The following is a 72,089-nucleotide window of genomic DNA, read 5'->3' as shown; positions in this document are numbered from 1 at the left end:
AATTGAAATTTGTTAATTTTCCCTAATAGTAGGTTGCATAACATAGAGGAATCTCAAAAGATTTTATTTTTTGAATTTTCTATCATTTTCTTTCTTCTATTTTACAGTGTAAAAAAGGCGATCCACATGGGGGGAGGTGCGTGGGGAGCAGAAAAACCTTTTGCACCGGTTCGTAACACGAACCGGTGCAAAAGAGTTCGCGGCTGATACGTCTCTGACGTATCGATAATTTCTTATATTCCATGCCACATTATTGATGATATCTACATGTTTTATGCACACTTTATGTCATATTCGTGCATTTTCTGGAACTAACCTATTAACAAGATGCCGAAGTGCCGATTCTTTTTCTGCTGTTTTTGATTTCAGAAATCCTAGTAAGGAAATATTCTCGGAATTGGACGAAATCAACGCCCAGGGTCCTATTTTGCCACGAAGCTTCCAGAAGACCGAAGAGGAGACGAAGTGGGGCCACGAGGTGGCCACACCCTAGGGCGGCACGGCCCAAGCCTTGGCCGCGCCGACATGTAGTGTGGGCCCCTCGTGTGGCCCCCTGACCTGCCCTTCCGCCTACAAATAGCCTTCGTCGCGAAACCCCCAGTACCGAGAGCCACGATACGGAAAACCTTCCAGAGACGACGCCGCCGCCAATCCCATCTCGGGGGATTCAGGAGATCGCCTCCGGCACCCTGCCGGAGAGGGGAATCATCTCCCGGAGGACTCTACGCCGCCATGGTCGCCTCCGGAGTGATGTGTGAGTAGTCTACCCCTGGACTATGGGTCCATAGCAGTAGCTAGATGGTTGTCTTCTCCCCATTGTGCTTAATTGTCGGGTCTTGTGAGCTGCCGAACATGATCAAGATCATCTATCTGTAATTCTATATGTTGCGTTTGTTGGGATCCGATGAATAGAGAATACTTGTTATGTTGATTATCAATTCATGTCTATGTGTTGTTTATGATCTTGCATGCTCTCAGTTATTAGTAGATGCTCTGGCCAAGTTGATGCTAGTAACTCCAAGAGGGAGTATTTATGCTCGATAGTGGGTTCATGTCTCCGTGAATCTGGAGGAGTGACAAGAACCACTAAGGTTATGGATGTGTTGTTGCCACTAGGGATAAAACATTGGTGCTATGTTCGAGGATGTAGTTACTGATTACATTACGCGCAATACTTAATGCAATTGTCTGTTGTTAGCAACTTAATACTGGAGGGGGTTCGGATGATAACCTGAAGGTGGACTTTTTAGGCATAGATGCATGCTGGATAGCGGTCTATGTACTTTGTCGTAATGCCCAATTAAATCTCACTATACTCATCATAATATGTATGTGCATGGTCATGCCCTCTTTATTTGTCAATTGCCCAACTGTAATTTGTTCACCCAACATGCTGTTTATCTTATGGGAGAGACACCTCTAGTGAACTGTGGACCCCGGTCCAATTCTCTATACTGAAATACAATCTACTGCAATACTGTTCTACTATTTTCTGCAAACAATCATCATCCACACTATACATCTAATCCTTTGTTACAGCAAGCCGGTGAGATTGACAACCTCGCTGTTTCGTTGGGGCAAAGTACTTGGTTTGTGTTGTGCAGGTTCCACGTTGGCACCGGAATCCCTGGTGTTGCGCCGCACTACATCTCGCCGCCATCAACCTTCAACGTGCTTCTTGACTCCTACTGGTTCGATAAACCTCTGTTTCTAACTGAGGAAAACTTACTGCTGTACGCATCACACCTTCTACTTGGGGTTCCCAACGGTCGCGTGTTGTACGCGTGTCAAACTAAATTTCTGGCGCCGTTGCCGGGGAGATCAAGACACGCTGCAAGGGGAGTCTCCACATCCCAATCTCTTTACTTTGTTTTTGTCTTGCTTAGTTTATTTACTACTTTGTTTGCTGCACTAAATCAAAATACAAAAAAATTAGTTGCTAGTTTTACTTTATTTGCTATCTTGTTTGCTATATCAAAAACACAGAAAAATTAGTTACTCGCATTTACTTTATTATCATGTCTAGTTCCGTAGTTGTTACTCTATCACCTGAGGAATCAATCTTCACTTTTAAACAAGGAGGTGAAGAGAATTTTAAAGAAGCATGGTCTAGAATTTTTGATTCTTATAGTAAAACTGAACCTAAAATGACCTTGAGTTTGCTCCTTAGTAATTTCTATTTTGGGCTTATTCTTCGCTATAGATATGCCTTAGATGCTGTAGTGGGAGGAGATTTCCTTCATTGTGATGGGGATCAAGCTTTTAATGCTATAAGGAAATTGATTACATCATTTAGCTCCGATAATAATTTTGATCCATCTCATGCTAGCATGCATAATAGATTAAACACTATTGAAACAAATATATCCTGTTTAAAAGAAGTGTATAACCAAATTCGCGAATACTATGATTATGTTCCATTAAGCTTCGAACCTTCAATGTGGGTGCCTACCGTTAAAGCTACTATTGGTGGTGAAACTTTTCCTGCTCGTTGTGATATTATGTCTGAGTTTTGCCTTATGCCTGAAAATATTTATAAATCTTTGACACTTTGGGGACTTACTGAAGGGGGAGAGGAAATAACTCTTACGGATAACTCTGTTGTAATTCCTAAGGGTATAGTTGAAGGTGTTTTCACAACCTTTCTTGGAAGGACGGTATCCATTGATTATCTCGTTATTGAATGTGTAGGGACAGGACAAATCACGCTTGGAAGATCCTTGCTGAAACTCATGGGAGCAGTCATAGATGTTGGGAAAGGCACTCTAAATTTTACCTCTACACCCGGATGCGGTCATGTATTCCCTAGACCAAAGAGTAGGAATAAGAGTAAGAAAGGTAAGAGTAACACCCCTGGTAAGAATGCCAACGCACCATCCTTTGATAATACTTGATACACACTTTCTGCGCCTAGCTGAAAGGCGTTAAAGAAAAGCGCTTATGGGAGACAACCCATGTTTTTACTACAGTACTTTGTTTTTATTTTGTGTTTTGGAAGTTGTTTACTACTGTAGTAACCTCTCCTTATCTTAGTTTAGTGTTTTGTTGTGCCAAGTAAAGTCGTTGATAGTAAAGTTCATACTAGATTTGGATTACTGCGCAGAAACAGATTTCTTTGCTATCACGAATCTGGGCTGTTTTCTCTGTAGGTAAGTCAGAAAATTATGCCAATTTACATGAATGATCCGCAGATATGTACGCAACTTTCATTCAATTTGAGAATTTTCATTTGAGCAAGTCTGGTGGATAAAATTCGTCAATATCAACTGTTCTGTTTTGACAGATTCTGCCTTTTATTTCGCATTGCCTGTTTTGTTATGTTCGATGGATATTTCGATTCCATTGACTTTCAGTAGCTTTGTGCAATGTCCAGAAGTGTTAAGAATGATTATGTCACCTCTGAACATGTATATTTTGATTGTGCACTAACCCTCTAATGAGTTGTTCTAAGTTTGATGTGGAGGAAGTTTTCAAGGATCAAGAGAGGGAGATGATACAACATGATCAAGGAGAGTGAAAGCTCTAAGCTTGGGGATGCCCTGGTGGTTCACCCCTGCATATATCAAGAAGACTCAAGCGTCTAAGCTTGGGGATGCCCAAGGCATCCCCTTCTTCATCGACAACATTATCAGGTTCCTCCCCTGAAACTATATTTTTATTCCATCACATCTTATGTGTTTTTCTTGGAGCGTCGGTTTGTTTTTGTTTTTTGTTTTGTTTGAATAAAATGGATCCTAGCATTCACTTTGTGGGAGAGAGACACGCTCCGCTGTAGCATATGGACAAGTATGTCCTTAGGCTCTACTCATAGTATTCATGGCGAAGTTTCTTCTTCGTTAAATTGTTATATGGTTGGAATTGGAAAATGATACATGTAGTAATTGCTAAAATGTCTTGGATAATGTGATACTTGGCAATTGTTGTGCTCATATTTAAGCTCTTGCATCATATGCTTTGCACCCATTAATGAAGAAATACATAGAGCATGCTAAAATTTGGTTTGCATATTTGGTCTCTTTAAAGTCTAGATAATTTCTAGTATTGAGTCTGAACAACAAGGAAGACGGTGTAGAGTCTTATAATGTTTACAATATGTCTTTTATGTGAGTTTTGCTGCACCGCTTCATCCTTGTGTTTGTTTCAAATAGCCTTGCTAGCCTAAACCTTGTATCGAGAGGGAATACCTCTCATGCATCCAAAATACTTGAGCCAACCACTATGCCATTTGTGTCCACCATACCTACCTACTACATGGTATTTCTCTGCCATTCCAAAGTAAATTGCTTGAGTGCTACCTTTAAATTTCCATTCTCCACCTTTACAATATATAGCTCATGGGACAAATAGCTTAAAAACTATTGTGGTATTGAATATGTACTTATGCACTTTATCTCTTATTAAGTTGCTCGTTGTGCGATAACCATGTTCACTGGGGACGCCATCAACTATTCTTTGTTGAATATCATGTGAGTTGCTATGCATGTTCGTCTTGTCTGAAGTAAGAACGATCTACCACCTTATGGTTAGAGCATGCATATTGTTAGAGAAGAACATTGGGCCGCTAACTAAAGCCATGATCCATGGTGGAAGTTTCAGTTTTGGACAATATCCTCAATCTCATATGAGAAAATTAATTGTTGTTACATGCTTATGCATAAAAGAGGAGTCCATTATCTGTTGTCTATGTTGTCCCGATATGGATGTCTAAGTTGAGAATAATCAATAGCGAGAAATCCAATGCGAGCTTTCTCCTTAGACCTTTGTACCGACGGCATAGAGGTACCCCTTTGTGACACTTGGTTAAAACATGTGCATTGCGATGATCCCGGTAGTCCAAGCTAATTAGGACAAGGTGCGGGCACTATTAGTATACTATGCATGAGGCTTGCAACTTGTAAGATATAATTTACATGATACATATGCTTTATTACTACCGTTGACAAAATTGTTTCTTGTTTTCAAAATCAAAGCTCTAGCACAAATATAGCAATCGATGCTTTCCTCTTTGAAGGACCATTCTTTTACTTTTATTGTTGAGTCAGTTTACCTATTTCTCTCCACCTCAAGAAGCAAACACTTGTGTGAACTGTGCATTGATTCCTACATACTTGCATATTGCACTTGTTATATTATTCTATGTTGACAATATCCATGAGATATACATGTTACAAGTTGAAAGCAACCGCTGAAACTTAATCTTCCTTTGTGTTGCTTCAATGCCTTTACTTTGAATTATTGCTTTATGAGTTAACTCTTATGCAAGACTTATTGATGCTTGTCTTGAAGTACTATTCATGAAAAGTCTTTGCTATATGATTCACTTGTTTACTCATGTCATATACATTGTTTTGATCGCTGCATTCACTACATATGCTTTACAAATAGTATGATCAAGGTTATGATGGCATGTCACTCCAGAAATTATCTTTGTTTATCGTTTACCTGCTCGGGACGAGCAGGAACTAAGCTTGGGGATGCTGATACGTCTCTGACGTATCGATAATTTCTTATGTTCCATGCCACATTATTGATGATATCTACATGTTTTATGCACACTTTATGTCATATTCGTGCATTTTCTGGAACTAACCTATTAACAAGATGCCGAAGTGCCGATTCTTTGTTTTCTGCTGTTTTTGGTTTCAGAAATCCTAGTAAGGAAATATTCTCGGAATTGGACGAAATCAACGCCCAGGGTCCTATTTTGCCACGAAGCTTCCAGAAGACCGAAGAGGAGACGAAGTGGGGCCACGAGGTGGCCACACCCTAGGGCGGCGCGGCCCAAGCCTTGGCCGCGCCGACCTGTAGTGTGGGCCCCTCGTGTGGCCCCCTGACCTGCCCTTCCGCCTACAAATAGCCTTCGTCGCGAAACCCCCAGTACCGAGAGCCACGATACGGACAACCTTCCCGAGACGCCGCCGCCGCCAATCCCATCTCGGGATTCAGAGATCGCCTCCGGCACCCTGCCGGAGAGGGGAATCATCTCCCGGAGGACTCTACGCCACCATGGTCGCCTCCGGAGTGATGTGTGAGTAGTCTACCCCTGGACTATGGGTCCATAGCAGTAGCTAGATGGTTGTCTTCTCCCCATTGTGCTTAATTGTCGGGTCTTGTGAGCTGCCGAACATGATCAAGATCATCTATCTGTAATTCTATATGTTGCGTTTGTTGGGATCCGATGAATAGCGAATACTTGTTATGTTGATTATCAATTCATGTCTATGTGTTGTTTATGATCTTGCATGCTCTCCGTTATTAGTAGATGCTCTGGCCAAGTTGATGCTAGTAACTCCAAGAGGGAGTATTTATGCTCGATAGTGGGTTCATGTCTCCGTGAATCTGGAGGAGTGACAAGAACCTCTAAGGTTATGGATGTGCTGTTGCCACTAGGGATAAAACATTGGTGCTATGTTCGAGGATGTAGTTACTAATTACATTACGCGCAATACTTAATGCAATGGTCTGTTGTTAGCAACTTAATACTGGAGGGGGTTCGGATGATAACCTGAAGGTGGACTTTTTAGGCATAGATGCATGCTGGATAGCGGTCTATGTACTTTGTCGTAATGCCCAATTAAATCTCACTATACTCATCATAATATGTATGTGCATGGTCATGCCCTCTTTATTTGTCAATTGCCCAACTGTAATTTGTTCACCCAACATGCTGTTTATCTTATGGGAGAGACACCTCTAGTGAACTGTGGACCCCGGTCCAATTCTCTATACTGAAATACAATCTACTGCAATACTGTTCTACTGTTTTCTGCAAACAATCATCATCCACACTATACATCTAATCCTTTGTTACAGCAAGCCGGTGAGATTGACAACCTCGCTGTTTCGTTGGGGCAAAGTACTTGGTTTGTGTTGTGCAGGTTCCACGTTGGCGCCGGAATCCCTGGTGTTGCGCCGCACTACATCTCGCCGCCATCAACCTTCAACGTGCTTCTTGACTCCTACTGGTTCGATAAACCTTGGTTTCTAACTGAGGGAAACTTACTGTTGTACGCATCACACCTTCCACTTGGGGTTCCCAACGGTCGCGTGTTGTACGCGTGTCAGCGGCTGACGCCAACCCTTTTGCACTGGTTCGTGTTACGAACCGGTGCAAAAGGTCCCGCACGAACCGGTGCTAATGCCGCGGCTGGTCCCCTGGATGTTCAGACCGCACGAACCGGTGCTAATGACCCCTTTAGCACCAGTTCGTGCCAAATCCGGTGCAAAAGCTCTTTGGAGCAAAAAAAAACCCAAAGCCCTTGTTTCTACTAGTGCACCCACACTTTTCTTGACCTTTTATTTTTTATATCTTTCAAATTGCATAATATTTTGATTTGATTTTTTCGCAAGTCATTCAGAAATTACAAATAGAATGGGGTAAAATAGTCGATATTTTTCTTTTGCAATTTCAAATTTCAAATTATTTAAAAGTCATAATAAATTCTTGAAATATATCTATACATAATGATATAAAACTTCTGAAATCTTTTTTCCATATTCTAGTTGTTATGTTTAAGTGATCTGCAAAATTTGAAGTTCAAAGATTTTATGGTATGAGAGATATAAAAATGAGAAGTTGTTTGAGAGAGGAAAAAGAGTTACCACGGATCTTGATGCAGTATAGACAGTCGAGATACGGTACACACTGAGCACCTGCTCACAAAGTCCTCTCACAATATGTAACATTTTCATACTTAGGTCCCACTCTAACTCTATATTGCCAAGGGTAAGATTATATATATATATACTATAGTTTCCTTTAATAATTAAGTTTTGAACGTTTGCTTACACTATTTCTCCTTCGTCCCTTTGTATTATATATATGTTGAAAGCAATTAACTGCAGTTCTGGAACTTTTTAATAAAACTTCACATTCTGAAAATTTCGATTGACGAGTAGAGAATCCAACTAGAGTCTTGTGCTATTTGTTGTCAACTTGTCATGGTATATTTACTGTAAAGTAGTATCAGAAAATGTACAAACGAAGTGGCGGTGTCATTGAAAATGGGCCTAATCAGGGGCGAAGCTCCTCTTAGGGAAAGGCAGGGCAGCCGCCCTACCTTGATTTTTGGTGAATATATTTAGATGTACATGTTTTTCTGAATATTTTGAGTGGTTGTGCATCGAAACAGACTTCGTACGGAAATTTATGCTTGTTTTAGTGAACTTTTTCAGTTCTCATTTTTTGGGCTCGATTAGAGATGCTCTAACATAGAGCAAAACGTGTATAGCCTAGACTGTGGAAAGTTAGATATATTACCCTCAGGGTGATTTGGCACTGCACCATCTCTACTGGGTATAGCCAGAGATGATAGCTGGTTCTTCGCCTGAACCCAGTACAGTGTACGACCAATAGAATGCCAAGCTCAGCAAGAAGAGATGAGGCTCCTACCCACGTCGTCGTCACCCACCTGTACACCGACCACGTGTCCACGTCTTCAATTTTGTCACACATTCCATCAGGGACAAGGAACCATTTACGTCGCAAGGAACTAATCTGCCACTGGCTCGTCCGAATGGTGGAGGGCCAGCAAAAAGACGGTACCAGGAGTCTCCATGTATAGTCACGACTCCAAAAGTTGTCTGGTAATTGCTAGCGAGATGAGATGGGGTCCCAAGCCCGATCATCACATTGTCAAGAACCAGTACCCTGACCCTATTTAAAGGTGTTCTTTCCGATGTCTCCTATTCTTATAGTAATTTTCATTTGGTCCATATTTGCATCTTTTGTTGCGTTGTTTTTGGCAACATTGATTGTATGTACTGGCCGGAGATAGGACTTCAAATTCGTAAAGCCTTGAACAAACTACATAAATAGATAGACATGGTTGTATGGTGTAGTTATTGCAACATCTACCTCATATATGGGCCGTGAGCTCCAGTCCTTCAACCTGCACGCGACTCGATTTGGCACTCATTATAAATCTTGCCACCAAGCATCGTTGTTCCCATGACTATTCTAACTCTCGTTTCCTTATGTCTTTTCACTATTCTATCATCCTTGATCCATTTCGAGATTCTATCTATTGACTATCACAGGATATGTAATTGAATGTGAATAGTTAGGGTTTTGCATCAAACAATATGAACTATGACTGAGTTTCAAGAAAATATCAAATTCAACTGAGAAATCATCAATTTGGTTTTCTTTTGGTTGAAAGACAGCGATGGTGTTTTTCATTTTATTTAGGGCATGTACAATGAGGTGATGTCAGCCTTCCCTTACGCTTGCCACGTCGGATTTTGCTTAGTTGGCGAAGAGAGAATGAAGGACGAGAAGGTTGTCTTCCCTTAGCTAAGGGATGATCTCTTATAAAATAAGAGAAGGCTATTTTTTCCATTGTATGACTTGTCTTCCCTTAGACACATAATTTCCTACTAAAAATAATTAATTACTATCATTTATTGCAAGGGATGACAATAAAAGACAATGCATTGTACCCATTATATTTATCATCCTCTCTAGATGATATGGATTACTAAGAGAAGGTATGCCTTCCCTACCATTGTACATGCCCTAAGAGACGTAAAAAGAACAGAGGCAGGGGTAACTGCATCTAGATTTCAGCAGAACTCCCTCCGTATCAGTTTAACAGGTACGCACGTTGTTTAAGAAATTGTTTTGACTATTATTTAATCAATAAAATATAAATATATGTCACAAAAATTATATCATTGAAAAGCTTGTTTGCATACGTAATGATATAGATTTTGTAGGCATACAATTTATATTTTATGGACCAAATTAATGGTTAAAGTTTATCTTAAATTTATGTCTGTTGAATCGAGATGGAGGAAGTACTACACCAGAGCAACCTAGTTAGAATTGTCCAAGTGAAATATCACGTAATTGGACGATGCAACCTGGCCGTGGTCTCATCTCTTATATATATAGCCAAGATGGCTTGGGTTACAAGTACATGGATCAATCTAGATCCTACAAATCAGCAACTACCAAATATACAAAGATCTGATTCTACCGTATAGTTACAAGACTTGATCGCTACGTCTAATATTCCCCCTCAAGATCAACCACTATAGAGGTTGAGATTGTGCCTTAGACGATCAAGCATCTGAACTGTGACAGGTTTCGTAAAACCATCTGCCACCTGGTCTGCAGAAGATATAAACCGCACATCGAGTGCACCCATGGCAACCTTTTCTCTGACAAAATGGAAATCCACCTCTATGTGTTTCGTCCGTGCATGAAAAACAGGATTAGCTGTTAAGTATGTGGCTCCAAGGTTATCGCACCACAATACTGGTGCTCTAGGTTGCATAACATGTAGTTCTTTCAACAAAGATTGTATCCAAGATACCTCTGCAGTTCCATTTGCCAACGCTTTGTATTCCGCCTCCGTGCTCGACCTAGAAACGGTTGGCTGCTTCCGAGAGCTCCATGAAATAAGGTTAGAGCCGAAGAACACTGCAAAACCCCCTGTCGATCTCCGATCATCCGTGCAGCCTGCCCAATCTGCATATATGAAAACACTCAACAAGCTGGAGCTGGAACGCCGAATTTTGAGACCTGTAGACACAGTCCCTTTAATGTACCGCAAGATACGTTTTACCGCCTCCCAGTGAACATCTGTTGGTGCAGACAAAAAATGGCACACCTTGTTTACCGAATACGAGATGTCCGGACGTGTCAAGGTGAGATATTGGAGTCCTCCGACCATACTTCTGTACTTAAACGCATCCTCGGAGCTGAGCGGTGTACCACTGTCGCGGCCAAGCTTATCGGTAACAGACATGGGGGTTGAGACACTCTTACAATTCTCCATGAGACCACGCTGCAACAAATCCATAGCATATTTGTGCTGAGACATGACTATTCCCCCTGAATTGTGAGTGACCTCAATACCCAAGAAATAGTTGAGGCGGCCTAAATCCTTGAGAGGAAAGGCGGCTGAAAGCTGGCGCAGAAGTGCATCAACAACAGAAGAGGAGGACCCAGCAATGATGATATCATCCACATACACAAGCACATGAATCTGAGCAGCACCTTGATGAAGAATAAACAAGGAAGTATCTGCGTGAGACGGAAGAAAACCAAGTTGCTGAAGCTTGTCACTGAGCCGAGAGTACCAGGCTCTGGGAGATTGTTTCAAACCATACAGGGCCTTCTGTAATTTGCAAACATAAGACGGATGTTGAGGATCTTCAAAACCTGGAGGCTGCTGCATATAAACTTCCTCATCAAGCAATCCATGCAAGAACGCATTATTGACGTCAATCTGACGGAGATGCCAGCCACGAGACACAGCTAGAGAGAGCACCAACCGGACAGTAGCAGGCTTAACAATTGGAGAGAAAGTGTCTTCATAGTCCACACCAAAATGCTAAGTGAAGCCGCGAGCCACTAGCCGGGCTTTGTGTTTGTCGACAGAGCCATCAGGACGATATTTGAGCTTAAACACCCATTTACTGCCAACCACATTGGCACGAGCGGGACGAGGTACAAGCCGCCAGGTTTGGTTCTGCTGAAGTGCATGGAACTCGCCCTCCATGGCCGCACGCCACTCGGGTTCAGCCAAGGCATGATGATGAGTGGAGGGAGCCGCGAAAAACGCCTGACGATAGGGATTATACGGACGGTGCCATCAGTGTAGGTCTTGGGGCGCGCATGACCTGTTTGAGCGCGTGTGCGGACAATCCGAGTAGGAGGCGCTGTAGATGACGATGGTGCCGAAGGCGGCATGTCCGGAGCAGGCGGGGATGGCGGTGGTGCTGGCGACTCAGGGGGAGACGGCTCTGGAGATGCAGGCGGAGCCGAGTGGGCCGGCCCACCAGCAGTCGAAGACGACGGTGGTGCTGAGTGAGGTGAGCGGGACGGCCCAGTACTGCATGGCGATGCAGGGTCCCTGCATGGCGTGGGGACGTCGATCGGCGAAGGAGAAGAATCTGCATCAAAGACACTTTGCATGGGAAAAAGCAAGGTTAAATCATATCTACTCGCATGATCATTCACAATCGCGGGCTCAGACTGCGGAAAGAGGACATATTCAGTCAAAGGAGAAGGAGGTGTGGATGAAGACGTGGACGCAAAAGGGAAGAACGACTCGTCGAACACCACGTCACGAGATATATAGAGACGACCTGTGGACCGATCGAGGCACTTATAGCCTTTGTGCATAGAGCTGTAGCCGAGAAACACGCAAAGTTTAGAGCGGTAGTCAAGTTTATGTGAGTTATATTTACGGAGGCTGGGCCAACAGGCACAGCCAAAGGTTCGAAGGAAGGAGTAATCAGGTGAAAGTTTGAGAAGGCGAGTGATAGGTGGGAGGTTTTGGGTCGTGTGACTTGGCATGCGGTTAATGAGGTAGCAGGCTGTGAGGAATGCTTCATCCCAATAGCGAACAGGAAGGGATGAATGGGCAAGAAGGGCAAGTCCTGTTTCGACGATGTGTCTATGTTTTCGTTCGGCAATGCCATTTTGTTGGGAGGTGTGTGGGCAGGAGACTCTATGAGAGATGCCGGTTCGTTGGAAATAATTATGAAGACGGTGATACTCACCGCCCCAATCCGACTGGATGGCACGAATTTTTGTATCTAGGAGGCGCTCGACATGATGCTGAAAGTCATAGAAAATTTGTTCAACATCAGATTTGTGCTTAATTAGGTAAATCCAAGTATACCGGCTGAAATCATCCACAAAACTCACATAATATTTAAAACCACTAGAGGATGCAATAGCAGGGCCCCAAACATCCGAGTGAACAAGTTCGAGAGGAAATGAGGAAACACGAGTAGAACGATTATAGGGAAGCTGATGACTCTTTGCGCGCTGACAGGCATCGCACACTAATGACTCGGACTGAACTGAAGATTCTAATTTATTTGACTTTATTATGGAGCGAGCAACTGTAGGCGAGGGGTGGCCGAGACGCTGATGCCACCGAGACGAAGAAACCTTGGCACTGGAGAGGGCATGTCGAGCTGGTGATGAAGAAGGGCGATGGAGTGGAATGGGGTAGAGGCCGTGCTCGCTTCTACCGTGTAGCAGAACTCTCCGCGTGGCTCGATCCTTTACAAAGAAGAAATTTGGGTGAAGTTCGACAAAGACATTATTATCACACATGAGTCTATGAGCGGAAAGAAGATGTTTGCTAATGTTAGGTACATGGAGGATGTTACGGAGAGATAGATTTCTATCTAAGCCCGAAATTTGAGAATGACCAATGTGAGAGATAGGCAAACCTGCTCCATTCGCCACATGGACGTGCTCGTTGCCGTGGTATCGCTCCTGGAAGGTCAGGCGATTGAGATCGCCTGTGATGTGGTCGGTTGCGCCACTATCCATGATCCAGGGCTCGCCGTGGTGCCCGTTGTAACCACCGCCATAGCCACCTTGCCCTCCATGGCCGCCACCATAGCCACCGTACCAGGCAGCATTGCCACCGTGATAGGGTCCGCTGCCATAGCCACCGTACATGGCAGCATGGCCACCGTGATAGTTGCCGCCGCCTTGATGGTTGCCGCCCTGACCGCCGTTGTACTCCTCCGGCTGAAACGCATGGTTGAAGCGATTCCGGCAGCGGAGGGCGGTGTGCCCGTACTTGCCGCACACCTGGCACCGGGGGCCGTTGTTGTTGAAGTTGCCGCGCCCCCGGCCACGACCGCGACCGTCGCCTCCGCGGCCGCCACCGCGGTTCTGATTGTTGTTGTCGTTGCGACGTGGCGAAGGGTCGTTGGAGCGAGTGACAGCGTTGGCGGATGACTGATACTCCGCCGAGCCTGACGCAACCGTCATGGCCAGGCGAGCCTCGTGGGCGCGCAGGTAGCCGTAGAATTCGCTGAGAGAGACGGCCTGCGTGTTGCTGAGGATGGTGATGGCGGAGAAGAGGTCGTTGTAGGCCGGTCCGATGCCGGCAAGGATGTAGCTGATGACTTCGGAGTCCTTGAGAGGCTCGCCGATGTTGGCCATGGTGTCCGCCATGGACACCATCTTGTGATAGTAATCTGAGGCAGGCATATCGTGGCGACGGCAGTTAGCAAGCTGGGTGCGGATGCCGATGGCATTACCTTCGTTCTGCGCGGAGAACATGGCGTGCAGCGAAGTCCAGACGGCGGCGGAGGTCTCCTCCCTGGTGATCTGCGCGAGGACGTCCTCGTGCATGGAGGAGCGGAGGCCACCGAGGATCGATTGATCCTGAAGATACCAGCGGGCGTACGCTGGATTAGGGACCTCTTGTGCCGCATCGCCTTCGCCTTCGACGATCGTCTTGGGCGGCGCCGCCAGAGTGCCGTCGAGATAGCCATAGAGGCTGGCGCCCCGCAGAGTGGGGACGACCTGGGACTTCCACAGCAGGAAGTTTGTCCGAGAGAGCCGCACGGAGATCGCGCTGGCGAACGTGGCAGGAGTGAGCGGGGACATGATCGACGCCGTCGAAGAGGAGATGATGGCGCCGGTGGTTTGGGGAACAGAGTTGGCGCTGAGAGACATGGCGGCTAGGGTTTAGAGATGGAAAAGATATGTGGGATCAGGCTCTGATACCACGTAATTGGCCGATGCAACCTGGCCGTGGTCTCATCTGTTATATATATAGCCAAGATGGCTTGGGTTACAAGTACATGGATCAATCTAGATCCTACAAATTAGCAACTACCAAATATACAAAGATCTGATTCTACCGTATAGTTACAAGACTTGATCGCTACGTCTAATAGTCCACTGGAAGAAGAACGGCAATTGGCTGAAAGATTCCAGGAAACCTCAAACACAACACCTGCCTCTGTTCCTCAGTACTATAGTTCGTAACTTGGTCGCGAAGCCTCTGGACCGGAACTCGGTCGTATAAAACTGCTGGAGCTGCCTAGCATGCTGGCATTGGCCAACATGGACCCTCGCCTTCCACCTCGAGATCGCCGTGGTGGTCGCTGTGGCGTTGATCATCGTCGCCGTCACCTCCCGCAGCGCCTGCGAAGGAGCTGAAGACGTCGCGGCCGGCACTACGGTGCGCACCGCGGTGCACGCCACGGACGTCGAGAGCGCCCTCGGCGACGTCACGCTCATGACGTACGAGCAGGTGACCACCGGGAAGGCGAAGGAGGAGGAGCGCTGCGCCATGTGCCTGTCGGAGTACGGCGAGGACGGCGAGCTGGTGCGGGTGGTGCCGGCCTGCGGGCACTTCTTCCACGCGAGGTGCGACGTCGACAGGTGGCTCCGGAAGAGCCGGACGTGCCCGCTCTGCCGCGGCGGGCTCTGGCCGCAGCCGCTGCCGGGGTTGCCACAGCCGGAATGCCCGCCGATGCCACCGCGGCAGGCCATCCCACTGGTGTAGTCCGCGTCTCTGTTTCAATTTCCAATTGGTAGGATTTGGCGATTTGCAGAGTAGTACATACAGACACCGCTCAGAGTTGCACTTGTCAGTCAGCTCAATTTACAGGTGAAAATCCACGAGAAAGTTGCAACCGGAGATGGTGCAAAAAAATCGGGTTGTTTGTTGCTTCCAAGAAAATATTGTACTTTCACGTTGGTTTTCACGCAAATTCTGTTGCATTACGATTGCATTATGAAATTCCAGCAGACGACAGGTTATTTCTTATTGCCAGAGTCTACTGATGTGATTGACACAGCGGAGCGTGGACTTGTAGATGTCGAGAGGCAGCCTAGGCCAAGTTTTCCTTGTGTTTGTGTAAACAAAGACCACAAAAACAGGTATCAGTCAACTTCTAACACGAAACAGTGTGGACGTAGTCCTTGCGACTTTACCGCAGACTTTGAAACGTTCTAGCTACAGTTTTGTTAACTTCAAAAAACATGGAACACTGAAACACATGTTATGGCTCATAGGCCTAAATGCACTATTATGAAAATTTTATTTTTAATGTAATATGTCAACAAAATTCTGAAATAAATACATGTATTTGACGTTACAACTTTGTAATCCTGGCTCAGCCACTGTTTGCATGCTTGCTGGCTGCTCCCATTTTTGGCAATTAGAATTTGTGCGAGCTTAGTACACATGAAGCATACCTCAGGTGACGCCCTCATTTAGCATTCACGACTGTAAATACACATGAAGCGATTCATCAAGCAGCGAACCTGCGCCGGCTGGTAAATCCCCACATCATCCAATGGGTTCTGTTTGCTCGAGGGACGGGGCAGCTCTGATAAAAAAAAAATAGTTGCGTCTGAAACTTTTGCAATTCTGCCCGTTGAATCAAATTGAATGGTCTAGATTGCGGTGGAATCAAGTAGCCCTCATGACACGCGTAGGAAAAGATATCTTCTCTCTCCTTCTACTCCCTGCTCCAGAGGCCATCCGGATGTTGCTAGTGAGATGAGATGGGTATTAAGCAAGACCATAAATTTTTTAAGAACATGTCGTGTGACTCTAACTAGAGGTGTTCTTTCTGATGTCTCCTATTCTTATAGTGTTCTTCCTCTAGTGCATACCGTTTCTTTTCTTGTATTATTTTTAGCAACAACCATTATAGGTACTGGCAGGAGATAGGCCTTCAGATTTGTAAAGCCCTGAAAGTACTGTATAAATAGACAACAATGGTTGCATGGTGTAGTTATTGCACCATCTACCTCACATATGGTCTGTGAGATATTTATAAATGGGGAAAAGTGGAAGAGAACATGTGCATAGAGCGTACCCACACTTTTTTGACCTTTTCTTTTTTATATCTTTCAAATTACGTAATATTTTGATTTGAGTTTTTAGCAAGTCACTCAGAAATTACAAATATAATGGGGGAAAATAGTCCAGAATTTTTTTTGCAATTTCAAATTACTTAAAATTCAAAATAAATTATTGAAATATATATATACATAATGTCATAAAAATCCAAAATATTTTTTCCATATTCTAGCTATTATGTTTAAGTGATCTGAAAAATTTGAAGTTCAAAGATTGTACGGTATGAGATACAAAAAAAAACTGTTTCAGAGGGAAAAAGAGCTAGCACGGATCTTGGTGCAGTATAGGCAGCCGATATATAGGTGGGCTGAGCACCTGCTCAGAGAGTCCTCTCTCAACCTAATCCTAAATATAAATGGAACATTTTCATATACTTAGGTCCCACTCTAACTCTATATTGCCAAGAGTAAGATTATATATATATTATAGTTTCCTCTCAACAAATTAAATTCAATTAATTTTTCTTCAGTCAATCTTCTTCTTAATTTGAGAGGCATAATCCCAGGATTCAACACTTTGGCCACCGTCACTTGTGAATCTAAAGAAAGGTACAGCAGAGTTTGGGAAAAGTTACAGCTAGAAATGTTTCTCCGGTCCAGACATCTTCCCAAAATCTAGTCTTAAGACCATTTCCTGTTAAATGTAGATGGGCTGCAGCCCAATAAGGCAGCCCATGTGGTCTACAATTTCTGAAATCTCAAGGCCCATCACGTTGGCAGCTTGGGACAGCCTCGGGGGACAAAGTTTAGTCCCACATTGCTAGTTGGGAGAGAGTTGGAGTGGTATATAAGGGCTGTTGTTCTACTCCTTCCAAGTGAGTAAGAATAGAAGGAGCCCTCGCGCACTCCTCCTCCTCCACCCGCCCCGCCACGGCACGTCACGTCACGTCACGCACGTCGCGTTTCGTGACTCGAGTTCGAGTTCAAGACACACTCAAGGAAGCCTAATTTTTTGCTTGGTGCACCAACTGTGTTGGGTACGTGTCGACTTGCATGTGCATGCTCGCCGCGTGTCCCTGACTTCCTACGCGTGTCAACGCGGTCGGGTCGGCTTCCTCCCAGGCTATACAAGGAGACCGATCAGATCTGGAAAATAGTACTCTTAGATCTCTCTCGTGAAGTTCCTTTTGCTGTGCTACTCTCTAGTCTTCTCCATCCCGGCGACTGCGTGCACAGCCGTCCGGGAGAGCAGGCCTCCGAAACTCCGTCCGTTGAGATCCTGCACCGGGAGACGGGCGATAAGGTTTTTGGGGAGCGTCTTGGCATGACTGCTCGCTGTTGTTCGTCTTCATCATCGACGGTTCGGCTGCTTCATTGACAGATCCGACGACACCATGGGCGACATCAACAATACCCATGGTGGTGGTGGTGTTGGTGCTGGTGCGATCTTTCCGGTCGCGATGTACGTGTTTTTCCTCTCTTACCTTGCACTACTACTTGTTCCATGTTCAGATCTGTTGCATGTGCTTAGTCTGATGTGTATGGTTAAGTATGCTTGTGCATCTGTAATGTTGTTTTCGGTAATTAAACTCACACGGAAATTGCCTAAAAATCCAACAATCCAAAAGCCTTATTTGCTTAGGCAATTTTCACCGTCTGGTTTTGCTGCTGCGCTCAAACCAAGCCCGTTTACGGGTTCTCATTTCAAGAGATGGCAGAATAAAACCCTCTTGTGGCTCACTTCTATGGGAGTGCACCGAGTTGCGGAAGGTACTCCCAGAGGTCCGCTTACTCCTGACGAGGATAAAGCGTTCGGGGATGCCACCATAATCTTTGTGGGTGCCGTCCTAAGTGTGTTTGGAGACAAGTTGGTTGGTGCTTATCTGCACATCCGAAATGGGAAGGAACTGTGGGATGCACTGGACGCTAAGTTTGGTGCTGCCGATGCCGGAGGTGAACTGTATGCTATGGAGCAGTTCAATGACTACGAAATGGTTGAGAACCGATCTGTGGTAGAACAGGCTCATGAGATACAGATCATGGCAAAGGAACTTTAGCTCCTCAAGTGTGTGCTACCGGACAAGTTAGTCGCGGGATGCATTGTCGCTAAGCTTCCCCCTTCATGGAGGAACTTTGCCACTTCCCTGAAACATCAGAGGCATGAGTTTTCTGTTGAGAATATCATGGGCTCTTTGGATGTTGAGGAGAAGGCGAGGGCAAAAGATAAACACACTGGAGGAACTGATGGACGTTCTGCTGCCAATATGGTGCAGAAAAATGCCCACAAGTCCAAGGGAAAGAACAAGGGAGTCTCCCAGACTACCAACTTCAAGAAGAAGGGGAAAACGGAGAAGAAAGATCCTTGCTGGGTGTGTGGCGAGACGGGCCATTGGGCTAATCGTTGTCCACAACGCAAAGGAAAGAAATGTCAGGCTGGACAGAACTCAAATTCTGTCAGCATGGACATTGGAAACACAGAGGAAGGAACTACAGGGTATGGTAATATGTTACCTACCGTTCTTTCGGTGTTTCAGCCCAGGGAATGGTGGGTTGATACATGTGCCAATGTTCATGTGTGTGCTGACATCTCCATGTTTACCTCTTATCAGGCCCGAGGTTCCTCAGTAATGATGGGGAATGGGTTACATGCTACTGTTCGTGGTGTTGGCATGGTAGATCTGAAGTTTACTTCGGGAAAGATCGTGCAACTAAGGAACGTGCTGCATGTCCCTTCTATCAAGAAGAATCTCGTTAGTGGCTCCAGTCTTATGAAAGATGGGTTTAAGTTGTTGTTTGAGTCCAATAAAGTTGTAATGTCTAAGTATGGAACTTTTGTTGGAAAGGGATATGAATGTGAGGGAATGTTTCGCTTCTCTCAAGAAGACTTCTGTGATAATGTTGTGAACCATGTAAGAACTAGTGTTAATGAAACTAATGTTTAGCATTCACGACTTTGTCATGTTAATTTCGGTTGTATGACGCGGCTTGTTGATATGAGTTTAATTCCGAAATTCACCTTTGTCAAAGGCTCTAAGTGTCATGCTTGTGTGCAAGCAAAGCAGCCTCGCAAGCCTCACAAGCCTGCGAAGGAAAGAAACTTGGCACCACTAGAGCTCGTGCATTCAGATCTATGTGAGATGAATGGTGAGTTGACAAAAGGTGGAAACAAATATTTCATGACTTTGATTGATGATTCCACTAGGTACTGTTATGTGTATCTACTGAAAACTAAAGATGAGGCTCTTGATTTCTTTAAAATCTATAAGGCTGAAGTTGATAATCAACTTGAAAGAAAGATAAAAAGGGTTCGGTCCGATCGTGGTGGAGAGTACTTTTCTAATGAGTTCAATTTATTCTGTGCGGGACATGGTATAATTCATGAGAGGACGCCTCCCAATTCCCCACAATCCAATGGGATTGCGGAAAGGAAAAAACGTACTCCAATAGATTTGGTTAACACCATGTTAGATGTTTATCAACGTACTCTACAAGTTGACGAACATTCATAGCAACTCACATGATATTCAACAAAGAAATAGTTGAACTTGTAGGTATTGTCATAAAACAAGCATGGAACATCAGAAATTATGGATACGTTGGAGACGTATCAGCATCCCCAAGCTTAGTTCCTACTCGCCCTCGATTAGGTAAACGATAAAAAGAATAATTTCTGTAGTGACATGCTACTTACATAATCTTGATCATACTATTGTAAAGCATATGAGATGAATGCAGTGACTCAAGGCAACGATCTATAGTTTGCTAATCAAATAGAATACATATAGCAAAACTTTTCATGAATAGTACTTTCAAGACAAGCATCAAAAGTCTTGCATAAGAGTTAACTCATAAAGCAATAAATTCAAAGTAAAGGCATCGAAGCAACACAAAGGAAGATATAAGTTTCAGCAGTTGCTTTCAACTTTCAACATGCATATCTCATGGATAATTGTCAACACAAAGTAATATGATGAGTGCAAATAAGCAAGTATGTAAGAATCAATGCACAGTTGACACAAGTGTTTGCTTCTAAGATGGAAGAAAGTAGGTAAACTGACTCAACATAAAGTAAAAGAAAGGCCCTTCGCAGAGGGAAGCAGGGATAAAATCATGTGCTTGAGCTTTTCAAGTTTTGAAATCATATAGAGAGCATAAAAGTAAAGTTTTGAGAGGTGTTTGTTGTTGTCAACGAATGGTAGTGGGAACTCTAACCCCCTTGCCAAACAAACTTTCAAAGAGCGGCTCCCATGAAGGACGTTATCTCTACCAGCAAGGTAGATCATCCCTCTTCTCTTTTGTTTACACATGTACTTTAGTGTAGTTTATTTTTATTTTTGGGTGACACTCCTTCCAACCTTTGCTTTCACAAGCCATGGCTAACCGAATCCTCGGGTGCCTTCCAACAATCACATACCATGAAGGAGTGTCTATTTATTTTAGTTTTATTTAGGTGACACTCCTCCCAACATTTGCTTTCTCAAGCCATGGCTAACCGAATCCTCGGGTGCCTTCCAACCTTTCACATACCATGGAGGAGTGTATATTTGCAAAATTAAGTTGCTTACTGATGAATCAGACCAAAACATGTGAAGATAATTATTAATGAAGGTTAATTAATTGGGGCTGGGAACCCCGCGCCAGCTCTTTTTGCAAAATTATTGGATAAGCGGATGAAGCCACTAGTCCATTGGTGAAAGCTGCCCAACAAAATTGAAAGATAAAACACCACATACTTCCTCATGAGCTATAAAACATTGACACAAATAAGAGAGGATAAATTTTGAATTGTTTAAAGGTAGCACATGAAGTATTTACTTGGAATGGTAGAAAATACCATGTAGTAGGTAGGTATGGTGGACACAAATGGCATAGTTTTTGGCTCAAGGTTTTGGATGCACGAGAAGCATTCCCTCTCAGTACAAGGCTTTGGCTAGCAAGGTTATTTGAAGCAAACACAAGTATGAACCGGTACAGCAAAACTTACATACAAACATATTGCAAGCATTATAAGACTCTACACTGTCTTCATTGTTGCTCAAACACTTTTACTAGAAAATATCTAGACCTTAGAGAGACCAATCATGCAAACCAATTTCAACAAGCTCTACGGTAGTTCTCCACTAATAGGTTTAAACTACATGATGCATGAGCTTAAACATGATCTACTTGAGAGCTCAAAACAATTGCCAAGTATCAAATTATCCAATACAATATGAAGCATTTTCTGTTTCCAACCAAATAACAACAAGTGCAATAGCTTCCAACTTTTGTCATTGAACATTAAAAGTAAAACGAAGAACACAAGTGTTCATATGAAAAAGCGGAGCGTGTCTCTCTCCCACACAAGGATTGCTAGGATCCGAATTTATTCAAACACAAACAAATAAAAACACACAGACGCTCCAAGTAAAGCATATAAGATGTGACCGAATAAAAATATAGTTTCAATAGAAGAAACCTGATAAATTGTTGAGGAAGAAGGGGATGCCTTGGGCATCCCCAAGCTTAGACGCTTGAGTCTTCTTGAAATATGCAGGGATGAACCACGGGGGCATCCCCAAGCTTAGACTTTTCACTCTTCTTAATCATATATCATCCTCCTCTCTTGACCCTTGAAAACTTCCTTCACACCAAACTTCTCATAAACTTCATTAGAGGGGTTAGTACTCAAAAAACCTTAATTCACCTTAGTCCTGTAGTGACACATTGCAAGAACTCAATAAAACATTAGCTACAGCTCTCCACGTCTAGAAAGCCTCACTTAAAGTCCACAAGAGACAATGCAAAAAACAGAGACAGAATCTGTCAAAACAGAACAGCCAGTAAAGATGAATTTTTAAGAGGTACTTCCGTTGCTCAAATCAGAAAACTCAAAACTAATAAAAGTTGCGTCTATATCTGAGGATCATTCAAGTAAACTGGAAGATTTTTCTGAGTTACCTACAGGGGGACCTACTCAAATTCGTGACAGATAGAAATCTGTTTCTGCGCAGAAATCCAAATCTAGTATCAACCTTCTATTAGAGACTTCACTTGGCACAACATTGCAATAAAATAAAGATAAGGAGAGGTTGCTACAGTAGTAACAACTTCCAAGACACAACAAAACAGTAGCAAAATAAAGACATGGGTTATCTCCCAAGAAGTGCTTTCTTTATAGCCATTAAGATGAGCTCAGAAATTTTAATGATGCACTCGCAAGAAATAAGAGTTGAAGCAAAGGAGAGCATCAAAAAGCAAGTTCAAATCACATTTAAGTTTAACTCGCTTCCTATGCATAGGAATCTTGTACACAAATAAATTCATGAAGAACAAAGTGACAAGCATAAGAAGATAAAACAAGAGTAACTTCAAGATTTTCAGCATATAGAGAGGTGTTCTAGTACTATGAAAATTTCTACAACCATATTTTCCTCTCTCATAATAATTTTCAGTAGCTTCATGAACAAACTCAACAACATAACTATCACATACAGCATGCTTTTCATGATCCACAAACATATATTTTTTATCAAGCTCAAAAATAGTGGGATTAAAACTTTCAAAGCAACTTTTATCAATAATATAACAAGATGATTGATCATTCTCAAGAGATATGGGACTCATAGATAAATTCAAGAACTCTCCAATCCCATTTTCATTAGTAGTATAATATTATCAAGTAACATAGGACCATCATCTAGAGATTTATCATAAACATTTGCTACGCAAAACTCTTTAGTACCATGCATTTCGACATCAGGCACAAACAAAGCATTATCATAAGATTTATCAAAGTAGCATGGATTATCTTAGATAACAGTAGCATAATTATTCTCACAAGTTTTACTCATAGGTAATATTTCAAGAGAATCCACAGGAACATAACATTCAACCTCCTTTGGTAAGCATGGAGGACAATCAAATAGTGTAAGAGATAAAGAGTTACTCTCATTAGAAGGTTGGCATGGGTAGCTAATCCATTCTTCCTCCTTTTGTTCATCACTCTCCTCTTCTTTTTCATCCAATGAGCTTTCAGGTTCATCAATTTCTTCTTCCACTGGTTCCTGCAAATTGTGAGTGCATTCTTGTGCATTAATGAGTCTCTCTTTATAATCAATGATATAAGGATTATTGCTGTAACTTTCTATGCAAAAATTAAGGATAGAAGAGACATAATCTTTAAGGTCCTTACAAACAACACAAGTTTCATAATTTTTAGCCATGAAGGATTCTATCTCAGAGGCTCCCATAAATAAGACAAATTGTTCTACCTCTTCGAACCCAAGATGAATATAGCTATTCCAATTATAGTTCTTAATTAAAACTTCCTCACTAAAGCCACATTGAAATTTAAGATGTTTAGTATCCTGTTGAGAGCAACAGTTTATATCATGGCATTTAAGCAAGATTTTAGCAATTGTATTCAATTTTTCTATCACAGCACTCATAACTTTATCCGTTCTTGATTCTCTATAATTATTATATATTTCAATAAGCTCCAAATAGGTTGTGGGTTCTCCCATAACAACAGTTTTTAATTTTTCGGTTTTTCAAATTTTTATGGATTTTTGGGTATATAATAAAACAAGACAAAAAGAAACTAGACAAAAGTAATCTAAGCAAAATAATACTAGACAGAAATAAACTAAGCAAAAATAAACTAAACAAAAGAAAACTAAGAAAAACAAAATAAAATAAAACAAAAACAGAGAGAGAGGTAGAGTGTACTCCCCAGGTGAACTTATGAGTAGAGCTATGCCTCCCCGGCAACGGCGCCAGAAAATAGTCTTGATAACCCACAAGTATAGGGGATCGCAACAGTCTTCGAGGGAAGTAAAACCCAAATTTATTGATTCGACACAAGGGGAGGTAAAGAATACTTATAAGCCTTAACAACTGAGTTGTCAATTCAGCTGCACCTGGAAAAGCACTAGTAACAGGGGTGATGTGAAAGCAGCAGTAATATGAGAGTAGTAGCAACAGTAACATAGCAGCAGTAATAGTAACACAGAGGTAATGGCACCAGAAAATAGTTGATACTACTTCCAATGACATGTAGAACGAGTATATGATGATGAGAGATGGACCGGGGTTCCCAGCTATCTACACTAGTGGTAACTCTCCAATAACAAGTGTTGGGTGAACAAATTACAGTTGGGCAATTGATAGGATTGAAATAGCATTAAGACAGAACATCAAGATTATTAATCATGTAGGCATGTTTTCCATATATAGTTATACGTGCTCGCAATGAGAAACTTGCATAACATCTTTTGTCCTACCAGCCGGTGGCAGCCGGGCCTCAAGGGAATCTACTGGCTATTAAGGTACTCCTTTTAATAGAGCACCGGAGCAAAGCATTAACAATTGGTGAAAACATGTGATCCTCATACCTACGCCTTCCCCTCCGGTTATCCCAGTTGCTGTCACTCTGGGGCCTCGGGTTCCGGACATATACATGTGCAAACAACATGTAGATACAATCTAAGCAATAATTATAGAGCTTAAATCTAAGATTATGCCACTCGGGCCCTAGTGACAAGCATTAAACACAACAAGATTCCAGCAACAATAACTTCACAAACTTATATAGATAGACTGATCATAATGTAACAATTCATCGGTTCCCAACAAACACAACACCGATTACATCAGATGAATCTCAATCATGTAAGGCAGCTCATGAGATCATTGTATTGAAGTACATGGGAGGGAGATTACCAACTAGCTACAGCTAGAACCCGTAGTCCATGGGGAACTACTCACGGAGCATGATGGAGGCGGTGGCGTTGATGGAGATGGCTTCCGGAGGCACTTCCCCGTCCCGGCAGGGTGCCGGAACAGAGACTTCTGTCCACCGAATTGGAGTTTCGCGATGGCGGCGGCGCCCCTGGAGTCTTTCTGGAGTTTCGTCAATTCGTATCGCGTTTTTAGGTCGAAAGGGCTTATATAGGCGAAGAGGCGGAGTCGGAAGGGACCTGGGGGCCCCCCTCTGGCCGCGCCGCCACATCGTGTGGGGCCTCCCTGGCTCCCCTCTGGCCCCTCTTCGGTACTCTGGAAGCTTCCGGGAAAAATAAGATATTGGGCGTTGATTTCGTCGAATTCCGAGAATATCACCCGAACAGCCTTTCTGGAACCAAAAACAGCAGAAAACAGGAACTGGCACTTCGGCATCTTGTTAATAGGTTAGTTCCGGAAAATGCATGAAATCATTATAAAGTGCGAGCAAAACATGTAGGTATTGTCATAAAACAAGCATGGAACATCAGAAATTATGGATACGTTGGAGACGTATCACCCTCGCGCACTCCTCCTCCTCCGCCCGCCCCGCCTCGGCTCGGCACGTCACGCACGCACGTCGCGTTTCGTGAGTCGAGTTCGAGTTCAAGACACACTCAAGGAAGCCTAAATTTTTGCTTGGTGCACCAACTGTGTTGGGTACGTGTCGACTTGCATGTGCATGCTCGCCGCGTGTCCCTGGCTTCCTACGCGTGTCAATGCGGTCGGGTCGGCTTCCTCCCAGGCTATACAAGGAGACCGATCAGATCTGGAAAATAGTACTCTTAGATCTCTCTCGTGAAGTTCCTTTTGCTGTGCTACTCTCTAGTCTTCCCCATCCCGGCGATTGCGTGCACAGCCGTCCGGGAGAGCAGGCCTCCGAAACTCCGTCTGTTGAGATCCTGCACCAGGAGACGGGCGATAAGGTTTTTGGGGAGCGTCTTGGCGCGACTGCTCGCTGCTGTTCGTCTTCATCATCGACGGTTCGGCTGCTTCATCGACAGATCCGACGACACCATGGGCGACATCAACAATACCCATGGTGGTGGTGGTGGTGGTGTTGGTGCGATCTTCCCGGTCGCGATGTACGTGTTTTTCCTCTCTTACCTTGCACTGCTACTTGTTCCATGTTCAGATCTGTTGCATGTGCTTAGTTTGATGTGTATGGTTAAGTATGCTTGTGCATATGTAATGTTGTTTTCGGTAATTAAACTCACACGGAAATTGCCTAATAATCCAACATTTCCAACCTTAATTCTACAGCAATTCCAGGAAAGAGATATTATTTCCATAAGCCCTTGCCAAAAATTGGAGTCTCCAGGCTTAGCATCAACTTGTACTAGAGCCATAATCAAATACCAACATCAAATCTTGAATTTCCTCTACACTGTGTTTGGATGCATAGAATTGGACGTGGAATCATGAAATCTGGAATCATGGATTGGTCTAGGAATTAAAACCAGGAAACTGAACTGAATTCCTTTTTTTTTGCGGTAAAACTGAACTGAATTCCGAGGACCGCTTCCTCGCGTGTAAACAACCAGAGAACCTTTCCGAGCTCGCCCCTTCGGAATCGCCTGGAAACGCTTCCGCCCGCGTATACTGGAGCGAACCGAGCGACCTCTCGCGATGCAGAGTTTCCCCGCCGACGCTCCAAACGTGAGCGACCGGCGACCGGCGGCGCAGTGCAGGTCCGGCCCTCCTCGACTCCTTCTCTTCTCTGCAACCGCCGCCGCGTCCCTGCAACCTCCGCCACCGCGTGCCTGCAATCGCCACCGCGTCCTTGCAACTGCTGTCATCGCGTCCCTGCAACCCCTGCCACCGCGTCCCTGCAACCTCCGCCGTGCGTCCAACCGCCGTCGCCGCGTCCCTGCAACCCTCGCCGTGTCCCTGCAACCGCCGCCGCGCGTCCAAGCGCCGCCGCCGCGTCCCTGCAACCTCTGTCGCGCGTCCAAGCACCGCCGCCACGTCCCTACAACCTCCGCCGTGTGCCCCTGCAGCGAAGTAGCCTAGAGGAGATCTGGGCGGCTCCGGCCCGCCCCAACCCTCCGCTTGGTGGACGCATCCGGCCGATTCCGGTCACATCCGGCCGATTCCGGCGACCGGCGACTTGAGCCATATGGCGGAGGGTCCAATTCGAGCATGCTGGAGGCGGGTGCCCTTACCAGCTTCGTTTCACCGGCCTGTGGAGAAAATTCAGAAACTGCAAAATACATCAAATTCCATAGTTTGTTTATCCAAACAGAATTAGGAATTGCTTACACCCTTTAATTCCAACAACAACTTTCAAGCACATCCAAACAACAGAATCGAATTATAAGCCAATTCATTTCCATCTTAGATTTGGAATTTTAGTCCAATTCAATTCCATACCAACTTTCTATGTATCCAAACACAGTCTAATGAAATGCAGCTGAACGCCTGCCTTGGACTGTATATTTTCTTGTCATGCCATCCCAATTTTTCTTGTTTTCCACGAGAGGTCTGAACTGAACGAGTGACGCTACCTAAGCAAAACCAGCCAGCCAGTGTTACTACCTCGGATAGCAACCTCGTGAGGAGCTGGAGTGCTGGACGCGGCTTCTTCGATTTGTCGAATTTGCAGGGTGAAGGAACACAGAACAACTGAACAAGTCTGACGAAGCAGCAATGCAATGCAAATTCAACTCTACAGCAGCAATTTCCATAAGTCAGACGTTGGAGTCCAATTCTACAGCAGCAATGCAATGTAATTCAGCAGTGCTCCATTTTGTTTTTGTTTTAATCACTGATCTTCTTAATTCAGTTTGATGCAGTAACTCAATTAAGAATTAAACATGGTAAATAATGAATACTTAATACAGGGTGAAAGAATCACAAAGAATTTCGCTGCAGGGCGGTGCCTGGGCCGGTAGTACACAAAAAAAGATTTACATGTGTGTCAGGGCAGGCCAAGAATCGTCCTATAGCAGACTCTCAAGATGAAAGGTTTTTCTCCAGAGTGGCGTGCTCTGATCAATGATTTTGTCTGTGAAGGAAGTGTGGAAATCCGGGTTAATGATGATACCGGACACTACTTCCAAACATGAAAAGGGTTACGCCAAGGGGATCCGTTATCACCAATGTTTAACATTGTAGCGGATATGCTGGCTATCCTGATAGAGCGTGCCAAATCTGATAGTCAGATTGAAGGTGTGATACCACATCTGGTTGATGGTGGTTTATCAATCCTTCAATATGCCGATGATATAATTCTGTTTATGGATCATGATCTTGAAAAAGCTCGCAAACTCAAATTAATTTTGGCAGCTTTCGAGCAGTTGTCGGGATTAAAAATCAATTTCCATAAAAGTGAATTGTTCTATTTCGGCGATGCCCAAAATGATACGGCTCTTTATGCAGAGCTGTTCGATTGCGGGCAAGGCCAATTTCCTATTCGCTATTTGGGGATCCCTATTCATTATAGGAGACTCGCAATCGCTGAATGGAAAATAGTGGAGAAAAGATTACAAAAACGCCTTAGCGGCTGGAAAGGAAAATTGTTGTCCCTAGGAGGAAGATTGGTACTCATTAATTCGGTACTCACTAATATGGTATTGTATATGCTATCCTTCTTCCTCATACCAAAAGGAATCCTGTATAAACTCGATTATTATCGATCCAGATTATTTTGGCAAGGGGACATCGAGAAAAAGAAATATTGACTGATTAAATGGAGTATAGTTTGTAGTCCCAAAGATCAAGGAGGGTTTGGAGTTCATGACTTGGAAGTCAAGAATTCAGCCATGCTAGGTAAATGGTTGTTCAAGCTTCTTACCGAAGATGGGATATGGCAAACTATTCTTAGGAGAAAGTATATCGGCTCGAAGACGTATCCCAAGTGGTTTGGAAACCTGGGGATTCGCACTTCTGGGCTATAAAAAATGTCTTTTTCGCCATGGTACTTTCTCGATCAATAATGGAGCACAAATACGGTTCTGGGAAGACATTTGGTTAGACAATGCACCCTTATGTGCCTTGTATAGTATTGTTCGTCGCAAAGGTGATACCATTGCCACCGTAATGGCTACCTCACCCTCGAATCTGACGTTCAGACGGGTCTTGCTTGGGCAAAGGCTATTGGCATGGAATTCCCTAATTCATCGGCTAGGAGATATACAACTATCGGCTGAACCGGACGAATTTAGATGGAATCTTCATGTAGATGGCACTTTCTCGGTAAAATTATTGTACAATGCGATCCTTCATTCTGACATACCAGTTGATAATAATAAGAAAATTTGGAAGATGAAAATACCACTAAAAATAAAAATATTTGGATGGTATCTTCGTCGGGGGGTTATCCTCACCAAGGATAATCTTGTTAAGCAAAACTGGCGTGGAAGTACTCGGTGTGTTTTCTGTCAACATGACGAAACTATTAAACACCTCTTCTTCCAATGTCGTTTTGCGAAATCTATATGGTCAATCATCCAAGTAGCGTCTAGCCTGTATCCTCCGACTAGTGTGGCCAATGTCTTTGGCAATTGGCTTCATGGTATCGATCCAAGGTTTAAGTTGCTTCTTAGGATGGGGCGCTAGCAGTTATCTGGGCGCTTTGTCTAAGTAGAAATGACAAGATTTTTAACGATAAAAATTTCTCTACTTTGCAGGTTGCCTACAGATGTACATGTATTCTCCGTTTGTGGTTACCTCTTCTGCGAATGGAGAACTGAGACCTGTTTACGGAGGTCTGTACACAGTTAGAGGCTACGGCGAGGGATACTTTTTCTCTACATGGATGACAGCATAGTCTACGGATTGAAGCTACACCCACACCTTAGTCGTCTTATGATTCATCGCTTCGATATGTAATTCGCCTAGTTTTTATTTTCAGATCTTTTGACTCGAGACTTTAAACGGCTGTGTGCAACCTGATTATGTAAAGGCTGGATGTAATTGCTTTTCAAAAGTAATAAAGCATCCATTATCGAAAAACTTCATCAAGCAGGAACCTGCGCCGGCTGGTAAATCCCCACATCATCCAATGGGTTCTGTTTGCTCTAGGGGCGGGGGGCAGATCTGATAAAAAAATAGTTGCGGCTGGAACATTTGCAATCCTGCCCGTTAGAAACCAAATTGAATGGCCTAGATTGCCCTCGAATCAAGTAGCACTCAATACATGAGTAGGAATAGATATCTTCTCTCTCCGTTTACTCCCTACTCCAGAGGGCATCCGGATGTTGCTACTGAGATGAGATGGGTATTAAGCAAGACCATCACATTTTTTAGAACGAGCCCGGTGACTCTACCTAGAGGTGCTCTTTCTGATGTCTCCTATTCTTATAGTGTTCTTCCTCTTGTGCATACCTTATATTTTCTTGCATTGTTTTTAGCAACACCCATTATAGGTACTGGCAGGAGATAGGCCTTCAGATTTGTAAAGCCCTGAAAGTACTATATAAATAGACAACAATGGTTGCATGGTGTAGTTACTGCAACATCTACCTTGCATATGGTCCTATTTATGAATGGGGAAAAGTGGAAGAGAACATGTGCATAGAGCGCACCCACACTTTTTTGACCTTTTCTTTTTTATATCTTTCAAATTACGTAATATTTTGATTTGATTTTTTCGCAAGTCTCAGAACAAAAAAAAAATAATGGGGGGAAATAATCCAGAATTTTTTTGCAATTTCAAACTTAAAATTACTTAAAACTCAAAATAAATTGTTGAAATATATATATATATATACATAATATCATAAAAAACCGAAATATTTTTTCCATATTCTAGTTGTTTTAAGTGATCTGCAAAATTTGAAGTTTAAAGATTGTATGGTATGAGAGATACAAAATTAAGAAATTATTTCAAAGGGAAAAAAGAGCTAGCACGGATCTTGATATACAGGTGTGCTGAGCACCTGCTCAGAAAGTCCTCTCTCAATCTAATCCTAAATATAAATGGAACATTTTCATACTTAGGTCCCACTCTAACTCTATATTGCCAAGGGTAAGATTATATATATACTATAGTTTCCTCTCAACAAATTCCATTCAATTAATTTTTCTCCAGTCAATCTTCTTCTGAATTTGAGAGGTATAATCCCAGCATTCAACACTTAGGACACCGTCACTTGTGAATCTAAAGGTACAGCAGAGTTTGGGAAAAGTACAGCTAGAAATGTTTCTCCGGTCCAGACATCTTCCCAAAATCTAGTCTTAAGACCGTTTCCAACATTAATTCTACAGCAATTCTAGGAAAGAGATTTTATTTCCATAAGTCCTTGCCAATAAATTGGAGTCTCCAGGCTTAGCAACAACTTGTACTAGAGGGTGATAAACCATAATCAAATACCAACATCAAATCTAGCATTTCCTCTGATGAAATGCAGCTGAACGCCTGTCTTGGACTGTATATTCTCTTGTCATGGCGTCCCATTTTTTCTTGTTTTCCACGAGAGGTCTGAAGTTCTGAACTAAACGAGTCACCTACCTGAGCAAAACCAGCCATTCAGTGTTACTACCTCGGATAGCAACCTCGTGAGGAGCTGGGCTGATGGACCCAATGGTGTTGGGAGCAAATATTACTTCGTGTCGTGCACAAGGGCTTCTTCGATTTGTCGAATTTGCAGGGTGAAGGAACACAGAACAACTGAACAAGTCTGACGAAGCAGCAATGCAATGTAAATTCAACTCTACAGAAGCAATTTCCATAAGTCAGACATTGGAGTCCAATTCTACAGCAGCAATGCAATGCAATTCAGCAGAGCTCCATTTTTTGTTTTGATCACTGGTTTCTTAATTCAGTTTGATGCAGTAACTCAATTAAGAACTAAACATTGTAAATTATGAATACTTAATACAGGGTGAAAGAATCGCAAAGAATTTCGCTGCAGGCCGGCGCCTGGGCCTGGTAGTACGCAAAAAAAGATTTACATGTCTGTCAGGGCAGGGCAGGGCAAGAATCATCTCAGCTGCAGAGCGGGCACGGCACGAGCCCGTTCTCGTTGCATCCGGAGCACGGCACGCGGTTGGCGGCCACGGCAGCTGCCGAGACGCCGTCATAGAGCCAATGACGGCCGCTGCACCCGCCGCAGACGACGAACCATGCGCCGCCGCACACCGCGCAGGCCGCCTCGCCCGCGCCCCGGCGCGCGGCGCGTCGGAGCATGGGCCGGAGCCGCGACTGCTCGTGCAGCGCCACCACCTCGTCGGCGCCGCCGACGTACCGCCCGCTCACGAACAGCCGCGGCGGCACCGGCATCGCGTCGGCGCCGGCGCCGTCCCGCCCGAGGAGCAGCGCGCGGAGCTCGTCCCGGTAGGGCGCGTGCATGGAGACGTCGCGCTCGAGGAAGGCGACGCGGAGGCCGTCGAGGAGGCGGCGCACGGTGGCGCAGTCCTCGAAGGTCTTGCGCACGCCGCGGAGCGAGGTGGTGTAGAGCACCACCGCGCGCTCGCCGCCCGGCGGGCACCGGGCCTCGAGCCCCGCCAGGGGGTCGACGCCGGCGCTTTCCTCTAGCGCGGCGATGATGCCGTCCTCGTCCTCGTCGTACGCGGGGTAGCGCTTGGCGGTGTTCTCGAGGGCCTGGGCGTAGGCGTCGACGACGCCGCGGAAGGCGGCGAGGAGGTCCGGGTCGAAGAGTGTCACCGACTCGAGCTCCGGCCGGCGGTAGCAGAGGGCGGCCCCTTCATCAGAGCTCACCTTCATCTTCTTGGCCTTCCTTGGATTGGCCTCCGGCGAAAAGTTCTCCTTTTCGCCGTCGCCATCGCCGCCCGTGCCTCCTTCGTCAGAGACGGTGGGCGGATCAGGCACAGCCTCTGCTCCCGGCGGCACGGGAGACGGCAAGCGCTCCTGGAGGATGTGGCGCTTCTCGGGCGGCGCGGCGGGAGAAGGGAGCAGCGTATTGGTCTGACCGGCGGCGGACTGCAAGGTTCGCAGGATCCGCGATCTGAGCCCTCTCATCCTCCTCACCCCGAGTCCCCGATTCTCTCTCGCTGGGCGGCAGCGCGAGCCGCGATTTCTTCTCGATTCAGTGTGGCGAGAGGAACAATGATTTGCTGCTTAGGATGCTTGTGCCGGATCTACACCGATAATCACGATGGTGGGCGCAGACGCCAAGAAAGGGGAACTGAAGTAGCGCAACGGCTAGAAGTGAACGGGAAATGTGAGGTACCGTTTTAAAAGTATATCGGCTGACTGGGCAGCCGGAGCAACGGCTACCAGAGGCAGCAATTAAAAAGAAGAGCCCACTCGGGTCGAACAAGACAAAACCACAGGAACCAACGTGACGATTTTCAACGAGGTAAGGGCATCACACAATCACAATCCAAAACCACAACCATTCAAGCCATTATACAATGATTACGAGGATCATCAATTACTAAAAACTGTCATATATTTTATGAAAACCATTTAACAAATTATACAAGGATTCAAAAGAAGCTTCAACCAATGACATTGCCAATTTCATTTCTGAAGAAGCATTCTACTCCGTTTTCTACGATTATTTTATTCGAGTTGTCTTTTTCATAACAATAGGATGAGTTGAAGTGATATAAAATCCAACGCGGCAAGCCATCCCGCGTCCGAATGGGTCGAAACGGATAAAACCGTGGCCCAGAGCGCGGACCCATCTCTAAGATGGATGGCTGCGACGTCCGAGATAACCCAAAGCCGGCCCAAATCTGGGCCGCATTTGCGTGGCTGCGGACGCCGATTGCTGGCCGCTCGCGTCCTCCCCTTGTCCTCCCCTAGCCCGCATGTCATAGGGACATAATTTCGTTTTTCATTAAAATAAAATATATTACTCCCTCCAGTTCATATTAGTTGACTCTAATATGGATGTATCTAGACATATTTTAGTTCTAGATACATCCATATTGAAGACAATTAATATGAATCGGAGGGAGTACATTTTTCTTAATAGTACCTACTACTAGTCTAGCTATGTAGGGGGCCAGCGACTCGCCGCTGGAGCCGTGGTTTCACTCGACGCGGGCGGCCTGTACGCGTCAGGATTTCACTCCAGCTTACCGGTTGGGTGGCCCGGTGGCGGCCTTCTTGCGGCTTTCCTCTGCGGCCGCCCTACTCCTTTCCGTCCTTGTAGCTTTGGCGCGCTCGCGCTCCGCCTCCTACAGCGTCAGGATCCGCTTTCCGTACAACGCGAGCTCGCGTGCGGCGGCACGTTCCACAGCGTCCCGTGCCTCCAGGCGGACGCGGCCGGCGTCCCAGGCCTCGTGGTTCTCCTGCCGATAATGCAGGCGCTCTTGGCGGTCACGCTCCACCGACGCAGCATCCTCCTGGGCGCGCCGGTCAGGCGAGGGCAGCTAGAGGAGGTGGTGGGATGCTTGCAGAGCGAGGAGCTCGTTCTTCCGGCCGATGAGTTCGCCTAAACAGCGGCGACCGGCCCGGACGGAGGCCTCGTGCTCCTTCGTCATGCGCGTGAGCTCGACGAGACGCTCCTCAATGGCCATGTGGCAGCCGTCCGCGGCCGCCTCCACCAGCTCCGCGTCCTCTGCCTTCTTCGTCGCCCCCTCGGTCGCGACACGGATCGCCTCGTCGTCGGTGGCCCACCGCGCGTCATGCCGCTCCTCCTCATCCGTCCGCGAGAACCTGGCGCGGGCGGGGATGGAGAGCTTGGCCCACGTGATCTGCAGGGTGCGCGACATGGTGATGGAGGAGGAGAGGGAGACGGAGAAGGTAGAGGGGGAGAGGAAGGCGAAGCAGGTGAGGTCTGCGAGGCCGCGTGCACCGTCTTTTATAGCCGGCGGCCGTGGCGGGAAACTTGGGCGCGAGCGCGCGCGCCCTTGGCCTTTTCGTGCGCGGGGGAACCCTGGTGCGTGCGGGAACTTTCCCACGCGTTCTCCCGCCCGCCATTGTTGTCCCGTCGAGGCCTGCCATGGCGCAGCACCGCCCAGGGAAGATGAACCACGTGGCGGGTTTTTGGGTCGCCGCGTTGGGCGCAGCGTGCCACCCAAACAGGCACGCGGACGCGGGCAATTGTCCGCGTGTCCGCACGGCCACCCAAACGGCCCCAAACGGACGGCTCAGCGCGTATGTTTGGGTCACCGCGTTGGAGATGCCCTAAGGGCATGGCCCGACCCAAATCGACAGTCTAAACGGTCTATTTTTATCCGTTTGAGTCGGTCCATGATACGTCACGTTGTCTGGCCTACCCGGACAAGAGCGCCCAGCGGTACGATCCATTTGGTCCGCTGGCTACTTGGCCCACGTATAGGAGAGAAATAGAAACGAACGGATTTTAAAAAAAGCGCGCAAAATTTGGATAGAAATTTCATTAATTCGAATATAATTTACATAGTTGAAAAGTAAAATCTAAACCCTAATTCGATCAACGCCGTCTTCTTCGCTGTTGGAGACGAGGTCGACGAAGGGCGGCGACACCCACAGCTGTTTCGCCCAAGCAGGCACCTCTATGGGCGGATGCTGCGACGCGTACTTCGGCGGCGGTGGCACCATCTGTCCGTCCCATGCAGCCTGCGGTGGCGCGTGCGGCGGTAGTGGTGGTGGCGGTGGCAGATTGGCGACGTGCTCTGCCACCATTGCCGAGAGCTGGACGACGTCCTCCAACCCCGGCCACGACCACTTGGCCTCCTCCTCTGCTCTGGATAGTTCCATGGCAGCGGCAATAGCCGCCTCCTCATCTTAGTCCTCGAGGACGATGTCATCCAGCTTGACAGCGGTGGGAGGCACCACGTCCTCCATCTCCTCGTCCACGTCCTCATCGTCGCTCTCTTCCTCCTCGTCCTCGTCCTCGCTGTCTGGGGGGCCCTCGCCGGGCTGGAAGTCCCACTTGCCGCGGATCGTGCAGCGCGCCTCGTGCTCCCAGGCAAGGCTCCGATACCAATTGAAATGATCGTATGCTGCACCTAGAGGGGGGTGAATAGGTGCTGGCCAATTTTTAGTTATTTTTTAATTTAGGCTTGACACAAAGGTAAATTCTCTAGATATCCAACTATGTGAATTTACCTATATGACAAGGTCAACAACTAAGCAAGGTATAGCTACGCAATATATAGAGGAGATAATCGGATAGAGGTAACCGAGAGTGGAGCACGCGGAGACACGGAGTTGATTCCGGTAGTTCCCTTCCTTTAAAAGAAGGTACATCTATGTTTGGAGGAGTGTGGTCGCTACGAAAGCCAGACAAACGCCACGAAGGCTTCACTCAGGTCTCCTGTGAGCACCGCCACGAAGGCCTAGCCCACTTCCACTAAGGGATTTCCTCGAGGCGGAAACCAGGCCTTTACTAGGTTCTTGGGGCACACATCCACAACCAAATTGGAGGCTCCCAATATCTGTAACAATACAACAACAAGAACAACAACAAATCAACCACAAATAACTAGGGATTCCAAAATAGGAACACTAACAAAGGGGCCCTCAAGCATATGAGTGTGAAATGCAAATCGCTTCGGTGAAGATGTAGATTGGGGTCTTCTCCTTCGAATCTCCAAAGATCAAGAGCTTTGGTTGGTTGGAAGAGGAGATCTTGTGATTCTTGTGTTTCTTGAGGTGGCTCTAATGGTGATGAACTTGGCAGGAATTTGAGCAACTTGGGGAGGAGGAAGAAGGGGGTATAAATACCCCCCTCCAAAATCCAGCCGTTGGGAGAATTCGAGGGTCGGATTATCCGGTGTAAGTGAGGGCCGGAATTTCCCCCCCCCCCCCCCCCCCCCGAAAATCCGACCTCTGGGAATTTTGGGCAGAAGTCCGGCCCTGGTTCCAGAAAGATACTGCGCGACACGTCCGAAAGTCCTTAGCCAAATTTCAGGGGCGGATGATCCGGCCCGAAAAATCCAGCCTGGTGAAGTTGATCCTGCTGCCTTTTGTCTTGTTTTTCCACACAAAACAACCACAACCACAAACATATATATTATCTGCACCATCTCATCAAACATTAGTGTATCACATATATTGACACAAACATTTCAAAACTTAATCCGAGAGATGTTCTTTCAAGCTCAAACGGCTCAACATCCAAACACTCAGTTAGATTCAGAAAGAGTTTTGCTTCTTCTGGGCTTTGAGAGGGATCAAGATGTGGAAGATGAGGATGATTTCACACCTGTGGTGTCTAGAAGGAACAGGAAGAAGAGAATAAGGCTGGGTAAATCTGGGGAAAAGAGAGTCACCATCAAAATCAGGTGGTTTTCTCCTGCTTTTTTAAGGAATATTGACCCACGGGGACATTTTGCTTGGAAACGGATTGGTTCTATTAGTAGGAGTGGTGTAATTCTGGGTGGTTTTAGGCTATCCAGATTTTCTATCATTGAGGTTGGTAAATTTTTCATCAAAGTTATTTTGATGGATTTGAAGCTTAACTTGAAATGGTGCTTGGTGATTGTGCATGGTGCTGCACAGCTGTGTGACGAGGACGATTTTATGATAGAACTTCTAGAGGCGAGGCCGATTGGCCCAATCCTGAGCTACCTTGTAGAGAGGTGGTGGAGCTTCCAGGATGCTCAAAGGACCTCAAGGCCTGGTACGGCGTCAAGAAGAGATGCTGGAACTATGGTTTCATGCTCACTACGCTTATTTTGCAATATCTATTGGTTGCTCTTAACAAAACAATTCAAAGGTGCCATAAACATGTGGAATCTATTGGAGGTGCTCTTAGCAAAACAATTCCAAGGCCTCGATAAACATGTGCACAGAGATTAACTGAACTTCTTACAGTGATGTATAAGGAAGGTTCCCCAGAAAACTATCTAAGCAAGGCAACCCATCTGCTCAACCCGTAAGGCAGAGGTGCCAGTCGCCCCACTGTGAGATGGAACTGAGCTGCCACCTCAAAGCTTATTTATGCATAGCAACATACCACACATTGTCAGATTACAACAATAGAAGAGTATTATGTAAATAAATATCCTCCTGAGATTAATGTGCGCTCTAACAAGTTACAAATGCTAGTAATGGCCGAGGCGGCGTAGGGCCAGCCTACTGCCCCATACAGGGCTTAAGACAACAGATGCAGTAAAGTATATGCGGAGGAACCTAAATTATGGGGCGCGGTCAGTTTAAACACGATTACAGTTCTCAAAGCAAATGCAAGATTTCGTCCTAACCATACAGAGGCAAGTCTCATCAAACTGGCTCTCAGGTGCACTTCACGGTTGGCGAGCCACCTAGCTGGATCTGCCCGTTGTTGTCCACGCTGACACCGTTCGTCTGGTCATCCTTTTGAGCCGCCGAGTTATCTGCCTCTTTTGCTGCCTCTGCTGCTGGAGCGTCTGTGTTTACCTCTACTGGAGGGGGCGTAACAGGGTTGATAGTGCTATCAGCCTCTTCTTTCTTCTCCACCGCAGGCTGCCCTGTAGATTCCATGGCCGGGCCGTTCTCAGTTTTCTCGCCCTCCAGGGGAGCTGCTACTTCAGACTCAGCTGGCTTTCCATCTCCCTTGTTCTCTGCTACAGGGGCAGACACATCACTAGGAAGCACCGAGACTTCTTCAGTCTTCTCTGCAGCATCTGCACCTAATGGAAGCTCCGAGAATTCTATATCAATTTCGGCGTCTTCTGTCTTTCCTGCAGCATCTGCAACCTCAGGAAGCTCCGACACTTGTGTATCGACTTCGGCGGCTACTGTCTCCCCTGCAGCATCTTCACCCTTAGGAAGCTCCGGGACTTCTGTATTGACTTCGGGTTCGTCCGTCTTCTCTGCAGCTTCTGCAGCCTTAGGAAGCTCTGAGACGTCAGCCTTGACTTCAGCTTCTTCAGTCTTCTCTGCAGCATCTACCATAGGGACATCTTTCTTCTCTTCTTGAGCAGTATCAGACTCTTTCTTCTCTTCCTGGGAAATGTCACCCTCTTTCTTCTCTTCCTGAGCATTCTCAGCATCTTTCATCTCCACGTCAATATCAGTCACTTTGGCTTCTTCACTTTCAGCTGGTGCATCCTCTGCATCCTCCTGTTTCCCCTTTTTGCCTTTCTTAGAGCTTGATGGTCTTCCACGTTTGGCGGGCTTGGCAGGCTTCTCATCTTCATCCTCTTCATCCTCCTGTTTCCCCGTTTTGCCTTTCTTAGAGCTTGATGGTCTTCCACGTTTGGCGGGCCTTTCATCTTCTGAGCTCTCGGCGGGCTTAACCTTTTCACTCAGCCGTGAGGACCGTCTCGGAGTATCACCTGCTTACATATCTTTTAGACGGAGCAGAGAAACATTTTTCCTATATTGACAGTCCTACTTACACCGAAACAGAAATAACTAGACTATCAAGATATGATGAGGCAAGGTGTCTACCAGTTCCCCAGTTGAACTCTGAAACCGCAGGGCCTCCAGGGTTCTTTTTAAGGTATTGCGTTAAAGCTCTCTTGGTCTTGATCTCCTCGCCAGTTGGTGGAACAAAAATAACCTCAAATTTTCCAGGTCGAGTGGGATTAACCTGCAGTTGCACAAAAGATGAAAATATTACAGCTGGGACCATCACCGAAAATGCTGCAGAAACATACAAATTGCAGCCAAACAGTATAGTCCATTTACATATTTACGTATAAAGGAAAAAATGATATTCGGGGTAAATCACCAGTTCAAGAGTACAACTAATGTGCTTGCAAGTAACCATTCTAGAGAATATATACTTATCCTGGACACACTATCATCACCAAAAAGGCAAACACTGAGTCAGACAAAAATGCATTCGTCTGAAAGTAACTTGAGCCCAGAAACGAGATTCAACACAAGAATAACATTGACTTTGGTAAGCACATTTCACTAGCCCATCGGTAACATAATGTAGCTAATAGCAACCAAAACAAGACTACTATTCAGATATATTTTTTTAATGAGGGAAGCAACCAAAACTAGTTATGCTCAAAGAACAGAAGTCCACAACATGCAGATGTCCGAGAGGACTAGCCTGACCAGCTGTAGAATATGAAACACTAGACAGCTGAACATTTTGGTGAAGTTTGAACACTAACAAGGCCAAGTGCTAGAAGAGAACACCTAAAAAATTATATCCCAATGGCCTGTAGGATCAATCTCCTATTTTCCAGAAAGGCCAATAAACATAAGCTATTTTCCAATTATGACTGCAGCTACACATCTCATTCACCTTTCAAGATGATCAGCAGGAAATAAAGATGGTATTCACACATGCTCAAAGAGAGAATCGACACCTGAACGCATGGTCTACGTGGTTTTACCTCCCATGCAAATGCTCTACTACAACAGAATACACCACTAATGCTATAACTCAATATAGTTAATGATATGAACAAGAAACACAATGCAGAACAGCAGATGTTAAAGGAGACGCAACATCCAAAAAAACACTGGTTCAGCTAGTTATACTTAATAGAAAACATTGAAGTCATTGTGTGTTAGGAGGGGGGCATCCCATAATCAGATCTTGCATCATTGTGATATATGAAGGACCCTGATTCCTGTTGAAATGACAAGGCTCTCAATACAGATTAATAACAATGTCCTCCCCCACATTAGGAATAACGGAACAGTAATTTCAATTAACATTAAGACAGTACAATCAGTATCTGATGCCCAAAGGTGCGTCCTTGGCCTTTTCCAGTATTTGTTTGAACTGGTTATCGCAAAACCAACATGCTTATTCATAACCTAGCATACTATAGATGACATCAACAGCCATGCTAACTTGTTTTGGATATGAGCAGACAACAGTAGCCCTCCTCCATGCTGAAAGTGGTTCTAAACAAGGAAATGATCACAATAAATTATGTCAGCACAACAGTAGCCCTCCTTCATGCTGACAGTGGTTCTAAACATTTATCAAAGAAACGAAAATAACCCAAGAGACATGAATATTACTAACAAAGCAGCACCTACAAAATTGCACACGATGCATGCACCCTAAGTTCCACCAAACTTGAAGTTGTTAATTTTGTCAAAAAGGAAAGAACATTTTATTTAAACTGTGCGCGAAACTGGCTACTTAACACTAGTGAATACAATAGATTTGACCAAAGGATCTCTGTGCAAACTCTATTGATAAATCACTTAACTAGTTAAGTATTTAGCAAAGAACATGTCTATATCAACATAATATGTTGAATGGGAGCAGTCCATCACAAGAGAATATAGGTGAAAACACTAAGTTAACATTATGAAAAGAAAAATGTATTGAAGAATATATAGTTCAAAAACATGAGATATTCTTTGGTAGACCTACAAGAAAAAGGGTTTAACTGAACATCAGTAAAATCAGCAAACATAAAATCAGGAACACTGCAACTAGGAAGAGAAGTAGAAAGAGCAGAAAAGACATTTCCATTTAGAGCACTCGCAATTAATAAACACACTTGCACTTAATAAATAGGAAAAATTAGCTCAACAGCATCACAAAGAAGTAAAATTAGCTGGATAACACAGAACCAGATTCGCAAATAGGTGAATATGTCAAGTATATGGCATAGAGCACTGCAACTAATTATGTCCAAGCTAACTGTTGGTCACAAAAAAAAAGAATGGATCAGAATGGAAAAATGTCGACCCAACTTTGCTAGTTTTCTGCCCTCAGACGATCTAATGAAGAAATAGAACACAACAAGTTATTAAGCATAATATTACGTGGTTGCGATGTTGTTTTATAGTTGACCCTAGTTGTTTTAAAATCCAGCTTAATTTCAAAGCAGCAGGAAAAGATCTAATGATAATTCAGAAAAGAAGCTTTCAGTTGGAAAAAAGTTTCAATTCCAAGATACACATAGTAGCACCCCTGATGGACTAAGCATGCAGTTAGCTCTTCTTGTAACCTTGGCATAATATGGCACATCGTATGTTCGTGTATCTATCAAAGAGAAGGGGTTATAGTTGAAAGTGCCAGTGTTTGTGACCATATACCGTCTTGTCATAATAGTACACTAAATAAACTTAGGCAATATCTTGCATATTACAGTCAAAAGCAACATATGGCACAGTTTGGATAATGTCAACACAGTTCCATAATATGGACAGCCCACTCCAGCTGTATCGAACAGCCTCCAGAAATAGCATCTTAATATAACTACGCAACACAACCCATGACCCATACGTTATTAACTAATGTACAAATTCATACATAGTATATAAACTGAGGTCATGAGACCTGCAATAAGACAAATAAGGTAAAGCCACAAAGCAGCAACAGCACAAACAGGACCAGGATTAAATGGTTGCAGCTGGTTGGTTACGAGGATTCACACTAGACAAATGTTACCAGGATTCACACTACAGACACGTGTGTGAGAATCCAACATGGGTTCAGCTGTCCCAGATGTCCGATTTGGCAATACTAATTTGGAAACTATTTGTTCTCTATTAGTGACTGGTTCCAGGAGGCTTCAGCTGACTCAATTCACTGTGATGTCTCAGTGGCAGGATATTTCATAAAATTATAACTAGTGAACCGCTAAAATCTGCTGCTGGCTTTTTGAAACAAAGGTGGGTACGATTCTGGGTCAAAAGCTCAAACATCACGATACAGGCTCCCCTACAGCTTGAGTCCAACTCGCATGTGTTGAGCCCTGAACACAAACCTGATAAAACTTCATCTGAGATACACACACAAGATGTAATGCTGAACGTTTGCTCGAATTGAGCTCTTCACCACGCACTGGAAGAGCACAAGTTAACCTGAACATAGCTATAGCAAGCTCGGACCCCTAAAAATGTACCAATACGTAGGAAGAACCCTAAACGAACTGCTTATAAGCAAACAATCACACAACCAAACTAGCATACACCACGGTTTAGTCGCACAAAGCAAACTAGCATACATCCTGGACTGGTTAGTCACACGAAATCCCCAGGAACTAACACTAGCTAAATAGATCTGGAACACACGAAATCCCCCGCAACACCAGTACGCGCATGCCAGGGAGTAGGAACGCTAACTAAGCTCAGGTGGCCGCAGCCCGGCCCGCAAACACCCTAGATTCGAACGAAACGAAAAGTCAACACGCGGAACCCCGGGACAGCACGGGCCAGATTTACCCCCGAAACCCTAGAAACGCGACCCGGGACGCGCACAGGCAAAATCCCCCGAGAGACACCGAGCAGAAACCCTGGAACTGGAGCTCAGGCGAGCCCGGAAATTCCGATCTAGGTGAGCAAAGGGGGAAAATCGGGCGGACCTTCTTGGTCCATCCGTCGGGCGCCGAGAGCTCGGTGGTCTCCGCGGCCTTGCGCAGCGGCGTCTCCTCGCCCGCCGCCGCCGTCACGTGCTCGTCGCCGGTGGTGGCCATCTCCGTCGCCGTCGCGGGGGGTGGGGTTTCGAGTTTGGGGTTCCCGCTCTCGCTGTCGCAGAATCGTGGTAGATCCGGGAGGGGAGCTGGATTTGTGTTTTCTGGTTACGATTTGGGGGTGGGGAGCGGGGAGACGGTGGAGATAACGGTGTTCTGACTCGTGGCCTCGCGTGCGCGTGACGGGGGCCACGCGGACGGCGTGAGCGGGACGGAGGTTGGCCTGCGCGCGGTCCATGGACCGGTGGAAAGGGTGGAGGCTTTGGGGATGTGTGGACGGTCCATGGACCGGGTGTACGAACCGTGCGCGGCCGACCCGAGCGAGAGACCGCGCTGCTGCTGCTCTCTCTGGACGTTTCTGGCCTGCGGTGCGCGACACCGGGGAAAGTGGCAGAACGGTCACGTCCATGTCATGTGGGGACGCAGTTTCGTGGACAGCCATTGTCAGTGAGACGTGCTAGTAGGTCTGTTACGTCGGTCTGCCTTTTGCTGCGCGGTGCGTGAGGATGAGACCCTGCTCGCCAGGCGCCGGCGTTGGGCACGTGGCTGGTTGGTCTAGTTTGGATGCGGATGTAGGTGCCCTCGACTGGCACTGCCACGTGCACTTCCACGAGTTTCAGCGGGTGTGGCAACGACACGTACCCACCGAAACGTGACTTTTTTTTTCCAGATCAAGCAACAACGACCTGTTAAAATCAACAACAGCGTAAAAACAAAATTAAAAATAACACACAATGGCTAACACTACCACGCCGTAGAAAAATTTCCATGTGAAAATGAATCTCTTAGCTTGACAACCGAATTAGGATTCACAAGCTGAACTACGGTTACATCATGTTCAAAGAAAATGCTAAGCTCTCGCTAGCTGCTCGGGATACGCGCTAGCTCCTCCTCCCAATCAACACCGTCGACATGTGCACGAGCCTGAGCAACGAGTTCACCCTTGCCTACCATGAAGAAAGGTTGCCGAAACTATCATTGTAGCGCAAGATTCCTACACCGTGCATGAACAACCAACCATCAATGATACCTACAAAAATAAGATAAACGGGTAGATGAGAACGGTTGCATTATTTCATGAGTATACCCATGTCATCATCGAAAATAGGAACGGAGATGTGTATGTCTGAATAGCAAAGCGCAAACTTTAGGCTACTCGCAATGTGAATCGAATCATATTCAATGAGCCATATAGGTATTTCCATAACTATGTGCTTACCAAACAGAAGAAACATGTGGCGTACGAGTCCCGAGTGCATCCTAAGCCTATTTTACACGCGTATCGAGGTGCGCAGCGACGGATTCGTTGTATAGACTCTAGAGCCATGTATCTTAGATTCTCTATGTATAGTTTTTGTGCCATGTCGTATTTATATCCTGGTGTTGCTTATGTACTGCTCCAAATAATAAATTTCACGACATACAAATCATGTAGTGCTTTCTTGCTTTAACTTTTCTCGCCCACCTAGACTTAATGAGAGACAGTTATAAGTGATAGAGGTCCGTGAGCAATACAATTCGCATATCATTGAGATACATATTCTCGTAGAAGCTACCTAGCATACTTAGTTGGATATTAAAGTTTCTTGCCACCACACATGTTTACATATTATGGATCTTGAAAATCTGTCTCCACTGAACATAAAAAAATATCACTGCCACACTCGATTTGTTTTTTGAATTGCGCGAACACTCAACAAAGGCCAGTATACACTCAGCAAACCTTTTGTTAAATGCCACACTTTGCAAACCCTAATGGTCACACCTATATTTTCCTCAGACACTCGAGAAAGTTTATCTCTGCCAAGTGCAACGAAATATACTCGTGGTGAATCTTGCCACTCGGCACAACTAAGAGACAGACGTCGAGGGTACATAGCTTGCTACTTTGCCAAATGTAAGTTGCACTCGTCAAAGTATCGTGTCACACTTATTTTCCAAGTGTTGGCGCTTCGGCAAAACCTGGATGGGCTAGTGACCAGGTAGTCGCTATGTGTCTAACTTTTTCAAATGTATTTGAAAATACACCAAGTAAGCTTGGGCGATTTGTTGGACGTATTTCCAAATACACTCGGTAAAGCTTGAACACTTTGCCTAGTATTTTTATCTTTACCACTTGGCAAAGTGGACAAGCTATGGCCATTTGTCGTACCTTAATCTGGCCGACAGCATTGTGTATTGCTTATAACTCGTAATTTTGTTTATCTTTTATCCATGGTGCATGATTTTATCATACCAAAGTTACAGTTTGTCCACCACAACATGCCCTCCCATGCACATGCTTCTCCTACCGATCAACGTCGTTGATCTGTGCACGAGCCTAAGCAACAAGTTTACACTCGTCAACTTTGGAGAAATGTTACCTTAAACGAACTGCCTATAAGCAAACAATCACACAACCAAACCATCATACACCACGGTTTAGTCGCACAAAGCAAACTAGCACACATCCTCTACTGGGTTAGTCACACCAAAGCCCCACGGCCAGCACTAAGCTGAACAGATCTGGAACACACGAAATCCCCCGCAACACCAGTACGCGCATGCCAGGGAGTACGAACGCTAACTAAGCTCAGGTGGCCGCAACCCGGCCCGCAAACACCCTAGACCTGAGCGAAACGAAAAGTCAACAGGCGGAACCCCGGACCAGATTTATCCCCGAAACCCTAGAAACGCGACCCCGAACGCGCAGGCAAAATACCCCCAAGTCAAATCTAGCCAGGACCCCTCGAGCTCGGACGCGAGCTCAGGCGACCGCGGAAATTCCGATCTAGGTAGGTAGGTGGAAAGCAAGCGGGAAAATCGGGCGGACCTTCTTGGTCCATCCGTCGGGCGCCGAGAGCTCGGTGGTCTCCGCGGCCTTGCGCAGCGGCGTCTCCTCGCCCGCCGCCGCCGCGGTCACGTGCTCGTCGCCGGTGGTGGCCATCGGGGGGTGGGGTTTCGAGTTTGGGGTTCACGGGAACGCTGTCGCAGAATCGTGGTAGATCCGGTAGAGGAGAGGGGAGAGCTGGATTTGTGTTTTCTGGTTACGATTTGGGTGTGGGGAGCGGGGAGACGGTGGAGATAACGGCTTTCGTGGCGGCCTCGTGGTCTCGCGTGCGCGTGACGGGCGCCACGCGGACGGCGTGAGCGGGACGGAGGTTGGCGTGCGCGCGGTCCATGGACCGGTGGAAAGGGTGGACGGTTTGGGGATGTGTGGGTGGAGCATGGACCGGGTGCAGGCGCACGCAGCCGACCCGAGCGAGGAAAGGAAGACCGCGCTGCTCTCTGGAGTCTGGACGTTTCTAGTCTGCGGTGCGCGCACACCGGGGAAAGTGGCAGAACGGTCACGTCCATGTCATGTGGGGACGCAGGTTCGTGGGTCACGTTTGTCAGTGAGACGTGCTAGTAGCTGTGTGACTTTGCTGCGCGGTGCGTCAGGACGGCCAGCGTTGGGCACGTGGCAGGTTGGTCTAGTTCGGGAGCGGAGGTAGCTGCGAATGTGCGATCCTATCCTAGGCACTGCCACGTGCAGTTCCACGAGTTCGAGCGAGCCTGGGGAGGGCACGTATGCACACAACTGTATACACAACAACTGAGACTTTAAATTTTCGGAACAATCATCAACACCTTGTCTAATTTAAACTAAAACCGCGAACACATGTGTCAAAAAAAACGGACAAAACTCATAAAACAAAGAAAAAAGTGTTAATATTTATACAAATAAAAATAATCTCTAGAGCACCTACAATGGAGGGGCGTTTAAAAAATTGAACTCCGAGCATGCACAAGCACCAAGCTGCTAGAGTCGTAATTTCGTGTATGTTCCCCGGGGGAAAATAGGGATGTCTCCTACGTTACTGATTTCGTCTGATGCCAAATAACAGTCGGGAACGAGGTTTTAACCACCAAAACCGATGAGATTCAATTCCTAGTGTCGGCAAATCAGCGTTGCACTGTGGGTGCTCTTGGTCCGCTTACTAGATATGAATCACATGGGAGAGCGAGCTAGGAAGTTTCTACCAACCAAGTAACCAACTAGCGTCGCATTTGAGTTGCTCGGAACCTACGTCTAACCAGTTGCGCTTGTCTTCTTCAACTTAGCTTCTTCAGCCAATCCGCCAAGGTGAACCAGAAAACCAAGCAGAGTAACATGAGCAAGACTTCAGGTTCATGGTTTTCACACAGAGGCTGAGCAGTATCTTCACGCGTGCATACTTTAGAAAACTGTTGGTTGGCATAACATCCAAACACGTCGCTTCTTGCTGGTGTATCGACAAGCGTTCATGCCTAACACGTACAAAGAATATTGATCAATGGAGTGGATAAAACCGTTGGCATAAAAGTCCCGAGTGCATCACAAGCCTATTTTATCAACACATGGAGGCACGCACCTAGGAACTTGTTGTATACACTCTAGAGTCATGTATCTTAGATTCTTCTCATGGTATGGTTTTTGCGCCATGTGGTATTTATATCCCAATATTGTTTATGTGTTGATCTAAATAATAAATTTCACGACACAAAGGACATGTCAAGCCTATAGCCTTTTTTGTTCAACTTTCTCACCCATGTGCGCTTAAACGAGAGATAACTATAAATAATGGAGGTGAGTGCACAATAGAGTTCGCACATCACTAAGATCACTAGACTGGCACTGCAATGTGGAGTTTGAGCGGGGCTTGTGAGGCCATGTATGCACAGAAGCACGACCATCTATTTCAACGAACCGTGATTTGTTTTTTCAGGATAAGCAACAACAACTTGTTTATAATTGATCACTGGGACACACAAAAAATCTGTAAACAATGACACATACAACAATTTAATCACAAAATGGCTAACAATGGCTTATTTTACTACACAGTGACAGAGAAATATCGATATTTCTTGATTAAAAAAAGGAACCTCTTATGCTTATTGTTCGGTAATACGAGTTGTGAAAGACAACGAATTACTAAACTACAGTAACCAAGTAGCCAACAATGTGGTGCTAAAATTCACAGGCTACACTCGGTTAGTTGTTGGGGTATGCGCACATGTTGCTTCTCGGCGATCCACAACGTCGATAAGTGCATGAGCCTACTAAACAAGTATACCCTTGCCCACCTTGGAGAAGAGTTGTCGGTTCTACCATTGAAGTGCAAGCGTTATTGACCGTGCATGAATAGCCAACCACACATGATACCTACAAAATAAAATAAACCGATAGATGAGCACGGTTATATTACTTCATGAGTATACTCATGTCATCATCGAAAATAGGGACAGAGATGTGTGTGTCTAAATAGCATAGCCTAAACTTTGGGCTACAAAGTTTTGGGTTGTGAATCACATAATATCCAACGAACCATATAGGTATTCCACTGCCATTTTCTTACCAGATGGATGGACCCGGTGGTGTACAAGTCTCGAGTGCATCCCAAGCCTATTTTACAAGCATATGGAGGTGCACACCGAGGAATTTGTTGTATAGGCTCTAGAGCCATGTATCTTAGATTATCTATGGTATAGTTTTTTCGCCATGTGGTATTTATATCCTGGTGTTGCTTATGTGTTGCTCTAAATAATAAATTTCATGATATATATAGTCTATAGTGCTTTCTTGCTTCAACTTTTCTCACCCATGTACGTTTAATCAGAAAGAAATAGAAGTGCTAGAGGTGAGTGCGCAACACAATTTAAACATCATTGAGATATATATTCTTGTAGCACATACTGTTAGAGATAAAACGTGTCCTGTGTATATACGTGTACGTGTTGTATACGACCCCGGCCAGAGATCGGTTTGTGATCCGGCTTGTGTCCCAAGTTGTTCATGTGATATATAAAGAGAGGAGATCCCCACGTTGGGAGATCACGGCAAAACAGCAAAACACAATTCTTGACTTGGTATCAGAGCGCGTTCCCGATCTCGGGTCTCTCTCTCGCGGCGATGGAATCTACCTCGCTGCAGGTCTCTCACACCGCCGGCGCCACCTTCTCCTCTCTCTCCGCTTCCGCACCTGCCGGCGTGATCACCTCTGTGCCCACATCCGTTCCCACCTCGTACACCAACACGATAACAGTGCGCCTTGATCGCACGAATTTTCTGCTATGGAGGACACAGGTCATCCCCAACATTGCCGGCCAAGGTTGGCTCGGCTTCCTCGACGGTAGCTGTGCAGCACCGCCGACGACGATCACCACCGGCGCCGGAGCGGACGCCGTCAAGCAGCCCAACCCTGCATATGCTCACTGGTGGTATACAGATCAACGCATCCTCGCCATCCTCCTCGGGTCAATGACTGAGGACATCCTTGGACAGATGGTTGGGCGGAATACGTCCGCGGCCGTCTGGAGCTGCCTCGTCGCCATGTTCTCCGCCCAAAATCGGGCAGGTGTCCGTCAGATCCGGCGTCAGCTGACAACGCTGAAGAAGCACGACATGTCCGCCACCGACTACTTCAACAAGATGAAAGGCTTCGCCGACGCTCTAGCTATGGTTGGCAGCCCCGTCTCCGACGACGAGTTGATCGACTACATGGTGGTCGGTCTTGGTTCACAGTTCGAAGGCCTTCAGCAATCACTCGCCGTCCTCAACAACACCGGCCAGTCCATCTCCGTCTCCGAGTTCTGCTCGATGTTGCTCTCGTGCGAGTCCATCCACGAGCAGAATCTTCAGGCCGGTGATTTCTCTTCGTCAACAAACTCTGCCGCTCGGCGCGGTGAGCAGGGGCGCGGTGGTGGTCGTCCGTTCGACAACGCCCCTAGCAATGGCCGTTTCAACGGCAACGGCGGCCGCTCCAATGGTGGCCCACAGCAACAGCAGCAACCTGCTGGAGGTGGTGGTGGTGGCGGCAACCACTACAACGGTGGCTACGGAGGTGGCTACTAGGACAACCGTGGCAACCGCACTGGCGGTGGTGCCAACGGCTACAACGCGCAGGGCAACCGAGGACGTGGCCGTGGCAATGGCAGCCGCCGCTACCGTCCCCAGTGTCAGATATGCGACATATGGGGGCACGACGCTCTAGCATGCCGGAACCGCTTCAATCAGGGGTACCAATCCGACGCACCCCGCTCGAGTAACGCTGCCTCTACATCCACTTTCCACGAGGGTAGTTCGTGGATCATGGACTCCGGCGCCACCGACCACTACACCAACGACATCGAACGCCTCCACGCACACGAGCGCTACCACGGCAAGGATCAGGTTCAGGTCGCCAATGGCACAGGTTTGTCTATTGCGCATGTTGGTCATTCTCGTTTAACTGGTTCTTCGCGCTCCCTTGCCTTGAACAATATTCTACATGTCCCTGATATTAGCAAAAATTTGCTTTCCGTTTATCGCCTCGTGTGTGACAATGATATTTTCATTGAGTTTCATAAATACATCTTTCTTGTTAAGGACAAAGCAACGCGGAGAATCCTTCAGCGAGGTAGAAGTCGTGGTGGTCTCTACCCTCTTCCGTTTGATCGAGCTTCCGTTCATGGTCGTCATGCTTCTTCCGGTGCCAGGATCACGCCCTCCCAGTGGCACCAGCGTCTAGGACATCCGTCAAATAAAGTAGTTCAAAATATTGTTAGGTCCAATGATTTGCCTTGTTCTTTAGATTCTGAATCTTTTGTTTGTGACGCGTGTCAACGCGCCAAGAGTCATCAATTACCTTATAGTAATTCTTCGAGTGTTACTTATTCACCTCTTGAGCTTGTGCACACTGATGTTTGGGGGCCTGCTTTACCCTCTTCTGGGGGTTTTAAGTATTACGTGAGTTTTATCGATGATTACAGTCGCTATTGCTGGATTTATCTCATCAAGCACAAGTCTGATGTTGAGGGCATCTTCTACACTTTTCAGAATCATGTTGAGCGTCTTCTTAACACCAAAATACGCGCTGTTCAATCCGATTGGGGAGGGGAGTATCATCGCCTTCATGCTTATTTTCAGCGCACTGGTATTTGTCACCGTGTTTCCTGTCCACACACATCTCAACAGAACGGGATTGCTGAGCGCAAACACCGTCATCTCGTAGAGACAGGCCTTGCTTTACTAGCTCACTCCTCTCTTCCTCTTCGTTATTGGGACGAAGCTTTTCTCACGGCGTGTTACCTCATAAATCATATGCCCTCCCCTGTCCTTGAGAACACTTCTCCTGTCTCACGCCTTCTTCAGGTTACCCCTGACTACTCTTTCCTACGCACTTTCGGTTGTGCCTGTTGGCCTAGCTTGCGAAAGTATAATTCTCGCAAGCTTGAATTTCGCTCCAAAATGTGTGTCTTCTTGGGATACAGTCCTATGCATAAAGGCTATAAGTGTCTCGATCGCAGCACCGGTAGAATATATGTCTCGCGAGATGTAATTTTCGACGAGAAAGTTTTTCCCTATGCTACACCGGGTGCTACTATTGACATCTCACAATTGTTACCTGTCGCGTTTCCTTCGCATGAACCAGTTATTCAGAATACTAACACGCGTATTTATGACACTTCCCTGTTACCAGTTGACCCTCCTGGTGTTTCCTCTGCTGTTCCTGTGCAGGTACCGATCGACGTGCATGGCATGCATGCCCCGTCGCCCGCGCTCGCTACGTCGTCTGCGGCTGGTGATGGTCAGCCCAGCTCGCCGAGCGTTGGGCCTCTTCTTCTTCTTGGGCCGGTCCACGCCGAGGCGCCTTCCTCTCCTTCGTCCACTTCATGCTCAGGGGCGACAGATCCCGGGCCGTCCTCGAGCTCGTCCACTGGGTCGCCTTCATCGCCCCGTACGTCCTCCTCGCCAGACACGCCGATGTCTTCTGATCCGGCGCCAGCTCAGCACACCATGGTCACTCGCCATCGTGCTGGTATTCATCGGCCTAAGGAGTACACAGACGGCACGGTCCGTTATGATCCTCATCGACGTGGCGCTTTTCTAGCTACTCCCGCATCACATCGTACTGCGTTAACTGAACCGGCTTGGCGATCTGCTATGGAAGCAGAGTTCGATGCACTCATCACTAATCAGACTTGGATTTTGGTTCCTCGACCTCCTGGCACGAACATTGTCGGCAGTAAGTGGATTTTTAAGACCAAGTTTCGTCCTGATGGCTCCGTGGATAAGCACAAGGCTAGATTGGTGGCACGTGGTTTTACACAGCAAGAAGGTATAGACTATCATGATACTTTTAGTCCGGTGGTTAAACCGGTTACAGTTCGGCTGGTCCTCTCCTTGGCTGTGTCCCGTGGCTGGTGTCTTCGTCAGATCGACGTCAGTAATGCTTTTCTTCATGGATTTCTTGCCGAAGATGTGTATATGCAGCAGCCCCCTGGTTTTGAGGACTCTCGTTTTCCCAACCATGTCTGCAAGCTTCAGCGAGCGTTGTATGGGCTCAAGCAGTCTCCACGTGCATGGTATGCTCGCCTCAGTGATCGCCTCCTTCAGCTGGGTTTTCTGTCCAGTAAAACCGACACCTCCTTGTTCTTTTATGATCACCATGTGTCGTTGCCTAATCGACGGTACCCCGGAGGAGGGATCCTCACGAGGGGGAGAAGAAGTAGGGGCCATAGGGCGGAGTGCTCTCGGGACGGTGGTACGCGAGTTACCCAGCTTCGGAACACCTGCACGATGACAGGGCCTACTGCTGCTTGTCTGGAATTATCTGGGCGCTTTCGCGTTGTTACAATGAGTTGTGGTTGTGCCTCTAGGGCTCCCGGGATCCGGCTTATAAAGGCGCACGGATCTAGGGTTTACACGGAGAGTCCTAGCCGGATTACAGATAGCCTAGCTACGGTACAATATCTTGCCGTGCACGTCACGGATCCGCCTTCCATACACGTCGTACTGGATCCGGGTTCCTCATGGGCCTCCCTGGATCCGGGTCATTCCTAGGTCGGTACGGATCCTCGGCCTCGCCGATCTGGCTGGACTTCTTCCTTCATGATCAACAGAATCGGGCCGCCCGATGGGCCACATGCCTCATCACCATCTGTGGGCCACCCGGGCTTGCCGGATCTAGGCACCGTCGATGGTACACCCATGAAGTATACCCACAACAAGAGCCCCCGAGTTCTCCGAGTTTCCCCTGCGGTTTTCCGTCTTGCTGGTCCATCATGATCTCCAAACCAAACGTTGGTAACGCGGAGAAACTTGAAGAGCTCCAACTTTGCATTTTCTTCTTTTTCCAACTTATAGCCGGAAAATGCTCCCATCCCGAGGGACTTCATCCATCGACGTTCCAAAGAACATTTCCGGGTTACTCCCTGCTTGAACGAAAGCCAATCTTATCTTCACAGAATCACCCGGAATCTTAAAAGACTCTAACGGTTTCGGAAATCCTTCATCTTCAGATCATGCTTAACAACGGAAGTTCCGTATTTCCCGCACAACTTCCTCATTTCCCGCTAAAGTTTCGCAGATGCAAATCTTCAGCCGGAATTTTCGGGAGTGCATGGTTAAGTTACCTCCACGTCGTTTTACCGCATTTGACCTAAACACGTGTCATCCATCCAACGGCGCGACCGTTCAGTTTCCACCATTGGATCCGGATCCCGAATCTCCGAGCGCGGCCTATAAATACCCCGCGGCCCGGTAAAAATTCATTCTTTCACCCCTTCTCACCACCTCGTCTTCCTCCTCGCCGCGCCGCCCGCCAGATCTTGATTCCGGCGAACTTCGCCCCGGTGAACTTCGAGTGCCGCCGAACCAAGGCTTCCCTCGCTCCAAGATTCTCACGTTTGAACGGGAAACTCGCTCCGCCGCCGATTCGTGGTCACGCGGGCCGATTTCCTTCAAGTTCGGCGACCTCATCTTCCGCCGGAGCTCCGTCGCGCCACCGCGCCATTAGCGGTAAGTACGCCGGACTTGTAGAAGACAACCTAGTGTAGAAGATAGGCTTTGTGATCCGGGTACTCAGACACTTTGTATGGGTGCAGCCGGAAGCATGCCACTCGAATCGTCACTTTGCACTGGTAGCTCTTCGAGTAGCCCGGATCCCAACCAAATAGAACCCATATGCCCGGATCCTATATCATTCCTGCCACCGTATGTTTCCGACATCAGACTAGCTCAACCTTTTTCCGCATCTTCCAAAGACCGCTCCAAGCCGGATCCCTACCCTCCAAGAGCTCCAAGAAGAACTCGAGGGACAAGCTCGGATGGCAGCAAAGGTGCAGGAGGCGGAAAACAAGAGGGCGTCCAAGGCCCGGATCCGTGAAGGAGAACGAGGTCAATGGTGGCCTTGCGCAACCACCGACGTGGAGCTTAGAGAGCTCCAGAACGAGGGAATGATCTCCACACACTGGAGTTTCGTTCGTGACTCCGACGCCCCCAAGCCAGAAGCCGGAGAAGTTGTCATGACCAAGGCTTGGGTGGAACGCGGACTTTCACTCCCTTGTTCGGAATTTTTCCTCTCCATCCTCAACACCTACGGGCTCCAGCCCCACAACATTTGCCCCAATTCATACCTTCTCTTGTCCAACTTCGTGACTCTCTGCGAAGGACATCTTGGGATCCGGCGGATGTCAAGTTGTGGCAATTCTTTTTCCGAGTGAAGAAAGAAACTAAGGACAAAGCAATGGTGAACTGCGGAAGCATGACGTTTATGCTCCGCCCTAATCGTATGTATCCTCCCCATGATTCACACGAGTCCGTCCGGTACTGGAACGCCGGATGGTTCTACGAGAAGAATGCTCCTGTTCCGGATGTCCACGAAGGCCTTCCCCAGTTCGTCAACGAACCTCCGGAAGAACTTGCAAGCTGGAGCTTCGTCCCTCCACTCGCCCTGACTCCAACCTTGGAGAAAGCTGCGCGGAGAATCTCCTGGCTAGTCCACGACGGACTTACCGGAGCCCAGCTTACACTTAGCTGGTTTACCCGGAGAATCCAGCCCCTTCGCTACAACGCGCGGTTGATGTGCGCTTACACCGGGGCGGATGATCTTCTCCGGGTTACCCGCCATGATCTTCCGGCTGACTCTCTGAAAAGAAGATTCAAGACGCTGGTGAAGATTCCGAGGGGCCAACAGGTCCCGGAACTGTTCAAGGATATCTACACGAACGATCAGTGTCCTCCGGTAAGCTTCGTTCTTTCCGTTGCTTCAAACTTCACAAGGATAACTCTAACTTCTGTTCATTTTCCTTCCAGCTCAATACTTTGGCGGAGGACAACTTCCGCACCATCATTCGCGTCCCCGTCACCAGCGACACGGCGGAGGAGGCTCCGGAAGACGACGAGGAGGAAGAGGACCAGGCACCCCGCAAGGCGGCCCCTCGACCTACAAAGCGTCCCCGCGCCAAGGCTTCCGGCTCTGAAGCCGGAGCTAGCGGCGAGGCCTCCGCCAAGAAGCCAAAGACGACGAAACCACCTCCGCTTGACTCAAGGAAGGCGGAGCGTGCGCGTCTACGGATGCTCTCGACGGCTGGCCAGGGCACACGCCCCATCATTCCCGGCACCCCGTGAGTTTCCGAGCATGATGCGATTTTTACTTAGCGAAATTATTTCTTGTCTAAACCCTTTCACTTGTTTGCAGGAATCCGAAAACCGCTGCCACGCGGACCACCAGCCAGGAGCCCATCACGAAGTACATGAAGAAATCTCCGGCTGTTGGTCCCTCTACTCCAGTTCCACCCAGCGCTTCCCACCCAACTCCTCAACCGTCGCCTCCTCAGGCTGACCCATCTCCCCCGCCTGCCGCAAACACTCCACCGGAGACAATTCCGGTTAGCAGCGGGCACGTGGAGGAAGAAGATCCCAAGGCCAAAAGCCCTGCCCAAGAAGAGGCGGAAACACAAGGTCAAGGAGATGCGGAAGTCACTTCCGAGAAGGCTGGAGAGGGCGCTGGCGACATAGTCGTTTTTCCGAAGAACTTCGGAGATCCGGCGGACACCACTTCCACCCCCAAGGCGTATGCCACCAAGTTTTTTAACAAGCTGACTGAGGCGGAGAAGTGGGAACTTGAACAAGACCTGCTCAACGCCATGCTGAACAACGCCTGGGGGAAGCCGGATTCCAGGACATCGGAGATCCAGGACTTCAAGAAAAACATTGGCCAGTTCTGCGATCAACTTATCTGCAAGCAAAAGGTACTCCCCAGTAGCCCCCAAGCATGTAGGCGGAAACTCAAAAAGTAGTTAGCGCTTAAATGCTTAGAGAAAAATTACTTCCGGGAAAGTTTTTTAGAATGGACCAAGAGCCCCCAAGCATTATGGCGGAAAAGTTCCGGCAATGATGCTTTAAAAGAAACCACCGCTACAGCGGAATTTTTACTCCTGCACCGTTTAAATTTTACAGAACAGCAAAGCGCTGCACTACGAGCTGCACAAGAACATTGCCTCGCAGCGCCACAGCGTTACTCCGAGTCGGGCGGAAAATATCCGGACCCCGAAGGATGAGAATGCGGAACTGGCTAAACAATCGCGGACGCCCAAGGTTGGTTTCCGCCTTCTTCGTTATTAACCAAATTCCGACTTCAAATTTGTCGTTAACGTATATTATTATAGGCGCATCCTCCTCCCTTGCAACAGCCTTCGATCGAACTTGAGAACCTGCGCTCCTCGTACCAAGAATTGGAGACGAAGCTAAAGGAGGCGGAACTTAAGAGGGAGCGAGGCCGAAAAGCAGCTGGCGGAGAAAAACTCCGAGCATATCGGGGAGAAGGGCGAGCTGGAGCTGAAAAAGAATGCCGACGGCGAGACCATCGGAGGCAGCAAAAAGAGCTCAACGGACTCCGGAAATTTATGGAGACAATGAGCAAAGACTGGGACTTGCTCAATGAGAACATCTTGGGTATGATATCGGAACCTTGTCAAGATATTTGCTCCGATTCTTTTTTTACTTTGCGCTCAAATTTCATGCTTATATCCCGATTAACTTTTTATGTAGAGCCGCTTGGGTACCCGGAACAGCGCCGGAATTTGTTCCCACGAGACGATCTTCTGCAACTCGCGGGTGATGACTGCAAGGATCTCATCTCCGCCTCCCGCAAAATATGTCATAACTTGAACATCAAAAGGAGCCGCACTTGTGACGTGCGCAAGCTTATTGGTAAGATGGACGTTCTGCCGGAGCTGGTGACTGATCTACAAGCATCTTCAGCCCGAGGCGCAGCTGCAATGGCCTTGACCATGTGCCTAGCACATACTCCGGGTCTTGATCTTGATGAAGTGACCACGGGCGTTCCTCCGGATGCGGACGTCGGCGAGCTGCTGGATGCAGTGAGCGGCTACGACACCCGCATCGCGCGCAGGATCCGGCACGAGGAATTCTACGACAAGGTCGTCCTCGCTGCTGACGAGCCCTTAGAAGCGGAACTTTTGAAGGATCTCGACGCCTGTGCGCGACTCCGCGGAATCCGGAGCCGAGTTTACCTGGACCAGCTCCAAGGATGCGCCCCAAGAAGAACCCAAGACCAGCACTGCTGCTTCCGAAGAAAAGGAAAGTGAAGAAGACGTATCTTCTCCGGCCGAAGGCGCCAAGGAACAAGATCCAGAGGGCAAGACTTCTCCGGCTAAGGGGGAGTGAGAACTTTTATTCCTGCGGGAAAAGCAATGCATCATTTTGGCCCCAGCGAGGGTTTGTAATAAGACTTTAAATTCTTAAGTAGCTAGGAACGAAACAATTATGCATGGGGCGGAAACACTTATCCTGCTATCCGTTAAATGTTATGCGCATGTTTCGTTTTATGTCGGAAAGCAAGTGCTGACTTCGTTATTTTCCGGCTTGCTCGCTTGACCTTCCACGAGCCGGAAAACCTTAGCCGGAAACGCTCGCCAGCGGCGACGAAGCCCAATGGCAGTCCGTCCATAACCGCGGAAACAAGCCCCCAGGCATAGGTGCCGGAAATCGCTACTAGGAATCCACGAGTTCGCAACAGATAACAACTTAATCAGAAAACTTAAGCTTACGTCCTAAAGGACGATTTTGAAAATCACAACTTTCATACACGCCTAGGCGGAAAAAATCCAGCTCTGCGGTTTAGTTGGAAAAAACATACACGATCTAAAATGAACAAGTAAAGGAGGTAAAAGACTCGAAGAGTGAACCAGAAGCTTTATTTCATTGATCATGTATAACTATTACAGAGTTTAGAACTCGGAAAATATATGCTAAGTGTAGAAAGGACGTAGCTGTGCGATATTCCAGGGGCGATCTGTTTCATCATAGATGTCATCCGGATCCTCACGCTTGCGTTTCCGGTGCCAGTTAGCAGGTCTATCCCTTAACTCGCGGAAATCAACAAGGTAGTACGACCCGTTATGAAGCACTTTGCTAACGACGAAGGGTCCTTCCCATGGAGATTGCAGCTTATGGTCTTTCACCTGTCGAAGGCGGAGGACCAGGTCTCCTGCCATAAAGGAGCGTTTCCGGACTCGACGACTGTGATAACGTCGGAGCTTTTGCTGGTAGATGGCGGATCTCTGGTCTGCTAAGTTCCGAGCTTCTTCGATCAGGTCCACAGATAGCTGTCTGGCCTCGTCAGCTGTTTCTTCATTGTAGGCGGAAACTCGCGGTGAATCGTGGATGATGTCGGAGGGAAGCACGGCTTCGGATCCGTATACCAGGAAAAAAGGGGTAAACCCTGTTGATCTGTTAGGGGTAGTTCGTAAACTCCACGTAACAGCCTTCCAACTCATCAGCCCAAGCTCCGACTGCTCGTCGCAGCGGTCCTTCAAGGCGTGGTTTAATTCCTGATAATATGAGGCCGTTAGCCCTTTCAACTCCGACTCATTGGACCGTGGATGAGCCACAGATGCGAGGTCCAGTCGTATCCCCATTGTTTCACAATAATCTCTCAATTCTCCTTGAGCGAAGTTCGTGCCATTATCTGTGATTATGCTGTGTGGGATGCCGAATCTCATCACGAGGCTGCAGACGAATTTTAGTGCCGTAGCACCGTCGGCTTTTCTCACTGGCTTAGCCTCGATCCATTTGCTGAACTTGTCAACAAATGACCAGAGGTACTCAAAACCGCCAGGAGATGATCTTTTTAACTTACCAACCATATCAAGCCCCCAGACCGCAAATGGCCAGGTGATAGGTATGGTCTTCAGCTCTTGGGCTGGAGCGTTTGGTTGAGTAGCGTAGTACTGACAACCTCGGCATGTCTTGACTATTTTATCAGCGTCTTCTTTAGCAGAAGCCAATAGAAACCTAACCGAAAGCTTTTGCAACGAGTGATCCGGGAGCGGCGTGATGCCCGCAGTCCCTGCGTGGATCTCTCTCGAGGATTTCAATGCCATCTTGATTGGAGACGCATTTAAGAAATACCCCTGCCGCACTTCGTTTGTAGAGCTGTCCATCAACTATTGTGTAGGTTCGTGCTCGCCCGACGATCTGTCGTGCGAGGACCTCGTCCTCCGGCAACTTCTCGATCGATGAGGTAGTCCAGAAAGGCTGGGTCCAAGCCGGAATGATAGCCATCACTTCCCTAGCCGGAGACACCGCCACCTCTCGGGTTTTCCGGGTTAGCGCCCTTAAGCGAGGGTATCCGGAGATGCTCCAGAAAATGCCAGGCGGAATTGGTTTCTGCCGGATCCGAGCTTGGATAGCATGTCTGGCCGCCGTGTTATCGTCTCTCCCGACGTACTTGACTTCGTATCCGAGGAAGCTCTTGGCAATCTCGTCAACTTCGTCTCTGTAGGCCGCCATGACGGAATTTCTGGCGTTCCAGGTTCCGGCTACTTGTTGTGCCACCAGGTCGGAATCTCCACAGCATATGATGTGCTTGATCCCAATTTCCTTAGCGATGCGCAGACCGTGTAGTAGAGCCTCATATTCCGCCATGTTATTGGTAGCTTCGAAGTGGATCTGCAGAACATACTGCAATTCTTCTCCGGTAGGGGATTTCAGGGTGACTCCGGCTCCTGAGCCTTGATGCTGCTTGGATCCGTCGAAGTGCATGACCCATGTTTCTGGTTCCGGCTCCAGACTTGCATCCGGAGCTTCTGTCCAATCTGCAACGAAATCCGCCAGAACCTGGGATTTTACCGCAGTCCTTGGCTTGTAAGCGATGTCGAAGGCGGATAATTCGATGCCCCATTTAGCCGTACGTCCTGTTGCGTCAGCGTTGTTGAGAATTGTTGACAGCGGAGCCTTGCTCACGATCACATCGGGATGCTCTTGGAAATAATGCCTCAGCTTCCGGCTGCCTAGGAACACGCCATAAGCTAGCTTCGAAAGTGAGGATATCTCTGTTTTGATTCCGTCGACACCTCGCTGATGTAGTAGACAGGTCTCTCGGACGTCATATTCATGACCTTCTTCCTTTCGCTCCACCACGATGACGAGGCTGACGACTTTGTTGGTAGCTGCCAGATAAAGGAGCATTGGCTCTGACTCTACTGGAGCTGCCAAGATAGGCGGGGAGGTGAGTATTTCCTTCAACCCTCGAAGAGCTGCATCAGCTGCGTCGTCCCAGACAAATTTGTCTGTTTTCTTCAGCAGCTTGTACAGAGGTAGTGCCTTCTCGCCAAGGCGGCTGACAAACCTACTGATTGCTGCAACACAACCAGTTAGTCGTTGCACATCTTTGAGACAAGTTGGCCTTTTGATGCACATGATTGCCTTGATCTTTTCCGGGTTAACCTCAATGCCTCTGTGAGAGACTATGAAGCCAAGGAGTTTTCCGCCGGCACGCCAAAGACGCACTTCAGCGGATTCAACATCATCTTGTACCTGCGGAGGTTGTCGAAGGTTTCTGTGAGGTCGCTGATCAAGTCGGATCCTTTCCGGGTCATGACCGCGATGTCGTCGACGTAAGCGTGCACGTTCCGGCCAATTTGGTCCTTCAGGCACCGCTGCATCGTACGCTGGTAGGTAGCACCTGCATTTTTCAAACCAAAGGGCATAGTAACATAGCAGTAAGTACCGAACGGGGTAATGAATGAAGTCGCCTTTTGGTCGGATTCCTTCATCCGGATCTGATGATACCCGGAATACGCATCAAGAAAACACAGAAGTTCCGCCCCCGCCGTCGAATCAATGACTTGGTCAATGCGCGGCAAGGGGAACGGATCCTTCGGGCAGTGTTTGTTCAAGCCAGAGTAATCGATGCACATTCTTAGTATTTCAGTGTTCTTTTTGGGTACAAGGACGGGATTCGCGACCCAATCGGTGTGGATAACTTCTATTACAAAACCTGCTTCTAATAACTTTGCTAGTTCCATCCCTATGGCGCGGCGCTTCTTATCTCCAAAGCGTCGCATAGCTTGCTTCACTGGTTTGGCCCCCGGATTTATGTTGAGGTAGTGCTCGGCGAGTTCCCTAGGTACTCCGGACATGTCAGAAGGTTGCCATGCGAAGATATCCATGTTAGCGCGGAGGAACTCGACGAGCGCGCTTTCCTATTTGGGGTCCATGTTGGCTCCTACTGAAACCTGCTTGGAAGAGTCACCTGGAATGAGGTCATGCTTCTTGGTTTCTATCGCGGGCTTGAAGGAGGTTTTCTGCTCGGAGATTTGCTTCTTGGTGGTCTCGCATCTCGCCGGATCCACCGCGGCTCTATAGCCTTTCAGCCTCTTCTCCGGATATCACGGACTTCTGCGAAGGCGGCTTCGCCTAACTCGCACTCATGAGCCTTTTTGTAGTCTCCGGATACGGTAATCATACCTTTAGGACCCGGAATCTTGAGCTTGTTGTAGATGTAACACGCTCTTGCGTGGAACTTGTGGTAGGTGGGCCTACCGAAGATGACGTGGTAGGAGCTCTTGAAGGGCACCACTTCAAACGTGATCTTCTCTTCGCGGAAATTATGAACATCGCCAAAAGCCACGGGAAGTGTGATGCTGCCGAGGGAGTTCGCCTTCTTACCCGGAACCACGCCATGAAACTCAGTGGTGCTGTGTTTGAGCTGTTCCTTGGTGAGGTTCATCCGCTCTAGAGTCTCCAGGTACATGATGTTCAGGCTAGCTCCGCCATCCATGAGGCACTTGGAGAAGTCATACCCGTCTATGCGGGGACTTACAACCAAGGCGTAGCACTCCTTTGGCACAATTGCGGGATGATCCTTCCGATCAAATGTGCACGGAATTTCCGACCACCTGACGTACTGCGGCACAGCCGGAACTATGGCGTTCAGGATCCGGGTAGCTGACTTGGAGGCGCGTACTGTTGGGGTTCCGAGGAAAGTGTGGTAAGCCCCCACGCTCTTTTTGTCGAATGGGTTGGATTTTCCTGCGGATCCTGCCTTGGGATCCGGCGAGTTATCATCCTCATCCATCGCCTCGGAACTATCATCCTCTTTGTCCTTGTTCTTGCCCTTGCCACCTTTTCCGCGAGGGCGGTGCTTCCGGGCGCGCTTGTATCCGGCCTCCGGGTCGTTCTTTAGATCATTGACCCACTTGCGCTGCGGTTGGTATGAGTGGACTTCCCCGTAACCGGATCCGGATGGGCCAGCAGGCATGTCTCTGTACTCCTCATAGGTTTGCGGTGCGCGGGATCCGGCGAAAGTGACCTCGGAGGTATGCCGCTGACCCCTGCCGGCTCCGCCTCCGCGTCCGCGTCCTCTTCCGCCTCCTGGACCTCCGCGTTGAAACGCCATGGCGACCATCTCGGATCCGCCACTCTTACGGTCATCAGGGTTCTTGCGCTTATGGCTGCTGCTGCCGCCATTGTCACGGTTCTTCTTTTGTTGGTGCAGGGGGATTGCTGTAGCTGCGAGATCACCGCATGCGTCGTCATCGGCGGCAGTGTGGTCGCTAGCGATGGTGATCATGTCATCCAACGTCAGTTGATTTGCATTGACCATGCAAGTTAGCTTGTGTCGCAGCAATCCTCCTCGCTGCAAGCCCCCAATGAAGGCGTGCATTGCTGTGCGGTTGTCAACGTTCTCGCACTCGTTTCTGCATGCCAACCATCGGGTGAGGAAGTTTCTCGATGTTTCGCCCTTCTTCTCGGATGCAAGCCTCGTAGGTCGCTTGTTGTGGCAGGTCTCTTGTAGGTGCCCCTGAAGTGTTTCTCAAAAGCATTCTTCAGGTCGAACCAGCAAAAGATGGAGTTCTTCTCGAGGTCACTGAGCCAGATCCGGGCTGGACCTACAAGGTACAACTGGAGCATGCGGCAGGCGATGTTAGGGGTTCCTCCGGCGAAGGTTACAGCATTGTAGTAATCCTCGATCCAGGTATCCGGCCTTTCGGTGCCATCATAGTGCTTCAGATTTCCGGGTAGCTTGAGGTTCATCCTTGGCTTTGGTTCCTCTCGAATCATCCTGCCAAAGCACTTCGGGCCAATGTAGTCGGTTCTGTACTCGTTAAGGCGGTCCCGCGCGTCGCGCGAGCCGTGGCGAGGAGACTTTGAGCGAGAGCGAGATCTCCGGCCATTGCCTCCGCCTCCACCTCCGCCGCCACCGCTAGGGGGTGGGGTGGGCGACCTGCGAGGTGGGCGGTCCGACTTCTTGCTTCCGCCATCCGAATCTCCTCGGCCTTCCTGGTGCCGACTCCGGCTCTGTGGCTGCCTTCGCCTTGGCGCCGGCTGCCCCGGTCGTTCCGGCGAGGCTCCGGTCACGGCTCCGACGAGGCTCGGGTCCCGGCTCCTACGAGGTTCTGGATCGCGGTTCCGGCGAGGCTCCGGACCGCGGTCGACAGTCCGACTCCTCCCGGGCTCGGGCACAGGAACAATGTTCTGATTCCGCCGCCGTTCCGGCGAGCGCTCCCTGTTTCTGTTTCTTGGCAGCACGTTGTCGCGGATAACAAGCGCACCATGCCCTACGGGCCTGGTGTTTCCGGCTGGACTACGGCGGCGAGGGGGTCGCGGGTAACCGTTGGGTGGAGGTGAGGGGTTGCGGTATTTGTCTCTTCCGGAGTACATCGCGTCCTTTCCCTTCCTTGGATCCGACGGAGGCGTCTGTGATGGAACGGGGATCGGATTTGGGTGCTCCCTGGCCCTTCTTCTGCGCTCCGATGATCCGGTGTGCGATTCATCGTCCTTCGCGCGGTAGATACAGTTATCCGGATTGGATTCCAACCTCGCGCGAAGTATCTGCCTTGCTCTTGCTGCATTGCCGAAGCGACAAGTGTGCGGAGATAGTTGATGTCAACTTCTTCGTCCTTCTTCTTCAAGAATTCCGCTGCTTTCTGTATGTTGTCCTTGGGAGTTTCCAGTGGCTGGTGATCTCAAGGGCGTGTTGAAGGGTATTCTGCGAGGCGGAATTGCTTCTCTAACAATTCGATCGGCCTCCGCCTCGCGCATAGGTCATCTTTACCTCCCACTCAGCCCTCATGCTCTTGACCTGCTCGAGTGTGGCAGCAATCTCGCGGTCCTGTCTCTCGAAGTTTTCCGTCCAGGCTGCATGATCTGCCCTTCCTATCCTTAACGCAGCTTCGGTATCGGCGAGCCTCTTGGCTGTGGCCCGCATTTCCTTTCTCTCGGCGGTCTCTAGGGCCTCCGGATCTGCGGCGTCGCCCGGGGTTATAGGTGTGTTAAGAACTGCTCGCGCGGCCACCTCTTCTCGCCGACAAGATTTCCTCCGAGGGAGAGTCCCTTTGGGGTCGCACCCGAGACATTGGAGATCCTTGATGGGATGGTTGGGGGTCGATTGGCTGACTTGGTCTCCGGATCCAGCTTGTCCCGGGGCTGCTACCGTTGCGAGAACCTCGCTTGGGCTGGGCGGAGTCGACTTCAGGCTGATCGCCATATCCGTACTCCCTTATCTTGCGAACGAAGTCATCAGATTCCGTGGACGGGGTGTCGCCGGAAATTGGGCTCAGATTGCCCAAAATCGACTCTTCAACCGGAGCTTCGCTTTCTCCGACAAGCTGAGCCTGATCCGGATCCGCGTTGTGCTCCGGTGCCTCTACCTGCTCAGGACCAGCTCCGACTGCTGAGGGCGGTTCCGGCGGTGTGGGCCAAGAAGTGTACGAAGTGGCACCTCTGCTTTTCTAACACCTGGGAGACCCAGGCGGATCTGCATTGGTCTTCCACCTTTGTTTCCTGCTCAGGGGCGGATTGGGTGGGATTTGAAATTTCCAGATCCAAGGCGGAATCTTCCTTGGGAAGCTCCTGCATCTCAGATCGGATCTTCGCGACAGCGTCCAGCTCTGCGGCGGTCGCGTCTGCGTTACTACCGGTGGGTTTCCGTCGGAATCGACGGTTTCCCGATGAAGATGTGAATGCCGCCAATTGGGACGATGGAGAGCTTGACGGGGTTTGTCCTAGCCGGAATCCAGCACTCATCCGGAGGGACGATCGGCAGATTCCGGCGTAAAGGACGCGCCCCACGCCGATGGTGTCGTCGTAGCTTCCCATGGCGGAACCCTCCCGGTTCCGGCCTCCGCACGCCACAGCCCCACGGTGGGCGCCAACCGTCGTTGCCTAATCGACGGTACCCGGAGGAGGGATCCTCACGAGGGGAGAAGAAGTAGGGGCCATAGGGCGGAGTGCTCTCGGGACGGTGGTACGCGAGTTACCCAGCCTTCGGAACACCCGCACGATGACAGGCCTACCGCTGCTTGTCCGGAATTATCCGGGGCGCTTTCGCGTTGTTACAATGAGTTGTGGTTGTGCCTCTAGGGCTCCCGGGATCCGGCTTATAAAGGCGCACGGATCTAGGGTTTACACGGAGAGTCCTAGCCGGATTACAGATAGCCTAGCTACGGTACAATATCTTGCCGTGCACGTCACGGATCCGCCTTCCATACACGTCGTACTGGATCCGGGTTCCTCATGGGCCTCCCTGGATCCGGGTCATTCCTAGGTCGGTACGGATCCGGCCTGCTGATCCTGGGCTGGACTTCTTCCTTCATGATCAACAGCAACTGGGCCGCCCGATGGGCCACATGCCTCATCACCATCTGTGGGCCACCCGGGCTTGCCGGATCTAGGCACTGTCGATGGTACACCCATGAAGTATACCCACAACACCATGGGTTTCAGATCTATATGCTTGTGTACGTCGATGATATTGTCATTGCTAGGTCTTCTCAGGCTGCTGTGGACCGAGTGGTGGCCACTCTCTCTGGCACCTTCCCTATCAAGGATCTCGGCCGTCTTGATTATTTCCTCGGAATTGAGGTATCATACAACCCTCGAGGGATGGTTCTTACTCAGCGCAAATATGCTCTTGATTTGCTTCATCGTGCCAACATGGAGCATTGTCGTGCGGTCACTACTCCCTTGTCATCTACAGACAAGCTATCCCGTCATACTGGTGATCCTCTTGGTCCGGCTGATGTCTTTAGCTACCGAAGTTTGGTTGGCGGTCTTCAGTATCTCACGCTCACTCGGCCGGATTTATCATTTGCTGTGAACAAGGTCTGCCAGTTCCTGTCTCAGCCCACGACTGTTCATTATGAGGCAGTCAAGAGGATTCTTCGGTACGTGAAGGGCACCATATCTACTGGTCTGCATCTTCAGCGTACGACCTCCACGGCGTTGGATATCTACACTGATGCTGACTGGGCTGGCTGCCCAGATGATCGTCGTTCTACAGGAGGTTTTGCTATTTTTCTCGGAGGTAATTTGGTCTCCTGGAGTTCTCGCAAACAGCCTACGGTTTCTCGGTCCAGTACTGAAGCCGAGTATAAGGCTTTAGCGAATGGTACTGCTGAAGCTATTTGGATTCAGTCTGTTCTCACCGAGCTTGGTGTTCGTCAGTCTCGCCCACCTGTTCTATGGTGCGATAATCTTGGGGCTACCTATCTCTCAGCTAATCCGGTGTTTCATGCTCGTACAAAGCACATCGAGATAGATTTTCATTTTGTTCGAGAGAAGGTTGCCATGGGAGCTCTTCATGTTCGGTTTATTGCCTCTGCTGATCAGATTGCCGATGTGTTCACTAAACCGGCTACTCAACTCACACTTCGTAAATTTCGGTCCAATCTCAACCTTGTACACGACGGTTTAGATTGAGGGGGAGTGTTAGAGATAAAACGTGTCCTGTGTATATACGTGTACGTGTTGTATACGACCCCGGCCAGAGATCGGTTTGTGATCCGGCTTGTGTCCCAAGTTGTTCATGTGATATATAAAGAGAGGAGATCCCCACGTTGGGAGATCACGGCAAAACAGCAAAACACAATTCTTGACTCATACATATCATACTTAGTTGGATATTGCAATTTCTTGCTATCACTCATGTTACAGATATATATATATATATATATGAATCTTGAAAATCTCTCTTCACGAAACATGGAAAAAGTACCACATCCACACTCGATGTGTTTTTTGAGTTGAGTGGACACTCAGCAAAGGTCGGTATACACTTAGCAAACCTTTTGTTGAATACCACACTCTACAAACCCTAATGGCCAAATGTTTATTTTCTTCGGATAGTCGAGAAAGTTCCTCTCTGTCGAGTGCAACGAAATACACTCGTGGTGAGTCTTGCCACTCGACACAAATAAGAGACATGCGCTGAGGGTACAGAGTTTGCCACTTTGCCAATGTAAGTTGCACTCATAAAAGTGTCGTGGCATACTTATTTTCCAAGTGTCAACACTTCAGCAAAACCGGGGTGGGATGGTGACCATGTAATCACTATGTGTCAAATTTTTCCAAGTGTATTTGAAAATACACCAAGCTGCTAGAGTCGTAATTTCGTGTATGTTTCACAAGCGCTCGTTGATTCTGTCTGATGCCAAATTAATAACAGTCGGGAACAGGGGTTTAACCGCCAAAACCGATGAGATTCAATTCCTAGAGTCGACAAATTTGCGTTACACTGTGGGTGCTCTTAGTCCGCTTACTAGGTATCAGTTCCATGGAAGAGCTGACTAGGAAGTTTCTACCTACCAAGTAATCAACTAGTGTGGCATTTGAGTTGCCATCCGACCAGTTGCCCTTGTCTTCTTCAACTTAGCTTCTTCAGCCAATTCGCCAAGGAGAACCATAAAACCAAGCAAAGTAACATGAGCAAGACTTTAGGTTCATGGTTTTCTCACGAAGTCTGAGCAGTATCTTCACGTGTGGATACTTCAGAGAACAGTTGTTTGGCTTAGCATCCAAACGCAGAGCTTGCTTCTGGTGTATCGTAAACCATTCATGCCTGACGCCTACAAAGAAGATGGATCAATGGAGTGGATGAAACTGTTGGTTTAAAAGTCCCGAGTGCATCCCAAACCTATTTTGCCAACACATGGAGGCACCCACCTAGAAATTTGTTGTATACGTTCTATAGCTATGTATCTTAGATTCTTCATGGCATGGTTTATGCACCATGTGGTATTTATATCCCGGTATTGTTTATGTGTTGCTCTAAATAATAAATTTCACGATAAAATGGACATGTCAAGTCTATAGATTTTTTGGTTCAACTGTTCTCGCCCATGTGCGCTTAAACGAGAGATAACTATAAATGATAGAGGTGAGTGCATAATACAGTTCGCATATCACTAAGATCACTAGACTGGCGCGCTGCAATGTGCAGTTTGAGCGGGACTTGCGAGGACACGTATGGATAGAAGCATGGCCATCTTTTTCGACGAATCGTGATTTTATTTTAAGGACAAGCAACAGCAACTTGTTTATAATTGGTCACTGGCAAAAAAAACAATCTATAAACAATGATACACGCAACAATTTAATCACAAAATGGCTACCACTGGCTTATTTTACTATACAGTGACAAAGAAATATTGATATTTTCCGATAAAAGATGGAATCTCTTATGCTTATTATTGGGTAATAACGAGTTGTGAAAGACAGCGAATTACTAAACTACAGTAACCAAGTAGCCAACAATGTGGCACTAAGATTCACAAGCTATAGTAGGTTAGTTTTTTATTCACAAAAAAAGACTTCTGGTTTTCGGAACAATCAACAACAACTTGTTTAATTTAAACTAAAACCGCGACAAAAATGTGTCAAAAAAACGCAACAAAAGTCATAAAAACAAAGAAAATATTATTATTTTATACAATTAAAAAGAATCTCTTAAAGCATCCCAATGGAGGGGCGTTTGACATGCAAAGAGTCAGGCTGCTCCACAAGCGCTCGCTGATTCCGTCCGCAGATTCCGTCCCATGTAAAATAATAGTCAGAAACAAGGTTTCAACCGCCAAAATCGACGAGATTCAATTCCTAGTGTCGACAAATTTGCATTGCACACTCTGGGTGTTCTTAGTCTGCTTACTAGGTATGGATCCGAATAGAGAGCAAACTAGGAAGTTTCTACCAATCAAGTAAACAACTAGTGTGGCATTTGAGTTGCTCGGAACCTACATCCAACCAGTTGCGTTTATCTTCTTAAACTTAGCTTCTTCAGTCAATCCGCTAGGATGAACCAGAAAACCCTAGACACCCTAGACCTGAGCGAAACGAAAAGTAAACAGGCGGAACCCTCCAACAGCGCGGGCCAGATTTACCCCCGAAACCCTAGAAACGCGACCCGGGACGCGCACATGCAAAATCCCCCCGACACATTGAGCAGAAACCCTGGAACTGGAGCTCAGGCGAGCCCGGAAATTCCGATCTAGGTAAGTTGGTGGAAAGCAAGCGGGAGAATCGCGCGGACCTTCTTGGTCCATCCGTCGGGTGCCTAGAGCTCAGTGGTCTCCGCGGCCTTGCGCAGCGGCGTCTCCTCGCCCGCAGCCGCCGTCACGTGGTCGTCACCGGTGGTGGCCATGTCCGTCGCCGTTGGGGGGTGGGGTTTCGAGTTTGGGGTTCCCGCTCTCGCTGTCGCAGAATCGTGGTAGATCCGGTAGAGGAGGGGAGGGGAGGAGAGGGGAGCTGGATTTGTGTTTTCTGGTTACGATTTGGGTGTGGGGAGCGGGGAGACGGTGGAGATAACGGCTTTCGTGGCGGCCTCGCGTGCGCGTGACGGGGGCTCGGCCAGGCCACGCTAACGGCGTGAGCGGGACGGAGGTTCGCCTGCGCGCGGTCCATGGACCTGCGGACAGACAGGCGGCTCTGGGGATGTGTGGACGGACCATGGACCGGCTGTACGGACTGTGCGCGGCCGATCCGAGCGAGCAAAGGGAGACCGCATTGCTGCTGCTCTCTCGACCTTTCTAGTCTGCGGTGCGCGCACATCGGGGAAAGTGGCAGAACGGTCACGTCCATGTCATGTGGGGACGCAGGTTCGTGGGCCACCTTTGTCATTGAGAGGTGCTGGTATGTTGTGACGTCGGTCTGCCTTTTGCTGCGCGGTGCGTGAGGAAGAGACCCTGCTCGCCAGGCGCCAGCGTTGGGCACGTGGCTGGTTGGTCTAGTTTGGGTGCGGATGTAGGTGCCCTGGACTGGCACTGCCACGTGCACTTCCACGAGTTTTAGCGGGTGTACTCACAACACGTACGCACGGAAACGTGACTTTTTTTTAATCAAGCAACAACGACGTGTTAAACTCAACAACTGCGTAAAAACAATTTTAAAACTAAGGGCATCCCAGCGGCGTCCGCCGGAAATGCGTCTGGACCCTTCTCCAGCGGGGCGACGTAAAGTGACCGGGCCATCCGCGGAGACGCAAACATGGCCCAAATATGCGCCAGGTTTGCGTCTCAGCGGACGCTCCGCGGTCGCGCCGAGTGTCCGCCGAAAAAGACGTAGGACCCGCGCGTCAGTGGCAGGGAGGCCGATATTATTCCCGCCAGTGGCTATTCCCCGCGCGAAATATCAAACTAGACCGGCGCGAGCAGTCCAAAAGCGATGGACGTCCTCGCTGCCGCAGCCACTGCCATGGATGCGGAGCAAACCCTCGCACCCGCCGCCGCCCCACACTCCCCCGTAGCCACGACCATAGCCACAATGGAGGCTGCATCTCCGGCGGAAGCAAAGCGGGCCGCCACCGGCGGCCGGAGGCAAAGCCGAAGGCGGCAAAGAAGCCGGAGGAGAAAATCATCGAGGTCGCGAAGCGTCGCGGCCGACGCAAGAACCAGAAGATCAAGACTGCCGCGGCCGCCAACCAGCAGGCCTGGCAGATGCAGATCAAAGCCGGTGTCGTGCAAGTAGCCCTCCATCCGACCTTAGCGGAGGGCTACATGCTCGTCAAGAGAGAGGGGATCGCCGGCGTCGCTCCTCCGGCCTCGTCGGTGAGCTCGGTAAGTTCCCAGCTGCGTCCTGGAACTCCCGCTCCCTTGCAGGTCCACCCGGCGTCGCGATTCGCCTCCGGCGTGCCGCCGGTGCAGTTGACCAGGGCGCCGGAGCAGTTCAACGGGGCGGCGGTTCCCGACCTCAACCGGACGCCGAGAAGCGGTGACTCCTGCCCGGGCGCGACACATAAAACGCGTCAGGTGCCGGAGGAGAGCATGCCACAGCCCCGCATCATGTTCGACGAAATGGCGCCGCCTGCCCCGACGATGGACGGCCCGGTACGTGAGCTCTCTCGATGTGTGCGATAGCCGTGTATATCTGTCTTACGTGCGGTCATTCGTAGGACTATTGAAAGGACCGCTGATACGTCTCCAACGTATCTATAATTTCTTATGTTCCATGCTTGTTTTATGATAATACCTACATATTTTATTCATACTTTATATCATTTTTATGCATTTTCCGGGACTAACCTATTAACAAGATGCCGCAGTAGCAGTTCCTGTTTTCTGCTGTTTTTGATTTCAGAAAAGTTAGTTTACGGATATTCTCGGAATTAGACGAAACAAAAGCCCACGGTCTTATTTTCCACGGAGTCTTCCAGAACACCGAAGAGGAGACGAAGAGGGACCACGAGGCGGCCACACCATAGGGGGGCGCGGCCCC

General features: G+C 47.8%; 3 protein-coding genes across 4 annotated transcripts; 1 reads left to right on the top strand and 2 right to left on the bottom strand.

Moving 5' to 3' along the window:
* Nucleotides 1–14,554: 14,554 nt before the first annotated feature.
* On the top strand, nt 14,555–15,414 carry LOC127304425 (E3 ubiquitin-protein ligase ATL6-like). The gene is made up of 2 exons (XM_051335115.1): nt 14,555–14,570; nt 14,821–15,414. The coding sequence occupies exons 1-2, from the start codon at nt 14,555–14,557 to the stop codon at nt 15,282–15,284; spliced, it is 480 nt and encodes a 159-aa protein (XP_051191075.1). The 3' UTR covers nt 15,285–15,414.
* A 16,723-nt stretch (nt 15,415–32,137) lies between these two features.
* Nucleotides 32,138–33,502, bottom strand: LOC127302991 (uncharacterized protein At3g28850-like). The gene has a single exon (XM_051333731.2). It carries the CDS (start codon nt 33,273–33,275, stop codon nt 32,283–32,285), a length of 993 nt encoding a protein of 330 aa, XP_051189691.1. The 5' UTR covers nt 33,276–33,502; the 3' UTR covers nt 32,138–32,282.
* A 4,666-nt stretch (nt 33,503–38,168) lies between these two features.
* Nucleotides 38,169–46,523, bottom strand: LOC127302990 (uncharacterized). Of its 2 annotated transcripts, none has more exons than XM_051333727.2 (3): nt 46,341–46,523; nt 39,573–39,714; nt 38,169–39,457 (listed from the first exon to the last, which is right to left on the bottom strand). In XM_051333727.2, exons 1-3 carry the CDS (start codon nt 46,452–46,454, stop codon nt 38,433–38,435), a joined length of 1,281 nt encoding a protein of 426 aa, XP_051189687.1. In that variant the 5' UTR covers nt 46,455–46,523; the 3' UTR covers nt 38,169–38,432. The 2 variants fall into 2 exon arrangements, with proteins under 2 accessions (XP_051189687.1, XP_051189688.1); XM_051333728.2 differs by lacking the exon at nt 46,341–46,523 and adding an exon at nt 43,421–43,639.
* Between the last annotated feature and the right edge of the window lie 25,566 nt (nt 46,524–72,089).

The sequence above is a fragment of the Lolium perenne genome, chromosome 4 (assembly GCF_019359855.2).
Source record: "Lolium perenne isolate Kyuss_39 chromosome 4, Kyuss_2.0, whole genome shotgun sequence".
Taxonomy (NCBI): domain Eukaryota; kingdom Viridiplantae; phylum Streptophyta; class Magnoliopsida; order Poales; family Poaceae; genus Lolium; species Lolium perenne.
Note: the sequence above shows the minus strand (reverse complement) of the source record. Positions and strands in the feature narration are given on the sequence as shown.

Coding starts and splice junctions, on each gene's coding strand:
- LOC127302990 (XM_051333727.2), bottom strand. CDS start 46,454: ATGGCCACCACCGGCGACGAGCACGTGACCGCGGCGGCGGCGGGCGAG. Junction 39,715..46,340: donor CCGACGGATGGACCAAGAAG/GTCCGCCCGATT, acceptor GTGCAACTGCAG/GTTAATCCCACTCGACCTGG. Junction 39,458..39,572: donor AGAGTTCAACTGGGGAACTG/GTAGACACCTTG, acceptor ATATGTAAGCAG/GTGATACTCCGAGACGGTCC.
- LOC127302991 (XM_051333731.2), bottom strand. CDS start 33,275: ATGAGAGGGCTCAGATCGCGGATCCTGCGAACCTTGCAGTCCGCCGCC.